This window comes from Phalacrocorax aristotelis, chromosome 8 (assembly GCF_949628215.1).
Source record: "Phalacrocorax aristotelis chromosome 8, bGulAri2.1, whole genome shotgun sequence".
In the NCBI taxonomy this organism is placed as follows: Eukaryota; Metazoa; Chordata; class Aves; order Suliformes; family Phalacrocoracidae; genus Phalacrocorax; species Phalacrocorax aristotelis.
In genome coordinates, this window is record NC_134283.1 from 20,550,176 (window position 1) to 20,622,264 (window position 72,089).

At 38.5% G+C, this 72,089-nt stretch overlaps 1 protein-coding gene and 2 long non-coding RNA genes across 11 annotated transcripts; 1 reads left to right on the top strand and 2 right to left on the bottom strand.

The window, feature by feature from the left end:
* Positions 1 to 1,004: 1,004 nt before the first annotated feature.
* Positions 1,005 to 49,941, bottom strand: ESRP2 (epithelial splicing regulatory protein 2). Of its 9 annotated transcripts, XM_075101665.1 has the most exons (18): positions 49,872 to 49,941; positions 48,449 to 48,592; positions 46,513 to 46,664; positions 45,452 to 45,580; positions 26,466 to 26,579; positions 24,458 to 24,572; positions 23,623 to 23,721; positions 23,450 to 23,504; positions 22,474 to 22,584; positions 21,481 to 21,613; positions 21,241 to 21,283; positions 20,319 to 20,620; positions 18,597 to 18,818; positions 17,098 to 17,296; positions 15,678 to 15,870; positions 14,481 to 14,658; positions 5,337 to 5,448; positions 1,005 to 2,399 (listed from the first exon to the last, which is right to left on the bottom strand). In XM_075101665.1, exons 3-17 carry the CDS (start codon positions 46,645 to 46,647, stop codon positions 5,359 to 5,361), a joined length of 2,118 nt encoding a protein of 705 aa, XP_074957766.1. In that variant the 5' UTR covers positions 46,648 to 46,664; positions 48,449 to 48,592; positions 49,872 to 49,941; the 3' UTR covers positions 1,005 to 2,399; positions 5,337 to 5,358. The 9 variants fall into 9 exon arrangements, with proteins under 9 accessions (XP_074957766.1, XP_074957767.1, XP_074957772.1 ...); XM_075101666.1 differs by lacking the exons at positions 48,449 to 48,592; positions 49,872 to 49,941 and adding an exon at positions 47,076 to 47,247; XM_075101671.1 differs by lacking the exons at positions 48,449 to 48,592; positions 49,872 to 49,941 and adding an exon at positions 47,076 to 47,107 and having other exon boundaries at positions 17,110 to 17,296.
* On the top strand, positions 46,572 to 48,110 carry LOC142061092 (uncharacterized). Its single transcript, XR_012662059.1, has 2 exons — positions 46,572 to 46,829; positions 47,799 to 48,110. It is a non-coding gene; the product is annotated as an uncharacterized LOC142061092 (long non-coding RNA).
* A 10,655-nt stretch (positions 49,942 to 60,596) lies between the features above and the next one.
* LOC142061093 (uncharacterized) lies at positions 60,597 to 66,491 on the bottom strand. Its single transcript, XR_012662060.1, has 3 exons — positions 66,433 to 66,491; positions 65,627 to 65,668; positions 60,597 to 60,678 (listed from the first exon to the last, which is right to left on the bottom strand). It is a non-coding gene; the product is annotated as an uncharacterized LOC142061093 (long non-coding RNA).
* Positions 66,492 to 72,089: the final 5,598 nt, after the last annotated feature.

The window sequence follows — 72,089 nt, forward strand, 5'->3', positions numbered from 1 at the left end:
CCACCCACGGGCCTGACAATTAATGGGATTTGTTCCTTCACCTGTTGCAACAGAACTTCAAATGCCAGGAGCAGACACGGCCTGGTGGTGCCAGGGCTGGGGATAAAGCTGTTTGCAGTCAGAGGTTGGGTCTCAGGAGGTAGAGGGAGGCCAAGGTACCCCGATGCTGTGGGAGGACAGGTCCTGCAGGCCTCAGCCACCTGCGGAGCTCCCTCAGGCTCCTCTGGAAACCTGCTGCTGCCCCAGTAAAGCACTCTGACCTGGGCCTGCCTCATTTTTACCACAGGAAAGGGTAAAACGGTGCAGCATTCTCCTCAAAGGCACAGTGAGTCCCTTAATTATAATGGTGCAGTCCTCTCTAGTATTACTTTAAAAGTAAGAATTTTTGGTAGACTTCAAGACACATCTTAGGAACAGATTACTTTAAACAGTCCCACTTTAAAATAATGAAAATTCTTCCTCTCCAGTCCCACCTGATTGTGATAAAACTTCAACTGAGAGGCTCTAATTATGAAATGGCATCTAGCATGGGATGCTTCTGACTAGAGAGAATTAAACATTACTTCATTATTTCCCCCTCCTCCATTTTTACTACAGAAAGGTTATCTGGCTCCATCATGACATAAATGTAGCATTTTGCGCTGCACAAAAAAGGGAGCGACCTATTAGGCCAATTAAATCCAAACTTGAACAGATTTCAAGTTCAATACTTTGATTCCTCTGGCACCAGAAGGAAAGAACTGTGTACGTAAACAGTTACATCATGTTGCCTATAAAAGTGTTCCACTACAAGAGAAATATATATCATGCATATTTCTGGATTGCCAGCACATGCAAAAAGGAAAAAAAAAAAAGGGAAAAACCCCACCACACCACTCTTGCAAGGTACATATGCCTGTTTAAATCTAGAAGAAAGAAAAATTACTAAAAAGGTTATTTATCAGAGAATGACACCCCATGAAAATACATTAAAACAAAGCATAAGTTACTTTCAAAAGCTAATACACATTGTAAGCATCTCTTTTATTTGTTGTAATATAAAGAAGCATACATCATTCAGTTCTTTGAAGTACAACTCAAATTGTACACTAACAAAAAAGATCAATTCAGGCATCCATGAACATGTCACAATGGGATTCATTACATTTTGCTCTGCTGGTATTGCACTTGGAATGGTTCTGAAGTAAGGCACAGTAAAAACAAGGTCATTTAGTGCTTCTACAGCAGATGTCTTTTTTTAAACACATGCTACATGACATAAAAGTACTTCTAGCTTATGTATATACACACACAGGGAAAAAGAAAAAAGCATGCACTAGAGGATTTAGATTGCAACGTATCTTGTTGTTTCATAATATACAAATAAAGTAGTTTAAAGATGTAAACAAATTGCATGCACATAAACTAGAGCAAAATCTTTAATACAGTATCTGAAAGCTATTATGCTTAAATAAAAAAATATAACTTATTAGTACTCAGGTTTATGTGCCATTTTTGTCCTGTAGTGATTAAGAGTCTGGGGCTGGGGGCAGAGAGGATTTTCCTTGTGTTGCCATTGGTTTAATTTCTTTTGCTTTACACTTTGGCAGCAGTACATTGGTAAGAAAGGCAAATATGGCTTTTGCAAAACAATGTATAATGAAACCATGAGAAGGCACAACAGCATCCTGGTATTTTCCAGTCAAGAACAAAACAACAACAACAAAATCAATATGATCTATGCTTTGAACTGGGAAATCTATGCATTCCAAGAGACCTTTCTAAAGACATTTAAACTCTACAAAAACTCAGACACTTTACCAAGTGTTAACTCTTAAAAAACTAAACACAGAAGAATCTGAATGACTCAAGCTTCGCTTTCCACTTCAAATGCTACTGAACAGGTTTCTTCCATGGCTGCGATAGCTGAAGTGCTATTAGATTGTCTTCAGGATTAACTAAATGTCAGGAGAGAGTTTGCCTATTTTTAAACAAGTACATTAGAAATTAAGTAAATTAACTGCATAATTTTTTTGTTTTATTTTACCTTTGGCTTAGGATACGCCATTTTTCAAATTAAATACAGGACATTTACCACTCTGCATTCCAACACTATGCTGAAACAGTAAGCTGAAACATTCCAACAGTATGCTGAAAAGGCACATTTGCTGCTGCTTGGGTGGCAAGGGAAGACATCTTATTTTGCAAAAGGCACGGTGTTTAGTGCGACATTCTTTCCCCATCCAGCAGAGAGTGTTTAGTTAGACCAGGTACAATTCTACATAGCGGCTTCCCAGGAGCTGTCCATTTTTCTCAGCCACTGCTTTCTTAGCTAGATCCAGGCTTGGAAAAGTCACCAATGCCTCTCCGCTGGGCTGGCCACTAAAGTTGTAAAGCACGAGGATGGAATCTGCATGGAGCTGCAGTGGTAAAAGAAAACAAAAGAAGAAAAATTAAGACCACAGGCCACACCTGGAAATGCAGGTTTTAATGCTGTGCATCTGGTTCATTCCACTCCTGTGTCTGTGGTGAAAAGATTCTGGATGCGAGAATAGCAAAGGCATGGGTCCGAAGATTAAAAGGTTGGCTCGGAGAACAGCAGCAGCTCTTATTCTGCTGTTGTGCTGAGCAGAATGGTGCAGACATAATTCTACTCCATAATTCCAGAAGTAATTCAGATTAAAGGTTGACAAGAGAAGACAGGCTTAGATGTTAATAAAGGGTAAATGGAGCAAGACGGTCCAGGCATTGAGTGAATAATTCTTGCACTACTGGCCAAGTGAGAAAGGCTATAAGGCATGTGAATACTCACACACACAGCTTAAAAAAAAAAAAAAAAATGATAGAGCTGTCTGAGAGTTCTGTGTTGGGAGGATGAGCTGAACTTAACACAGGTACAGAGTGCAAGAAAGATTGTTCAGTAAAACAAAGTAAAATTTGGTGCAGTCCAATTGAATTAAAGAAACCTTTACTGTCATTTTAAGAACGCTAAGAATAAAGCAGGATAGCAAGATTATTTAGAGTTTGGAGCTGATTTACTTGGGAGTGCATTTGCCCTCCTGAACTCTTAAAATGCAGTTTCAAAATGCTGAGTTTACAGCAGACATATCTCTCTGTCCTATGGTACCCCAGCCTTTTCTCACAACATGCTTCAAGTCCTTCCAAGCTAAGTTTGGAAGCTCTATTTGTTGGACAGAAATGGATCTCAGTGGAGTTTCAAAACCAAACATTGAAGGATCAAAAGCTCAGCATACAAGATTAATTTGTTGGAGAAATCAGTGCCAGAGAAAATATATGGTCCTTGCTGGAAAACCAACCAGTTTTATGAGTATTAACCCAATTCAGTTTAAGTTTATGTAACGTATGTCCTCATGATTTTATAAAAGGTTAAAAAATATTTAAGAGTTTAACTTTTTGTAGAATTTATGCATGCCTCGTATACTGCAAGAAATATCAGTCTTCTCCGTTATTTCCAGCCGCAGTTTCTGATCAGCTTTACATTCAAACATACAAAAATAAAGGAAGTACATGCCAGAGCTTCACTCACCCAAACACTTAGAAGTCTTAAGATATAATCAACAGTACACTTTAGAAACTAAAAGCATGTATAAGATAGTTGGTAAAGACTTCATATCATTTCTTCTCACAGAACTAAGGTTAGTCAAGAAATAGCATGCATAAGGAACTTCAGAAGACAAAACATTATGTCTGAGGCCTAGTTCATGTTTGGAAGTAATCATGGTTTATTTCAGAATAACACTGTGGTTGAAGAGAAAGTTGTACACAGTTTGGGTTGAGTTGCAAATCTGAGCTAAAAGATCATCTGCTCTAAACCAGCTCTTTGCTGTTAATCCATATGGGATCAAGTCATTTAGCACATCAGTCCTGAATGTAAGTTTAATATTGCAGTTCAGATTCAGCTGAAAACACTTTGATCACAGTTAGACCTCTGAGTACAGAGGAGAGCTTTAAAAAGTAGGTTAAATAGCAGCCTTGGTGTAATACCAGGCTGAGGTTCTGGAAATTCATGTTACAAAAGTTGCATAGGAAGTTAGCAGAGAAGTCTACACATTCTGCAAGCAACATAATTAAAAGGGCTAAGTAAACCCCTTCACTTCGACTTTAAGACACACTAATTTTAGGTTCTTATTTATATAGATTTATAGATAGAAATAGCCTTTCTTTAGGTACATATATGTTTTAAAATATAGATTCAAATCCATACAAATCTTTTTTTCTGGATGTTTCCTTCTAAAAATAGTTGTATCTGTATGAAACAATAATGCAGTCTGACTAGAAAATAATTCATGGAGAAGACTGCTTCTGTCTTATACATGGCAGAATCCTATTGCTGATCCAGCTTTCCAGTTAATCTGGGTAAAACAAGAGAGCCGAACAGATTGTCCAAGGTCACATAAATATGGAAATGCTCAGAATAATAATGGATATTCTTCTGGTGACCATCAGACCACGCAGCCTGTAATCTATCTTCTCCTTAGCAGATCTAACAGTATCATGAGAAATGCACTAATTTGAAAACAACTGAGTTGATGGTGATTATGTGAAGGTAGCTTTATCTATAAAGGTACTTCTATCAAGGCACAGTACTTAATAGCCATTTTTTGTATTGAAAGTTTTGTGTGAGTTTTTATAAATAGAAAAAAAAGTAGTAAAACAGTCAGTAGCATTTTGAACAGAATACAGTAGTATTGGGAAATCATGAACTCCACATAGGCCACAACAAAATCTCTTCAGAAATTATGTGTTAGTGCCAAAAAAACACAGGAAAGTTTACCATTAGGAAATTTAGTTGCATGAGAAAGCCACTATACTAAAGAAAGCTCCTCTTTAATGAAAAAAAAAGAAAAAAGTAATAGTTCACATTGCATTAGGAATACCAAGAAACAGACAAATTAATCTCTAGACAGCTATGTGATACGGGAAAGAAAGCTAGAGGTTTCAGGTTTTTTGCACGTACATTTATGTGCACTTTGTAGCTGTATCAAGAAAAAAATAATCATCACCTCCTGCTATGCTGAAAATAAAATATTGGATGGAAAACTTCACATGAGAAAAACACTAATAAACCCTTCTGGAAGTTTAACACACCATCTGAGCAGAATCAAGCAATCACACTACCTCCACCACTGCTATCCCATCAACTACAGATCACAACTGGCCTATTTCTTTAGGTTAGTTGATTTTTTTAATAGGGCAAAAGCAGAAAGGTTAAAGCAAGGATCCCAATGCAAGTTACGAAGCGGAAAAAGCCAAAGGCAAAAACCTCTGCATCACCAAGCCCTTCTTTCCCTTCCCATTCACCACTGGAGACCCAGTTTCTACCAGTCACATCTTACCTTCTTCAGAAGTTATAAAGAGTTACAAACAGACCCACTCTTTCGGTGCTTGTAACACACTCCTTGCTTGATCGCTCAGCTGAATAAGGCCATTGTAGTCATCAGGTGCGTACTACAGTACAAGTGTGATATATGATAATCAGCAAGAGACGAACAGTTCTGGTACAGCAAGCCACACAGACAATCATTTGCAACCGTAATTAAGAGCATCGACTATAACAACTGGCAGGAGACAGTGAATTTGACAAATACTAATTTTTTTTTTAATCTTGCCTAAAAAATGCCCCAACTGAATTAGCAGTTGTAGAAATAGATTTAAAGTAAAAGCATGCAGGGAATATTCTAAACTGTGTATTTGAACTTTTCCTTATTAAGGAAAGGAAATAGTTTAGACCATGAAGTGCTCATTTTTTCCTTCTACTCATGAGACAGCAGCATCAGGTAACAAAACTCTTAAGTTTGCATACTCATGCTTCCATTAATGACTCACTGGGACAGATGAGCATCTTCCAAGCATGCATAGTGAAGTTGGGGATTAGAAGAAACACACAGATCTGATTCAGATCCTTTATGGAGTCATGGAAATAAACTGCTGCTTCTCCAGGGTTGAGTGATAAACGCTTCAGCTGCACGTGAGAAACTTACATAGACTACACCAGTGTAGTTAAAGCGAAACAATGTCCCAGCATGAATGCACTTAGAAGATAAAATAGCATTTATACTAGTATATTATATTTCCATATAGGAAAAATAAACTATACAGTGTGACTGCATCATGATAGGTTTGTAGTAGAAGAATATTGAAATAAAAATAGTGACTGTACAGTACAGTCACAGCAATAAATTAGAATAAAAACTCCACATGTGGATCAGATCTAAGAAATATTTGAGATCCTGAATCTGAACAGTAATCATGCATACTATTGGAGGGCCTAGTACCAATATGAAATCTATAGTGAGTAAATAGATCTTGAGGAATATTAAGTATTGTTTCGTATTTATCTCATGATCTTTCCAAACTTACATATCCTGGAAAGGGACTGAGCATACTTGCACATGCTACAAATACTACAGGAGTGGCTCCTGTAATCCAGAAGACAAAATGTTTAGCATAACCCAAGTTATAGAATATTCTTTCAGTGGCAAGAAGAGCTTCCTGTCTCCCCCAAAATGGCTGTTTTGTACTAACATTTTAGAGGACTGCCAAATGCACACAATGTAGACATACTATGCTGCCTCCCTTCAATATTCCTAGAATACAAAAAGTCTCCTGCCAGCTTGGGGAGAAAAAGGTATTATATTTGGGCATACAGGACACATGGTATCCATCCAAAGTGAAGTTGAACAGAAAAAAAACCCCACCACACTAAACACCTTCCACAGAGAACAATAACCAAGAGCCCAAAGAATGTAAAAGAACAGAACCTCCCAGAACCTTTACTACTGAATTCTATCCGCCTTCACATCTAGACTCATGCCATTAAGTAAAAGACAAATATAAGTAGTATTTTCTAGATAGTCCTTGCCAGGGCAACCAGACCGTGCAAATATTAGATTTATCAGTTCCCAGACCTGCCCTTGAAACACATCTACAAAATATGTTTACTCTTTGGAAGGAATGTCTCAAGATAGTACATACTTTAGATTATCAGTAGATGTACAGTAGGAAAAGGTCTATAGTCTCCTGTGAGGGACAGTGTTTAAAAGGTTACACCTGAAATGCATAAACAATGAGGAAAACATGGAAGAGGAAAATCTACCCTGCACAGAAATGTCAAAGTTGTCAGAGTTTAGGCCTAGGCCTGAAGAAAGAAAAAGAGGGATAAAGAAAGGGAAGGGGGGAAAAAAAACCCCAAACCAAAATTCCTAGCAATAGAAGCTATTTCTAATCACAAGAAAGATACGTAGAAGACTGCAGTTAATTAAAACAGAAGTTGCAGAACAGTAAATTCTTCAAACTTAGATTTCAGAAAAAATACAGCATACCAAGCTAGGAAATAAAGTGGGGCAATTCTTATTCTCTGTGAATGAAATGGAAACTACCCTAACTTGCCTGAGGAAGTACATGATCATGAACACTTCTCATTCTGTCTGCATTTCAGAAATCCATAAGAACAAAAACATCCAATCACACAGGATGAACAGTATAAAGCCAAGGGTGAATCTATAAACTCATTGCTCAAAATGGAAATACAGTTTTGCTAGCTTCCCCTCCAATGCAGTAGGCCAAATTCTGCTTCCATTTAGATTTGAAAAATACCACCTAGTGATTTAAATCCCTGGTATAACCAGTTGCAGGTTCACTGAGCTGGATTCTAGCAGTTTGTTTCCTGTATAAATGGTATCGAGACCTGAGACAGTATAATACAGAGACAATATGAAATTTCACGTTGTATTTTCAAAGGCTACCCTTAACTCACAAGTAACTAGTGACAAATTACCAAATACTGCAATAGTTCCCCCTAAATTTAAGTAAAGTAAAATTAAAAGCAGGCCTCACAGTCAGTACCTCCGCTACCCTCCTCTTATCCCACTATCATCTCATTCCTACCTTCATTGCTCTTCTGAACTGAAATACAGCTTCTTTCCTCAGAGTTGCTTTCTTCTCCCCTACTCCCTTGGGGGCTTGGACTGTACTTCCAACCTAAAAGATTCTGCAATTTTTCCTCACCCAGGGGTTTCCACTTACTCTTAGTATGTCAACAGTATCATTAAAATACAGTGCTCTACTGGAAGAACACAGTAGCAGATCTTGATTTTTAAACCATTACTTAATCTATGAAATTCAATCTCTATCAAAGTTTTCCTTCACTTCACCCTACTAAACTGGATACTCTCACATGCTCATAGATGATGAACAGGGGAAACCTATTTCCACGAATGACTGAAAGAGAATGCAGAAACACATTCAGACAATAAAGCAATTTCTCTTTTCCCCTTGAGGTAGCCATTAGGAAGTCTAGCTTAGTCTAGTACGGAAGATTGCAGAGAATACTATTGTTAAATTAAGAGCTCCATTAGAAAAGTCAGAGTTAAGGACATCAAGATATGGTTCTCAGCATGCACTCTGGTGCTATAGTGACTTCTTCCAGTGATGAGAGGTAGGAGTGAGGATCAAGGAAGATGGAAACTAAGTATGGAAGCTAGGTATGGCATAAGATTTGCATTTAGAACCTAACCTAGGAAAAGGAAGCAAAACAGAACCTTTGCAAGTGGTTACTAAACAAGATTTTGGGGTCAATGATTAGGTCTATAGCAGGGTACAAGATGGCAGGAAGAATATGCATATATACTGGGGGGAAATACATCACAGATGACTGGAAGAGATACATTGAATAGTACGAATGGTGTTTCCTGTTGTCATCTCCCCTGTGACAGTGTGACATAGCTTAAGACATGTCTGTTAATAATAGCAAAATTATGTTTCCTGAAGGATGTGTTGCTTCTTTACAGAATCAGCAGTTTACCTAACAAGCGTAAGGTAAATACCTTTCTAGGTATTAATATTTGAAGTGGCAGAGATATTTCAACTCATGTGTATTAACACTTTTTATAACATTTAATAACATACTACAATAGACTATATAATAAGTGGCAGACGTATATTAAATAATACTAAATCCTCTCTCCTAAAGGAGATGACCATTTCTGACCTAAAATTACCTCCAGTATGGTAGCATCTCCCAGACAACCTGCTCTTCTTATTGCAGTGTAAAACTTTAAGATGATAGGAATCAGAGACAGATTGATTAATAAAGAGATAGTATACTACATTCTCTCTTTGTACTTTTTTTTCCTTCTTCAAGCTACTTCATTTCTTTCAGGAATACAGGACTGTCCTTGTCCCCTCACAGACTGTGCACAGAATTAACCAGGTCACTAACCAGTAAGGCATTGATTTCCATTTCATTTTAGCAGTTCCTACAGTGGACATTCAAAGATTAGTCTAAAACAGCATATGCAATGCAATCTAGGGGAAAAAAATCCATTAAAAAAACCCCCAATTAAAATCGGAAAGTATATTTAGACATGCCCCAACTGGGAAAAAAACAAGGGGAATTAGAAGTTGAAAATAGTTCCCACCTGGAAAGGAAAACATCATAGGCAAAATGGCCTCTTCAGGATTGCAGCTGCAATTCTAGCCTAAACTACCAATAAACTGTCACAGACCAGTCCCCAAACAGAAGAAATCAATGTCCAATTTCCTGGACTTTGGAAAAAAGTCTAGATATAGACTGGAACATAGAACATAAAATCTGATTTAATGATCAGGTATCTGTAACCTTTGACACAAGAGTCAGAAGAAATATACTTTTGTGGCAAAGCCAGTTTAGGGTATCAGTTGTACCTTAAGAGTGTCGATACAAGCACTGGTAACCACCTGAATGCCCTGTGGAACAGTGGAACAGCTAGTGAAATATGTAATGCCTTATCCCAAAAATACAGCTTGAAGGTGGTGCCACTTAGTCTCTTGCTTCAAGCATGGGAGGCAACAGGCAACACCAGTAACCACTAATTTACTAGATCCAGTCTCACGGATGCTTTCTCCACACAGGCACATTTCCAAGTGGAAAATAAATTTAGGAACAAACCAAAACAAACAGCATACTCTATTCCGAGTGCATGGGGGTGAGCATACGATAACATCTATATTGCCAGGTGAGTTCAAATACCAATAAGTGGGAATTCTTCTTCTACCACATCCTCTTTCCCTTCCCAAGTCAGAAGGTGCTATGCCTAGAATTGGCACACAGAGGATGGGGTATCCCTCTCAGACTACAAAGGGTCAGATTTCAAAAGCAACCCATAGGAAATAGAGAATACTTCTTTGTTCAAACATGCGTTTCAGAGAAAAAAACCTTAATCGCTAAAAAGTCAGTAACAATGAAGTCCACTGTCCTGATACAAGAAAAAAATATACTGTTAATGCCCTTGGAATTAGCCACTCATCCATTTTCCTTCGCTTCCTTATTACTGTTTTAAGCACAAGCCACCCTCCTCCTCTCTCCATCCCTCCCCACTGACAGTAAGCCTTGAATTCTGGGTCTCTGAAGACTTAGAGGATTAATATACTGCAAAAGATCTTAGCTGCAGATAAAAGGCACCTACTCCCAGTACAGGTTTAAAGAATAGTATTTATTTTAAGCTTCTCCTACATAAAAACATGTACGCAAAAAAGGCCCTACATTTCCATCCTAGCCTTTTTCAGCAAATTGAGGAGGCTTCAAATAAAGCTTAGATGGTGACTGCAGTCCCAGTTTATTTTTTTACTACTCATGAATGAAACATACACCTAAATAGAAAGTCTGCTTCTAAGAACTAATCCACATGGTCTTTTTCAGGCAGACATGAGTTGACTTTACATTCATGCCAACTGCCAAGAAACTGGGCAGCTACTACTAAATGCATGCTGAATCCTAGCTAAGGCAAGAGTTGTGAACTAGCTTTTGGTCAGCTAAGACCATGGGCACAGTTAAACTGCATCCACTTGTATGTAAACCTAGCAGTTCTTGTCAGAGAACTCTGTCAATGTAAGCAATAATTCTATATTCTCTTAAGCAAAAAAAAAAGTTAGGTCATTACTTGGAGACTAGAAATGTTTCTTATTGATTCATTTAGTGGCTAAAGAGAAGAATCCAGAGGATTTAGCCAGTAAATAAAGAAAAATACTTTTTAGTGAAAAATTTTGTTCTGATATGCACAAACAACTTCACATAAATCCATCACCCAACATCAACCAACACCTGTTCCTTCCTTATTCACTTGACTTCTCTCACTGCTTCTGCAACTGTCAGAGTGATAGCCTAAAGTAACACTGAAAAGTCTGTTGCATGTAATTACTATCTTTGCACCACTTCTTCCTCAAATTTTTCCCAGCAAGTTCTGAAGTGTAAATTATTTATCTTAATTCTAGAAGGGTCTCTTCACAATCACATTTTTCAAAATATAACAGAAGCTTCCTGTAAACATCCATAGATGCCTTACTTCAACATAACACCCAAAGACCAGCATCTGCCTAGCAGCTGTGTTTTAGCACCTGTCAGAGCAACTACTGTCATCCCATTGACCTATCTGAATTGCATGATGGGGTTTTTTGTTATTGTGTTTTTGGTTAGTTTGGGTTTTGTTGTTGTTTTAAGTATACTTTAGCTATGTATCCAGTATATGACTGGAGTCAAATCAATAGCTCTGTTGCATTATAATACAACTAAAAAGCAGTTTAACACAAATTCCTTACTGAGTCAGAGTACTAGTATTAGCTCTTTTGAGGATTACAGTACACTACAATATTATACAGAAGGGTGTTGGGCAAAATTACCATATCCGGCATTTACTATTAAAATTCTTCACAGGTTTTTCAAAATTGTTTAATGCAAAATATATTAAACACATGCAAGTTGGAAGGAATTTTGAACAAAGAAAAAAGAAGAAAGCAAGATGACAAGAATAAATCAAGCTGTTGAACCACTAAACAAGATGCTAGTCCTCATCAAATTAATTGAAAATTAAAATGCTGATCTGCAGATTTTCATTATTTGTTATTAGAAGCATGTACTGATGTTGAGACCAGCTTGTTGAAGCCCACGATAAGCAAAGTCTGTCTCTTAAGAGGCAGGTCTGGTACGAAAGGTGCTTTCACTTAAGTAGCAACATGTGTATACATGCAATATACAGACCCCATGAAGACTGAAGGAAGAAAATAGAAGAGAATAAAGCAAGAACTAAAACTTAAAACCTGTTCCTTGCAGACAAGGACATACAAAGACAAAAATCACCCTTCAATCTCAGTATCTCCAATCTGGTTCCCAGAATACCAACATTGAAGCCCACTGAATACCAACATCAATTAGTTATACAGAGATTAAAACCATGCCCGAACCACTGACAATTATTAGGGGCTCACTTTATAAACGAGCAGAAACATCGTGCAATAAATCCTTGGGCAGCAGCAGAAAATGAAAAAAATAGTATGAGGGTGGGAGGAAAAAAAGAAAAAAGATTAGTTATTGCTCCAGAGACATAATATTGTCCAAATACAGTAAGTTACCACCTCTTTTGTCCCCTAAAGGAATGAGTGAGTATAAAACTAGCATTACCACATGCGTGATTCCAAGAACAATTCAAAATAATTCCTTGGCTCCTTTATAAGATATTGAACCCGATCTCATTTGGACAACATCTTCTAAAGAAATCAAAGAGGTGACCAATGTAATAACAGTAACTGATGATGACAGGAGGTTGCAGCAGAAGAATATAGTTTTCACCTTGTGGCAAAATTTCTATTCATTTGACACATTCAATTGTGATATACAAACACTATGAACTGCTCTCCAAATGCAGACAAGGAAAAGGGCAAATTCAGCACTCAAAGTCCTGATTTGCCGAACTGAAGATTTAGCAGAAGACAGAGCTACTAGACATTGTCACTGACCTGTTCCATGCACAGACAGATTCAGGTCACAGTTTTCAACGGTGCAGTTATGCTTCTAGCTGAATTTCAATTTCAAAAATAGGTTTCCCCACTTAAGGTTTTAATACACCCACCATCCATCCACAAAAAATACCCATCAGCTGACAAAAAACCAAAACATAAAATACCAATGGCTAAGCAACAGATGAACAATTACTACTGTTTGTCTGGAAATCATAAAAGCCACAAGTAATTGAAAGTGGTCTGAACTCTGGAAATATCTGTTGAAGAAAAAGCCCTAAAATACAAGAACACTTAGTTTCTTTTTAATGTTTGCCAAAATTCATCACACTTTTCACAAGCTAACCTTCAAATTTTTCCACTGAAAAACCAAGTATGGAAAACTACTTTCAAACATAAATGTATCATTTGAAAAGAAGCCACAACAGGTACAGCAGAACACTGTATCTTCCAGGTACTTAAGACTTGGAACATATACATTTAAGCATCTGTTCTCCGTCTACATTCATTTACATAGCAGGCATCTGGCTCCACAATTTAAAGCCCATTGGCCTTTAAGAATCTTAAATTAAAAAAAAGAAAAAACAAAAGACCACAAAAGCCTGAATGTTTTGTATTAAACTGCTGCTATGCATTAAAAAGTATCTATCTGCATCTTACCCTTTAGCAATATCACTGTTATCCACGTACAGAATTTTCAAAGACAAACATGCGAAAATTTTCTTCTTTTCACACATATCACTCGAACAGTGGTTTGAGACCCACCAAGAGCATTTTAAGTCAGGGCTTCTGAGTAGTACCAAAAAGGTGGATTTAGTTTTCGTGTTATCAAAAGAAGGAAGATACTCACCAGAATATACCATATTCAGTTATCTCTCCTTTTAGCAAATATATGATGGCAAAACATGGATATAGATACAATATCCTCTGAGATGAAAGGCAGAACACATGGAAAGACCCATTCCATGAATTCAGGTAAGTGCTGCTGGAATAAAACGTCAGTACATGGTGCTTTTTTTTATCGTTCCTCAAGAACGTTAAGTTTCTCTGTGTTTGCTCACAGACAGAGCATTGAATCGGTACGTACTGACTGAAGTTACCTATAGCATATAGAATATTTGCTATCAGTTCAAAAAGATTTGGAGAATTCAGTTTTCCTTTAGGTTGCAATGTAATGCAGTCTTAATGGAAAATGTTCCTGCCTGTAATCAAAATAATTAGTCCTAGAAAGAGTGTCTGACAGAGGCACCTGTCTCTCTCCTTTTGCAAGAAATTCACCACACATAGGTCACAGCTTTCTGTACTAGAAATTTGCTCTCAGCAGATTTTAACACTTCAGTCTTGAAGGTCAAAGACTGACCTTACACTAGGGCTTCCACCAAAAAGTGACCAGGACTGAAGCTTTTAACAACCCTCTCCTCCTGGCAGCCCCTCTGCAGCCCCACTCACACTGGACCTCTACGCTTTCTCCCTCCCCAAACTCAAACCCTAAGCCTAGACACTAAATCTCTGCTTTCAAAATAGGACATGTTTATTATATAAGAAATAAGCCAAACTGTATATTACACTTCAGTCTGCCAGTTAAATATACAACATTGAGCTTGCACACTTGTTTGGCAATTTTCAAAAGCACTCACTTGCTCAGTTTGATCCCCACTGATCATTACTCGGAGGTTCAAATACCACATCAAGGAGAGGGACTGCATACTAACCTGGTACCCCTGGAAGAAACTGAGTATCTCCTTCATTCCGGTGTTATATGGCAAGCCCTGCATACGGACTAATGCTCCAGGCTGGGGCAGAATTGGAGTGTGGGTGGCAGTGGCAGCAGCAGCTACAGCTCCTGGAGGAGCTGCAATATACCCCACCGTAGTAGGGGATACTGGAGGACTGGAAGAGAAAGAGGGGCAAAATTGTTATGAAAGCCAATAACTGGTTTTAGTACTCAGAATAAGCAAAGATGAAAGTGAAAATTTAAATTTAAGAATAAGCCCAAAAACCACAGAAAAACAAGCAGCCCTGCTGTGGACTGCTTTGTGGTCTTTCTTCATTTCTCTTCAGCATCTGATAATTTATTTTTAGAGGAGGGAAAGGAAAATAGCTAACATTTTTAGTCAAAGAGTGGCACTTGTTATTTTCACAGAGGAGAAGAAAAATAGTAGCTGCAGATGACTTGTTCTAAGATTGTTAATAAAACCATAAAGAAAAAAGCAGCAGGGAGATCCATAGTATGAAAAGCAGGCAAGGGCCCAAATCTGGTATGTCTGAGCCACAGAACAGTGAGTAGAGTAGCATCTCTGGTCAGGGCCCATTTTGCAGTTTGCTGCATAATCAGGCTGGTAAGTATCAAAAGCCTAGTAACTATCAGTGAATAAGCTATTTCCCCCATGGACGCAAGTACCAGACTTCAGTGAGCCATGTTGATGCCTTCTTTGGGAAGGGAAAAGGTGGAGATCTGCTTTTCTTACACATGTAAAGTGTTCTTTGGTCTTACTGATGCAAGAAATCAAACCTAGTACACACCTATGATGAGTCTTTCAGTATGGAAACAGTATCATAACAGTATCATAAGAACAAACTAAGGGATGGGAGTAAAGGCATGTATTGACACAGCTTCTCATTTGGCCAAGAAATAGAACCACCTTGATGACATTGTCCCAGTGCCAAAAACAGTTACATATTAGACCAACATTACCATGAAATTCAAACAGAACCTACAGAAAAGCTGAACTTCACCACAAGGCCACAGAAAACCATTTAAAATGGCTAGTGCTTCTCCTGATGAACATCAATTTCCCAGGATTATCTACACCAGAAGCACAAATTTAAGAGCTATGCACAGGTGATCACCCAGTTGCCTACTCCACTGAGATGAAATGTCACAAGCAGCAGCTAAGTCTAGCTGTTACCTGGGATAGTAAGCTGTGTAATTCATATAAAGCTGAGCAGCCTGAGCTGGGTAGTAGGTAACAGTTGGAGGAGCAGCTGCTGAGGCCTGGGGAGTCCTGGTGGCTGGCAAGAGGGCTTGTGGCTGGTAAAGCGCTGCCTCTGCTGGGATCACAGCTGCCGTTTGGAAAGCAGCATAAGCTGGTGGAGAAAGACCTAAAAACAAATGAAGACACAGCAACAAAACCTAATCAGAATGGAGATTTCTATTATAAGAAAGGAATTATTCATCCCAATGTGATTAATACCATCTGGTCATGATTAATGAACACTTGAGCGAAGACTGCTCTCTAGCCTCTCCCCTGGAGACCCCTGCTACATCACCATGAATGACAACTGGAGGATTTAAAATGAGCAATTCCTAAATGTTAAGAAGTCCTAGAGATGAGCAGCCTTGTCCATACGCAAATGGAAAGTAGGGAACTACCGAGTTATTCAAAGAAAGCATAAAGCCATGTGCATAGAGAAAGCAGGCGTGCACACCAACACACCCTCTGTCCTTTCTAACAGAAGTCGTACTCTGTGGGACAAAAGCACCATAGTATTAGCTAGACATGGGCATCCACAACTGCTGACCATGAATCTTCATGTATAAGCCTCCTGCAACTTCAAAAAGTATTTTTAGGATATAGCAAATGGGAAAAAAGAAAACCTCACTAGAGCACTAGTCTGATGCATTTTGATGCACAAATATCTGATTTGCAAAGGAACATAAAGCTTGGCTTAGTGTACAGTCTAATTGTTTTTAAATACTATATTTGGGAGCTTTTTACTATTTTGCAAATATGCATCAGTATCTGCTTAGTGATTGGTACTGAAACTGATTAGAATGGTACAATAAAGTTCCATTATAGTTCCACAGTAAGGGTCACTGTAATCTTAAATAAAATAAAAATATGAAAATCCATCCAACTTCACCACTCTATGGCCTGTTAGCATATAATCCCTATAGGTGTTTTCCTTCAAAAATAAGCCCAAAGAGTACCTTCTCAATGCTCCAAGGCAAGATAGCAAGAGCACTCATTGCCAGCTAGAGTACAGAATTTCTCCCCTTTTTAAAAATCCCTCTAATTCCAAGTAGGTCTCACTACAGGCAAGTCTACTGCAGAGCTCAGAAGAACAGTACACCCATAAAAAGCAAAGTGTGCAACAATTTCACTGGCAAGGCCTTGCTGCCCTCTACTCACCACTGAAAATACAATAAATAGGCCTCTGATCAGTCCCATTATTGCCCAAAGGGAACAATTCCAATCTCAGCATGTATACAGATGGATGATTATTGATCATGGCAAAACCCAAGTCAAAAGGTGAAAGGCCACAAAGCTTCAGCACCTACCACTTATCAGCCTTTAGCAGCAGAGAGCAGAAGAATTGCAGACTTACATGGTAACTTACATGGCGGTGGGGATAAGCCACTACGATTTAAAGTGCCACCCATTAAAACAAAGTTCATCTCCTCTCCTGAACATTGGAATACTTCCACATAACGGTCCTTCATCATTTTTTTGTGACATTTTTGAGCCACCATAAAGGCTTTGTCAGCAGATTTCATTTGGATAAAAGCATCACCTGACGGTCGTCCCTGGAGGAGGGGGGAAATAATCATAAGTCGATCTGTTATTAAAACACCCAGAGCACAAAAAATGCAGAAAGAACTAAGATCAAATGTCTACTGAAAGTCTGTGCTGTTTTTTCTGATCTGGCACCAATGACTAATGACAATTTTATTTAGGAGCAGAAAGATAAGACTCGTGTTAACTTGGTGCTGGGTACATAACACTACTACCATGTTCTGCAGAAAGAAATAGAGAATAATTTAGCATGGTAACAAAGTCTGGAGGCCTCTAATCCAAACCCTGTTCAAAGCAAGGCTAGCTTTCAAGTCACATCATACCATTCATGGCCTTTTCCAATTGAATTCTGAGCATCTCCAGGGGTGGCAATTCCACAGCAAATCTAGGAACCTGTTTGAGTGCTTAACTAATTTCTCATTGTAATTTTTCTTCCTACCTCCACCCTGCTTCACCCAACCGAAAGTTTTCTTGATCAGTTTATTAACCTTGTGTCGTCTTCTTTTGCTGTGAAACTCTAGGAAGAGTCTAGCTTTGTCTTCCTTGTAACTACTTTTTAGGTAATAGTACAATAGTACTAAAGCATGTCTGGAATTTTTGAAGACCATAAGCTACACTAGAAATTGATTTCCAGGTCTGACTTTCTGCAATCTGACAGACATTGCTGTATGTATAAAATATTTAAAACTTTCTTAATAAAAAAGCAGAATGAATGTAATAGATCTCTCTCATTTGTTTTGTGTAATATCTCAATGTTTCTGTGGCTAACAGTTTATTTTTAACACAAGGCAACAAGGAAAAAAATCCCTATAATTATGTCATTAAAATACATCCAAAACACAATTTTTTAATTATTAACTTCCTTTAAAGCCCAAGAAGACTCTAATCAGGTCAGAAGTTAGGAAAAACCTATTTTTTCCACAAATACCACTCAAACAACACAGTTACCATTGAGCAGAAACCCTGAAGCTGACAGAGGAGCTATGCCATCTAACATGAGACATTTCTGTCTTGTGTATTTCCAGCACTTGCCTGAAACGCAAGGGACTACTGAAGACAGCCTCCAGGATAAAGCTATCATTACAAGAACAAGCTTCATCCTCCCCAGTCTTATGTATACATATATAAAATGAAAAGCAAGTGTGTATGCAAAAGGCGAGGTGAAATGAGGAGAAGGAAGGAACAAAAAGACAGGCACAGAGCACAGCCTTTTCTGAAGGTTATAGAAGACCTAAAGCACAGCCAAGAACAGGTAAACTACCCTGACTTCTAACCCTGTTCAATAACTAGAAAGTTAGTCCTCCCTGTTACCTGTTGATTAAGGACCATGTGAACTCCATGGGGCTTGATATCACCTGTGGCATCTCCCATAAATTCCAGGATATCATCAATGCCAGCAGTGTAAGGAAGACCTCTGAGCCGGACACAGTCACGTATGCTACCCGTGGCAATGGTGTATGGTGGGGGTATGACAGGAATGATGGGGGTTGGGAGAGTGGGAATAAGAGGTGTTGACATATATCGATTAAGTACCTGTTGGCAAAAAAAAGCACATTGGTAGAGATTTACACATCATCTGGTTATCAGAAATAAAGAAACACGTTTCACTGAAAGAGGTACCAAAAGAAGAGATTACAAAGCTTTAGTTTTGTCAATAATGATTCAGCCTAGGGAGTTTGTCTCAACAGAAGCCCTTTTTCAGTGATCTACTTGTAGTACCGTTCAGGTCAGAAGCCTTCTCCCTCAGTTGCATATAGAATATTGCAATTACTTTGTTTTAACACTAAGTAGATGAAAGCTGGCTTTACCTCTTTTAATTACTCAAACAAGGAGCCTGTAATTCCCTAAAAAAAATAATCTCTTGCTCAAGTAGCAAAAAAAATAAAAATTAGGGTGACACCCTAGTCAGCTGTTGTAGAGGAAAAAGTAGCGATGTATTGATAGAATGTAAGTTATACAACTTTTATCCAGGTCTCCCTAACAGAAATGAGAGCAAAGACTTGGTCACTGTGCCAGAGTGGTTTTGTTCCTTAGAAGACTTAGCTTCATTCTCTCTGAGGAGCAGAACTGAGGAGGAAGTGGGGGAGGGAATCTCACCAAGCCATTTCACTTAGTCTTCACAACACATCAGATTCTTGGTCTGTTCTAAACTCCGTATCACAGTACTAAGGGTAAATGGCAGATCTAAAAGTGTGGATATTCTCTCCCCTGCCCCATCACTTCTATAGAAAAGAATTCTCATGTCACAGAGGTTGAAACAGTAACCGTATTAAGTTTTTATAGCCAGTCATTATGCAAAGACCAGATCAAATCTTATAATGGTCCCTTTTGGCATTATCAGTCTTGAAATATTTTGTGTCAGGCAGAAAAACGCAACGTTTTTCATTACAGAAAAATCTGATCTTTTTCACAGGCTTGAGTTACTTGAGTTTTGAGGTGCCAAAATAAAATGGTTTTACCAGTTTAAGAAGGTGATAATAGGAACTGGTGAAGGATGAGGGGAAAGTGAAATATTTGTTTTCCTAAAATACTATATTTCACTTCATTTCAACAAAAATTGATACATCCTGGTAATTCTTAATATCCAGCAAAGCAGTTGTAGGATAAGCTGTGTTAATGCATCCAGATTTGGATTCAGTGTTAGGAATTCTGAACATGGAGACCAGAATTTAAAGTCAATACTGCAGATCTTCAAGAAGCATTACTACAATGCTAGCAGTCTAGTATGTGTTTAAAAAATTATGCTTGTGATTTCATCTAACTTTTCAGTCGAATAAAATTATCCAATGATTTTTACTTCACATTCTGAGGGATGTCAAAAAACAAAACACCCAAAGCCAAACAGTGGCAGTAAAAACCAAAAAACAATGCTGCGCAATTTTCCACACGTACCAGGAATCACATATTGCCCTTTCTAGAACTTGACATCTTTAACATAAGACTTTCATGGTTGTCTACAACATATTTATATGTAATTGTTAGAAGAAATGTTTTAACTGTTAAGTTTTGCGTCTCACAGCCCATAGTTACAACCTGTTGGACTTCTGCTGCTGTGCTCCTGAAGAGTTCAATGTAACGTTTTCCAAGTATTTCTTTGTGCTTTTTAAGTGCATGCTGTGCATATTCTTCACAGGAAAATAACACAAATGCATCTCCTGTGGGCCTGCCATCTGGGTACTTGACAAAAAGAAGTCCCTCTTTCCCTCCTGTGACTGGGCACTCTGGCCCCAGGAACCCCAAGACATCCTCTTGAGTAGCAGTGAATGGAAGGCCTCTCATCCGGATGATAACTTGATTCTCCTTAGATAAGAACTGGGCCACTTCATTTGAGGTGCCTAGTGAAAAGATGATAACATACAGTCAGCCAACAACATACGGTCATGCTGGTCAGACAATTCCATAGGACGCAGAAGTGGCAAAGCATTAAGGAGCAACACAGGAGGTAAGTAGCTAACAACAAACCCACAGAAGACCTGAGACACTACTAACTCCCAGTAATCTATTTTGAAGTGGAAATCCCTTGCCCTGAAAGGGTTTTATATTTAATGAAATTGGAACAAAGACAAGATTACTGTGAACTTATACAAGGTACGTGTATGCTTCCACTGCAAAGGCTCGTCTTCCTCCTAAACAGCAAGACCTGTCTGTGAACATCACAGCCCAAATGCTCACAGCTCAAATTCAACCACATGAAACCAGAACTTGACAGGGTCAAGTATTCTTAGAAGGCAAAACAGGAAAAGCTACTTTATTATCCATTTGTGTCCTCAGCCAAGGGGGTGGGGGGTGGGGGGGTGGAAATGAACCAAAAACACAACAACAAAACAAACAACAACAACCAAAAAAAAAAAACCACACACAACAACACCCCACCCCACTGAAAACAACCAAAACCCACAGAACTAGAACACTCCTATGAACTTCAGTGATTACACTGAACTCCAGCATCACTTACCTCCTGCAATTTTTAAGAATTCTTCACCAGTTGCTTTGTAAACCTTAAAGAGAAAAAGAAAAAAAAGTGCGACACAAAAATTACAATATTCACCTCAAACACAGGCACTCTCCCACATGTGAGAGAGTTGTGTTGTGGTACTTTGAGCAAAACAGAAGTACAGTTTGTTCTCATTTAAAACTATAGTCTATAATACTCAGGTTGCTCTCCAAAGATTTGTTTCGAGTCACTACTTTTTACCTCAATGTATCTGCTACCCATGTGATGCTTATGTCTTTCCAGTGCGAGATCTCTCTGTTCAGAATTGACAAACCGGACTAATGCCTCCCCATTTCTTCTTCCTTGAGCATTCAGACAAAGAGCCACACCACCTCTGGAAGGTAAAACCAACAAAAGCAAACTTAGTTTGAATCTTTAATACATTTAATAAACAATTGTGTAAGAATAGTAAGGAAATCAGACTAACATAGAATTTCCAGCCTGAAAGAGAAATAGCTACTATCCACAATTTATTTCATTTTTCATGTAACACAATTATACTGCGGAATCCACTTCAGCGAGATCCTGGATCTCATGCTGTTCACCACTTCCTCAACTTCTATGCAGATGTAAAATTGCAAGCCCTTCCTATCATTTCAGAGATGCAGATTTGAATTTCCTCATATCTCTAAATAAAAGGAAGAAAACAAACAACAAACTCAAACCTATTTTCTCAATGTTGAGAATCTGGAATATATACTAAGTGACAGGCGTGATACATTAAAGTCCCTCTCTCTATAAATACACACATATGTACTCAGAGGTGTACACACATCGGTCATAGGAAAATTTCTTCTAAACAGCACTTGGAGGTTTCTGAACCTGGCCTGTTTGGGAAGTATAGCAGAATACTGGAGAGCTAGCACAAAATAAAGCTTCTAGCCTATCTTGGACTCAGCCTTGATTAACGCAGTAGGACTTTCTCCCTTTAGGTACTAGCAGTAAATGAATGCCTGTTGGTTTTCCACTGATAAGTCTCTTTTCTTCTTCCCACACTTCAAAACTCTTGCACACATAACGCTGGTAAACCTCTTCAGTTATCATGACCATGGGGTGGGAAGGGGCCTGGATCGGAAAAGGCAGTAGAAGAGAGGACTCGACTGGGGGGATGCAGGAGATGTGTGTTAAACAAATATTAAAATAACCTGCTATTAAAGATGGTGATGAAGCAAGACAAAAACCTTATTATCTTACTTGGCAATGTTGAGTCCTTTGAAAAATCGAGCAATATCTTGGTCTGAAGACTGCCATGGCAAGCCTCTGGCACGTATTACTGTCTCACTGTCCACTGTTTCAGATTTACTACTGCACATTAAAACAAACAAACAAAAAATAACAAACACACCAACAAAACAAAAGAAGCCAAAGTAAGCTTTAATCTAGGTTTTCCATTATCTTACCAAATTTCAGTTTGCAACTAATTTAACTTGTAAATTCGGAGTGTATTTGCTGTTGAGAGTCTTCTAATTCTGTAACTCATTTCATTAAAGAAAGGAAAAATAACTGGGATAATCCTTTTATATACACAATGCCTAAGATGCATTATGTTGTCACCACAATGCAGTTCCTTAAAAAAAAAAAAAAAACATAGGAAGACTGTCTCAAAGTGAAGTAATAAGGAACTGGATTAATTTTATTTGAAAGATCTAACAATCCAACACAGATTGTTACAAGGCAGTCCTAAATACAAATTCATATTACTTATGCTTAAGACAGTTCATTCTCCAGTTACTGCAATGTATTTGAAAACAAAGAATCATTCTGTTTCTTCTCTCCCTAAATACAATATGTAATACAGCATATTAGACCACTCTTCAGAAGCACCAGGTAGTTCAGCTGCATATAGGGTGCACTAGTAATTCCCCCTGTTGACTTAGGGAAAGTTCACAAATATTTCTTCACCACTGGGTAAGATAAGTCAGCCCTGCTGCCATGCAAAACAGAAGCTAGAGAACAAACAGCGTTTAACTTGCAGTGACTTTAGAGAGATGGACTAAAGTGCAGCATTCAACATAGCTATAGCCTGTCTACACTAGACTACTGAATACGCTGTCACTGTTCTCAGGAACCAACCTACTTTCACAGTGACCACGGGGAAATATTCACAAGCTTTCCTTACTGGAGACAAGACTCATCTTTGGTTGTAAACAACCATGACAAGGGCACTTACCAAGGACCTGTTTCATACTTGTATTTCACAGTTTCAGGCTCAGTAAATATGTGATCTGCAACAAAACAGTAAGTTTAAATATAACCAGGGTGAGAGACTACTTAAGAATGACAGTACCACTGCCAATTCTTACAGAAAAATATTTCAGCATTCTGTTTAAACAGGTCACTTACTGCAACTTTCAGACAGCATGCTGAAAATGATAGCCACCATGGTTTTCACTTGCCACACGCCAAAGTCCTCCTCTGTTTCATCTGTCCCTAAGCCTAGATCTAAACAGGTGATTATAGAAAATAACAGACTTGCACAATCATTTGTAAACAAGTCATAAGGCTTTCTTGATATTAACACAGGACTGGTAATCAAATTTACTTGTCTTAGCGGGGACACATGACCATTAGACATTTGTTATGCTGCTCATAAACTGGTTAATATTCACTTTAACGGTCAACAGTCTGAAAACTGTTGATAGCTTACATCATTTCAGAGTTAAGAGCTTAAAAAAAAGAAAGAAAGAAAAAAGCTGAATAGGTTGCTATCACTTCAAACATAACTGAAGTTTAACCACATTCAGCTGGGCCACAACAATACTCCTAGAATGTGGATGTAGGGCGTTGGGGTTTTGTTTTGGCTTTCTTCTTTCTTTATTCTTTTTTTTAAACTCAGTTCAGTCAGGGTCATACAAGATTACTATCTGCAAACAGTAGAAGCTTGCAGGCCAACTGGTGCTGAAAATGCTCACTGACAGCTAAGCCTTTCCTTTAAGATCAAGTATCAATGCAAGTGATGTTTTTCTTCAGTGGATTTACTAAATATGGCTTAGAACTCATTGTTAGACAAAAAATTTTACAAGCAGAGCCACCTCCCAGCACACACTTCCTTCCATTTTACCTGTGAGTTTTTAAAACCCACATCTTAGTTTAGAAGACTAAAACCTGTAATGCTCACAGAGATAAAACCTAAAAAAGCATAATTAATTCTGATGTAAAAGTTGCAGCAAAAGGATACATTCTGCCATGGTCTTGATAGTCTGATCTTTCACGGCGGCTGAACTAGGGTAGCAAGCATGAAATTCTTTGCGCAGATCATAAAAGGAATAGAAGCAGTCTGACAGCAGGAAGTTCTACAAGGAAGGCAAAAAGTTTGTTTTGTACACACCATTCCTTTAAATTCCAATTAATATTTTGAACTGAATGAGGCAGTCTCAAAAATCATAGTTGCATGTCATCAGCTTGTCTATGATAGACGAGTTTAGTTCCTTTGTAACACAGTTCAGATTCCACAGCCTTACGGAATTAGATCTCTAGGTGAGCAAACTCAAGCAGCTTGTGAGAGGCACACCTGTGCAAAACAGCTAGACAAGAAAGCTAGGGGAAGGAGGGAAGAAAAAAAGAAGAAAAAAAAAAAATCTAGTTTTTGCTGGTTTATAAATACTCCCATTTAGGACACTGTATTTTCTCTTTTGTGGCTACACTGAAAAGCAATATTGTACCAAAAAATTATAACAAAGTTTAAATAAATATTGTTACATTGTACAAAATATCTTCCAGCAACCTAAAGAAGTTTATTCATTACTGTTGTGTATTGGATAAGAATTTAGATTATATAACATTATTAAACAAACATTTAAGTAGCCCTTTACTCAGATGTTACCTTATTTTTTTCAGGGAATAAAAGAATTAATTCTGGTCCAATTCACTATTTTTTCTCTCGCACTCTCCAATTCTTACTACATATAAGTTTGACTTTGGTCTAACCAAGCAGCACCCACCTTCGTAAATAAGGAATTAAGAAAAGTCATAAAGTAATGCTTCTTAGAATGGTAGGAATACTAAGAGCTAGGGTCTGAGGCTTACTAATATTTAACGTGCAGGGAGAATAAACTTTCACAAATGAAAAAGTAATGAAGAAGGAAAAAAAGAAAAAAAGAGAAAGAAATGCAGTATTAAGAGACTCAACACTTGATCAAGGAATGCATGTGATCTAGTACAGACAATTACTTCTTTCCACAACATTACATGTTTGTTTTGGTTTAGTCCATTTGTTTCAAGAGGGAAGTACAAAGAATTACCCACAATCTGTATTGCAGGATGGTGTGAAATTAAAAAAAATGTGTACTATCATGTTTGAATATCATTCCTGTTTCCTTCATCCTTACATAAACATGCACTTTTCATAAAAAGTCAGTGTTATGTTTTAAAATAACACAAATGCCAAATGAATATTTGTAGAAACTTGGCATGAGCCAATACTCTTACATAAAGGAAAAAAAAACACAACTGATCAGTCAACTCCTTCCATGTCAGCCACTCCCATTTCTGTGGGGCTGGCTCCTGCAGACCCTGCCAAGCAGGCTACCTCAAGAGCTACCACCCTGCACAAAGACAAGGTTCTTCTCCCTGTGCAAGGCAGCCTGCGCTAAGCACTTGCAGGAACTTGGAGTGGAAACTACTGCTGCTTTGCATGGGAGTAGCAAATCAGCTGTAGCACTACTTCCCGCTGAATAAATGTGGATGGGGAACCACTGCCATTCTCCAGGGCAAGTCACTGCCTGTGTGTTTACTCTCTACAGGACATTGACACATAGCTCCTACCAATTTCAGGTCTTGGTAGAAACCTGTGGCTCCACACAGAACCTCTGGTTTAACTCAAGCCTAAACAAAGCAACAGTTTCAAACACCTCTGCTGAGGTTAGACCTGTACCTTTGCTTCCATTTCTTAAGACACAGAATTCAAAGTACTTATATGGTTCCTGTCTCTGTCCTGTCTTTCCTAATTTTCTTCTTCACTATGCTCACCTGAGTGTCCTCAAGTACTGTAGCGGACGTCCAAGAGCAAGTGCCAAGAACTACTTCTCTGCTACAACAGGGTAGAGACAAGGAGAGGATTGTCTCAAATAATCTTAGAACACCGTAGTTCCCAAGGTTGAATTGCATTGCTCATCATAAACTCACATAAGCTGTTTTCTTTGATGTCCTTAAAACACAGTACTACTGCATCAGTTCTGATCTCATACCTTCTTAGATGTTTCTGGGTGGAGGACTTGTCGAATGAGTAACTGGCCATCACTGCAAAGTGTGTAAGCGCTCCTTCCAAGTACTTTCAAATCACTGGATACCAGCTGACTAAACTGAAAAAATAAAGTGATAAATTTCATCGTACTGACTGATACAGATAATTATATACAACAAGCAGTTGCCATTATTAAAACAATTTTTGAAGATGATAAAATAATTCAGCAGTTTTTAACAGCTTTTGAAAAAACATGATGGAGAACAGATATGGGCTGCCGATAAAGGTGGACAAAAACTATATGTATTTGCAGAAGACAAAATAAGAACACTGGTAGTATGGTAAAAAGCACAATTAGGACAATATGGCAGAATTATGAGTTCATATGAAAGGTCATGTTATTATAATGGTAATGTTCAAAATCTGAACTAATAATAAAAGCTATGAAATATTTGAAAGACAAAATCCTTTAAAGATCAATCACAATATTGATTTTGCAATAGACTTTCTTCACCTATGGCACCTTTGACTTCAGTTATATCCTTAATAATGTTTCTTTTTTTTTTTTAATTAGAACTTAAAAAATAAAAAGGCTACCCATCAGGATTTACTAATATTCCAAAAGTTATATGCTAAGAAAAGCCAAGAAATTGTGGTCTAACACCTTCAGAAGAGAAATTATAATCAAGTTGGATCCAAGCCAATGAAAGTTCTTGGCAGAGGTACAGTGTTACAAACACTAGATAAAATTATTCCATACCTGTAGGATGGATAACCCCCACTGGTTAATTCTTAGCAGGAAAGGGCTCCATCTGTATCTTGGTCAATGGTATTTTCTATCTTTATACAACAGTTTCTAGACTTTTATTAGTCCGTACCTGTGTTAAATTCCTTGCTCCTAATAGTTAACTAATGCATTATAGTACCTACAAGTAGCAAATCAGTAAATAGTATCTTGTTAGAATAATTACAGTTGTCCTCTTGAAAGTTAGCTAAGTTCCCCTCTTGATACTACTAACTCCCAGGAAAGCATCATATCATGAACAAAGCAATAATTAACATCATGATGCAGTAGCCACCCACTGCTCTCAGCAAGAGCTTACAACTCCAAAACAACTACCCCCAAAAGAAAATTACAAGCTGACTTGAAACTCAGACAATATCTTTATGCTGTCTGTTAACCTGTGTATGGGGGGAAAAGAAGGTTGCTTTGTTTTATCATCAACACACGTGACGCTTTACATAGTCTGCTCAGGAAAGATGATGTCCTAATAATCTGATCCCATGTCTACACAGTATTCACTGTGCAAACAAATGTTGCAGCATCTCTCCACAAAGGAGAAATCATGTATTGAACATGATTTAGTAGGAGCAGAGACATGATTACCCGGGCTTTGTTTCAAAATAACTTCTCAAATCCAGTTCAGGTTCTTTCCTAGGCTTAGACAGCTAACCAGCATTCCACTGCCATTTTGAGTTCAGAAATGCTGTAGTAGTGGCTACTACATATCAAGACAGAGAACAGAGGGGCAGAGCTGGGTAAGGATAGGCACTTACATCAGCATCTTTTGTAAGCTGCAGACATTTTTATATATGTATATATGTATATATCTATAAAATGAAATTACTCAATATCAAACAGAAGATACTTGAAACTTAAGAAGGGTGAGGTATCCATCCCCAAAAAAGCCTTTACAATGCAATTCTTGGCACACTACCAAAACACAGGAAAACAACTCCTTCCCCTCAAAAAAAAAAAAATAATTGCAAACTCTTGCAGATCCAGAAAGCCAGTTTACTTGTGACTGCTACTTCAGGTTGTGTTCCTACCACAAGCTGAAGTCTCAAAACCCCTGAGGCTATAAAGCAAGTCATTGTTTAAGGATGATTTAAAGTCAGAAAACTGAGATCTGAGTGTGCTCAAAATACCTCAGCTGATGTGTAAACACCAGAAAAAAGACAACAATTCCAGAGAACTCAAAAGGACCACTTCAGAAATGCAGTTCTGGGGACTGCCACAGTCACAGGCCATCAACAAATATTCTCCCCACAATAACAGACATGAGGAGAATTGCCTTCTTACTAAATGCAGCACCTTATTACTTTCTGTTTTAACTTCTGGGCACAGCAAAGAGCAAATATTTGTAAGAAGGGATTGGAAATGGCGATAGAAATTAGCCTCCAGAAGATGTACAGGGATTCTTGCCAAAAGGAAGCAGAGTCTTACTGATGAACAGTAATAAAACACTCTTCGAACCTTCAACTTTGTATCCTGTTCTTCTGAGGATGCACAAGAGCCCATATAAAGAGTGCAATTAGGGAGATATTTTGATCAGATACAAGAAGAAATCCAACACACACAATTTGAAGGAAGTAGCAAATGTATGCAGCCTCCTGCTTTCCAAATAAAATGTAAGAACTGTAGTTCAAAAAGTCTTCACCAAGTTAGAAAATAAAAGGAGAAAAATGCTTGGGCAAGGGAGGAAGTGCTCAGGCCAAATGATATAAGTCAAGCTGGTAAAAATCAAGACTCCTGCACTGAAATATTCACCTTTTTTTTTTTTCAGATGGTGTTTTCCAGAGTGTACAGGTGAAAAGATAGATAGACAACACAGCTATTTTCAGAAGCCTCTGGTAAGAAGACATCAAGAAGACTGAAATATTGCATAAGGACACCAACAAGCCCAATACTCCAAGTATACTAAGGGTTAAAGACAGCATGAGAGGCAGCATTTGTTTTTATTTTTAGCTGAGCCTAAGTATTTGGACTGCCTATTTATTAAATGTCAGTGACAACATGCAACATTGCAAACTCCTTTCCAATGGGATAATAAGCACGTCAAAACAATTCTTTACTTTTCTTATTACAGGCTAGCAGCTTAAAGTGCCTTGGATAAAATGCCCAAGGTTGGCAGGCCTTGCCGAGTGCTTATTTAGAAAATTCTATTTTAAAAACAGCCTTCTTCAAACTTTGGGTTGTACTGCTCTGGAAGAGGGCAAAAGGAGTGTGGGAAGAATAGTCAGGAGACATAAGCAATCCTTCCTATCCAAAACAGCTTAGCTATCACATGGGTTAACTGAGGAGAGGAATGGGGTAGCAGAGTGTGAATGGGAAGATTCATCTAGGAAGAAAGCATGGGGCAAAATAGCAAGCGTAACACTGTCCCAGAGAAATGACAGCTATTTGAGATTAGCCTGAAACTGGCTTCTTTCATCTACATGAGATAAGACGTGTCCAAATTCTGGAAAGGGTAAGTATGAAAAGCATAGTTGTGGACCAGCTCTCATTACTATTGGTTACACTGGACCCTTAAGTCTTTCAGGCAATAGATACAGCCCATCATATGTATCAGGAGGAGTTAAAGCCACCAGTGCAGATGTGTTTATAAAGCCACATTGAAATGTAAGTTAAACAATTCAGAGTTCCTGTGGAAAAGCCATCTTCAGCCTCTTTTTTCATACTATGAATTTCAGGCAGCATCTCAAGATAAGCTTGAACCGGCATATACCCAAACATAGCAAGCTAAGGACAAGTTAAGACCAGTGCCAGATTTACATTACATTTTTCTGTCTCACATGTTGAACAACCTGTCCGTGACTGTCATTTCAGAAATTCCATCCACATCTCTTTCACTCTACTAATAAAAACTCTCTCAACTATTTACCTCCTGTCATTCAACTTCATGCTGCCCTCCATAGCACTCCCCCACTTTAGCATGCAAAGCTGCCCCACCTTGAGACTTCCTCCACCAAGCTCACACACCCTGTGTCTCCCCTGTTAATCTACTCATTTCATAGCAACAGAGTTATACAGAATGTTAATTACCACTGTTTTCATCTTGCAAACAGGCCTCATTTCAACTGCAATAACCACACTGTATTGGCATCACCCTCCACCCTTTATTGCTTATCCACCAGATCAGTCTCTCTAGCAGAGCTCTGATGAATCATTCCAAATTTAAAGGAACAAGTTCGATAACTCAATACTGAGATTAAAAACCTAAACAGAGAGAAGAGGAAGAATCAAACAAGGTGCTCTGTACATTTACCTCCATGAAAACTAAAACAATTCTTAGAGAAAAGGTGGTGAGAGGGAAGGACAGAATTTGAGCACCAGTCTGAAAAACTGGCTAAACAGGATTTTGGTCATGTAGCTGAGAGTACAAAGAGAGTGAAGAGACATGTTTTGCCAGCAGCAAAGCTGGATGAAAGCCAGCACAAGCTGCTGCGTCTTCTGCAAATGAATCCCAAGTGGCTGAAATGCCACAGCCTGCTTTGTGTTGCCTTAACTATAACTGAACAAAGCTGGGGATGTTAGAGAAACAAGATTCCTCATTAAGCTCTTTCTATAGTTATGAGGTGTGAAGCACTAAAATAAACCTCTGACTATTTGGATATTCCCATTTCCCTAACTAAAAATAGCTCTCATCCTTGAGAAAGGCCACTGCATCTGCGCTGTATCCGTGCCTGGCTTGGTAATGAAATACCGAGATAATTCAGTTGCAGAATGCATCCATGCTGTTAACTGAACCATTTTTAAAACAGCCAGCTACTCTTGGGGATTTTCTCTTTAATACACCTCTGAGAAATAATGGAACATTTTGCTGCTTTGTACTCATCAGACCTCTAGCAGCTCCTTGGGTGTCTTCAGAATGGGATCCTTTCCTCTAGCAATGCACGAAGTTTCTCTGTTTTGCTTCTTTTAGCCCTACTGACCCATCACTGCTAACAGCACCAGCCAAAACACAGAGTTATTCACAAAGCTTCAGAATTAAAAGCATCCTTGCAATTTAACGAGGTCTGGAATGTTATGCTAATGCATAACAAAAATCCAGAAAGCTTAGCTTGTCGCCCATGCTTAAGCTAGACACACATGTATTCCCAAGCAGAAAAATGAATTATTAGTTTTATCGATATTCTTTGCACAAAGGATGGTCCTTACAGTGTGGGGACCTGGTTTCAAATCAGTGGTATCAACAGGCATGTTACTAAATTGCCCAGAGATAACAATTTGGTGACTACACAGTCATACAAGATCAAGTTTCTGCCAAATTAGCATATCACAAAGTGCTTATTTTGAATTCTATGCCATCTTTGGACTTCGGCAGAAGGACAAATCACATATGGTCCCACCAAAAATTAAGGCTAAGACAAACAGATGATACTTCATTTGGAATAAAGCTTGTCAAAAGAATTTGAACAGGCTTAGCATTCTAGATCAGTCTTTTGCCAAAACAAAACAAAAACACAACAAACAACAACAACAAAATGAAAACACCAAAAAAATCCCAAACCACAAAAAAAACCCTCTTATTCAGAAGTGACATCTTTTGGAAATTATTAAAAGAAAACTTTCAAAGAAAAATTTTGGCTCACCTAGGCTCATTTATTCCAATATATTCCCTTGAGCTTAAAGAACTCCTATTGCTAATATGTAACTGTCCTAGAGAAAGTGAAAATATACTCCTCTGTTCTGTAAAACACACTGTTTGAGATGAAAAAAAGTTTTATGTGATGCACATGTCAACTGTTTACAACTCTTTTGCTCAAACCTGGAAAATAAGAACATTTTTTTTTTCATATTCATTTTAAGAAATCAAGAATAAACTTCCACACTGATCAGCGCACAACTCCATGCGAGGCAGAAACTAGAAATCTATTTTAGATCTCTCTTTTTTTTTAATTATGTTACCTAAGAGACTTTGTCCAGAAACTAATTCTTAGAAAAAAAGGTGGTGGGCAGCATAGAAACCATTACAGGCAGGCAACTCTAAGATACAGATATATGTACCTTTGTGTACACATGTGTATGTTTACGTGTAGAATTATATATGGTGACACAAAGTATAATACTAATAATCTCATCTGATCAGCTGAACTTTCATGTTGGCACATCTAACAATTCAGACTTTCTAAATTTATAAAATTATTTCTAAATTTCAATTCACTATGTATCTCAAAATTTTCTGTAAGCCCTGAAATCTGTTATATTTATTAGCATAGTGAAGTTTGAGAACTACAGCTGATAGTCTATCAGACAGATTATCGAATAGAATTTACCAAAACAAATCAATAATACTATAAGATCTACAGACTTGCACTAGTATCAGCGGTTTATTGTAGAAACAACTTATGTAGCAACCACATAAAGCACTTCTTCAATACAGAGATATCAGAGTTCACTCTCATGCATACTCTCACACTTTGCCATATGTGAATTGTCATTTGAAAATAGAGATGTTAATCTTTTCTAACAGCTCTCCCAGCAGAGACCGAATACTTCCCGTATTAACATCATATATAATACCAGTCTGCAAAACACATCACACGTGCTTTGACTAAAGCTGTACTGTTTATAACCATGTATGACATCCAGTCTTATCTGTGTTAAAAAAAAAATCATTATTACTTATTAGACATTTCTGTAATTCACTACATTACAGCTTTATACTACCTTTTAGGCCTTTGGTGTAGGTCATTCTTTGTCGTATGCTCTATGCTACAAGCAATGATCTGTCTTCCCTCAGGTAAAAGAAGGATGGAAAACAAATTAGTCTCCAAAAAGGTGCCTCTGAAGATTCTCTACTCCAAGTTCTCCTTCAACAGGCAAAGATATTGCAGGTCTTCCCTCAAAGCCTGATTTTACAGGAAGTCCTCTACAATTTATTGCCAGAGAACACCCAAAACCAATTATATAGTTGCAGTTCCTGAAAGGAGATCTCCAGCAGTTGAACGCTGAAACAGGGCTGCCCAGAGGTGTTGCAGAGTCTCCATCCTTGGAGATATTCAAGATGCAACTGGACATGGCCCTTGGCAGCCTGCTTCAGCTGACCCTGCTTTCAGGGGTTGGACTAGATGGCAATCATAGGTCCCTTCCAACCTCAGCTATCATGTGATTCTCTGAACTCTTTGGACTCTCTGTTTTGCCTACTCTGCAGCTACACTAAAGATCGTTACATCAATGCCACCGTAGTGTAGACATGGCAGAGGTAGTGGTGGCGTTTGGAGAAGGATGTGCTGTCTGGGGTGGGAGGAAGGGGAGGAAATCAAGAGATGAGATGCAGCCAAATTTGATTAACAGAATTTTCTGCCACCGAAACATAAGCAAGATTGGAGCACCACTGAAAAACAGACATCCAGCAACCCTGAAGTCTCCCTTGAGACTTAAAGGCTCTAATACAGCATGAGAAAGCTCGAGAGCAACAAGCATGGGTTTGGTATACAAAGCTTGAACACACACAACATACCATGACATGTCAACTTTGAGAAATATTTTCACTTGGACTTTGTGCCTCAGACCCTGCACCATGAGGGTTATTTGCAATACTCTCCATGGGTAGTTTTCTGCTTTTTCACTCTTCAAACCCTGGTGATAATGTCAGCCTTATCCATGCAATGGAGGAATTTAAAGCATGTCAAATCTACTGGGAGGTGCACAGACTGCATTTCATTTGTATTAACAAGTATGATAACCCTTTATTGTGCCAGGTAACTTTTTAAACAGAGAATCCTATAGTAAGCCCTTGCCTTTGTTCATCTGTTAACTGCTATTCCACATGGCTGATAATGGATACACGGTGACCTTGTACTGAAATTGCTCTATGGAAAAAAAGAAAAAAGTGTAAGCCAGAGTGCAGCCACAAACTGCACCTAAATTTTTTTCCCCTTGTAGCAAAATAGGAAGATTTACTGTATTTAGATACTATTCAGACACAAACATGAAAAATAAATTGCCCCTTGGTTTTATTTCTTTGCAGGGGAAACTTGCAGAAGATGGCAGAGGCCACCCAGGTCCACGCACCAGAAGTGTTCAAAACCAATATAGCCAGTTTGATTTCTCCTATTAACAGGAAAGCAATTTTTTGCTCTGCTGAACACTAATGCCCGAGATTATTTAGTGACTGAAGACTAGCCTGGACAAGAGCATGGTTTTAATTTCTAGCATGCCACAGACAATATGATTGTGCTCAATATGACCAGTCAGGTTACATACCACCTTATGTCTCTTGAGGTACTATAAACTCTATTAAATAACTGAGTAATCAGTCACAATGGCCACCTTAAATGTACCTGAGAGACACACACATACGTACATACTACCCAAAACCAGTCAGAGCTTCCATCCAACTTGGAAATTTGCAAGTGTAAGAGCAGGTTCGCTCGCCTTATTCTCTAGGAGATGCAGATGTGGCACTGAACTGTAGACCGTCTTCTCCTCAAGTATATTGTGTTGCTTCTTACTACCTAATAATCCTGTTGTCATTTTGTATTCTTTCCTGAATCAAGGTCCAACAACTGCAAACCAGGTACGACACATCCTGCTGCTTATGCTGCTGTTCCAACACAGTTTCATCTACACTGGGTGTCTGCAGAGATGTAAACTCATATTGTTGTCTTTCTCATAGAACAAAACTAGTTCTTTTCCACCCATGGCATGAGCTAACAAAGGTAACAGAGTTAAGGTCTCAGTTATCCTATGCTTGGGCTTCTGCCGTAAAATTCCAAACATCACAGATCTCAACAGAAGTAGTAAAAAAACCATACAGAATTATATTTTTTAAGCTATTTAAGATATCCACCTTTATCTTTTACTTCGTTGGGAAGCTGAAGTTCCAAGGAAGTAACACCACCCTGTCCTCCTCGTTGTCATCGCCCAGGTCAACACAGAGTTCTCAAATCAGGAAGGCACACAGCCTACATATACCTCTTATAATGACTATGAGAGTTCAAGGGAGAAAAATGGAAGGTACTCCTCAAGTTTATCACATCCTTCTATTCAACATAAAATAGAAAAGTATTTTAAATTAATCATTCTCCTTCAGAATTACAGTGAGGGACTGGAAACTTTCAGCTTAGGTGAGGGTAGCCTACAGCTAATTTTCTGCATAAAAATAGGTTTAGCATGGTTCAGCAACAGGTAGAATATGAAATACAGAAATAGATCAGCAGTTGTCATGCTTTTTCTGTCCAGTGACAGTTTGTAGAGCATAGAAGAATGACCATTGTGACTCAGGGCTGTGATAAACTGTCTTAAGGTTGAAACTTCCACATTATTTCTTTCTTTGGGTCGTTTTAATTGGGCCTGTGTGGTTGTGTGACAAAGTAAACAGTAGCTAACTGAAAGTTTTATTTCTTCCTAGGAAAGAATGCAAAAATCTAACGTTCTGCCCAGACAAAGATCTGTCCAAGTCATGCCCCTTGAGCATTTTATGACCATTTTTTATTAATTATTTCTTAGATGGAAGTTTGCAACACCAGATGATTTGCATGCTTTCCCGCTATGGTATCTACAGCATCTAATTCAGGTAATACATTAAGCATAAAAGGCAGGACCATGGTTCAGGCCATCTAAATGTCACAGCAATCAGGTCACAGCTTTTATCTTCAAACGCACAATCTGTTTTAATAGGAGAGTGTTGAAATATGCAGAGTACTCCACAAATAAGGCACTCGAAGCTAGCCTTGTGTAAGTTAAAGCACCCCAGTCCAGCAACGTAAGAATTTCAGTTTCTGACTTACTTTACTACTATATTATGTGTCAGGAAGCTGCTAAATAACGAAACACTTACTGAGATAGAATAAGTTTTCGCCTTTAAATCAACCTGTATGAAAGAGGCCACTAGCTATCAAAAACTAAGTAATGCAAAAAATTCATATCTTGCAGAATACCTTAACATTTGTTATCATAGATTATTCATGAATCTGTCTTTAAGTAAAAGGAAACTCTGAATAGTAGTAATGCAAAAAATCCATACTCTGACAACCTTTTACCTACATTTCAAGCAGAACTACAATGGTGCCTCACAGTCCTCATGGACTGTTTGCTATCAGCTAACTCACAGAGCAGTCATTACAGCCTGAAAGACAAGGCTGAACATACTTTCCAAACCCTAGGTTTTAATTAGTGCCATGACTGCAATATTTCATAAAGTCTTGATTTAAGCACAAGCTGTCTCTCACAGTGTTCTATACCTCCCCCACTCCCACTTACCTCTGTTTCAAGGACAGACTTTCATTAGCAATGTGATCTTTAGCACTGGCTCTGTTGACTCTAACACACGGTACTGCTCTATTTACTCAACACTGCCTCATTGTTTGTAGTGCAAGCTTAACCAGTTGTAGCAGAATAGCCAATACCTGCAAAACTAAAACATTTTTTTTCCTATTGGGTTGTTTTTCAGGTTGTTTTTGTAGTAATATCCAGGGAAAGTAAAAAGAAGAGGACACACAAAAAGAAAGAAGACATACCTATTTTCCACAGTTCAGTTTCTTTCAAGATTCTCTCATACTCCTGCCTCTCCTTTAAACTTATACTGTAAGAATGTCACAGGCAAGGACCTCCTTGAATAACAGCCTTGAGATTCATGAAGTATCTTTGCTTATATAAGAATCCAAGTGATTCTTGCTGAAACCCTTACAAATATCTGCAGAAACAGGAGTTTTCCCCTTTCTTGTTCAACATGCTTTCACAAAAAAATGAGAATTGGAAGTAGATCCGTAAATCAGCTTGCCTTTAAACTTTGTGATTTTAAAGTCACAGATTAGGGCAGCAACCCCATGCATCAGGAATTGATTATGTTTGATAAAAGGAAAATGAGAGTAAGAAATTATTATCTCTAAGATTTCAGCAGTTCAAAACTGAGTAAGATCAGAATTTACACTTGGCCTTCCATGGGATTCAGACCTGCCCAATACAGAACAAGGACGTTAACGGTGACATTACAATGGTGACATTATTTAGATGTTGTTTCCTTTTATAGGACTACATCCTTTCTTTCAGGTAGCTTCTCGTTTCCAGAGTGAGTTCATTAGGACTGAAGAAGACTTGATATGAGTTGTGTGGAATATGAAACAAGTCACACGACTTCTTGTGATCAACTCTGTGTCTGAGGTGTATAGAAAGAGGGGGTTGATTTATATTCTCTTTTATTTCTTTAAGCATACCACAAGAGAAGCAGTTTTCTCCTGCACTTAATATTTACATGGTGCTATTTCACATGCTTTACAATAAGCAAAAGTTAATCCTGTAACAGTTTAATTATGCTGTAAGAAGTACCATTGGCTAATACACTTGAGTAATCAATCAAGCAAACCCGAGAACCCTGCACAGCCATATTCTTGTGACTGCTATGTATTTTCCAGTTCTTAATCTCATGCATCCCTCTCCAATTCAATAGTTATTGGCTTCAAGAGGTTTGATGTGTCTCTTTTCAGCTGCAAAGGACTCCTAAGTTAACTTTCAGCCTTTCAGGTATGCAACTACAAGAAGATCTACTTACAAAGCAAAACCTCCACAGTGGTTTTTGCACTTTTATTTTCCAAGTTCCATATTGTAGCTCTACTTTACTCTTAGCGCAATTCACTGCAACAGAGTTACTTACCAGGAAAGTGATTCTGCCATAATTTCTGTTAAGACATTTAATTTCACACACTGCCAATTTCTACAGAATTCATTATAATATTAAAGCACATGCTTACACTGCTCTAGAATTAGAGCCAGAGAATGGAAACACCACTAATTAAGTTTTGATTTCAATTCAGTAAGACTGATAACACAATTCAAAGACTGCCCTTCAGCTCTAGTAATACAACCTTTTCTTTTAAGCTAACAGATGTCCAAAATCATGACAGGGGCCAAGTTTTTCTGGAAGAGAATACAACGGTTTCTTAATCCTAAAACAGTTTCTTTCCAATATTTTTGTACTGACAACATCCATTTCTCAACACTTTTCACCCCTTTCTGCCCACCGTAGCAGGGGGAAAGAAAAACTAAAATATTTTTAAATGGAAGTTGTTTTGTTACTCATCACAGGCGGTGAGCTTTTAAATTTCAATTCCCAACATCTTTCATGTAACATTTCTCTTATAACTCACACCTACATTGACAGCACGTGCATTTAATGAATGAGGGACAGATTAATAAAGGAGCTGTTTATAAACACAGAATAGAGACTATTGTATAGAAGTATACTGCAGTAAGTTGTGAAAAGTTTAAAGAACATCAACCCAGATTTATCAGAGCAAAGCACTAAAAAAAATAGTTCATGGAGCAAACATGACTTCTCATTCAGTACCTTCCTAGGACACACACATGCAGCTGTCTTTCAAAGTATCAATATTTTCCTCCTTTCTTGAAATAAGGTTGTGGCTTAGAGAAATTGATCAAGAAGGAAAAACCAACATGATACCTCTGCAGCTTTCATGCAAAGTAGCAACTGTTATGAAGAAAGAAGAAAAAAAAAAAAAAAAAAAGCTTTTCCAGAGCAGACATGAGATGGCAAAGACATGAATGTGAGGAAGAGGGAGACTTACTGTTTATGTTTCTAGTTAGGAGACATAAGAGTTGCAATTTTAACCACAGAAGTAATAAAACAGGGTTGACATTATGTTGCTATAAAAAACCATTCATCTCTAATCAGCATTTTTAGTTTTGGCCACAACACTGCTTTGCTAGCAATATCAGTTCCAGCATCTATGCGTCACTCTTAAACCTCACTGTTCAGCAAAGTGCTGCAACACATTGACAGAGATGTTGCCCTCGTTTGGCAGCACTTAGCTACCCAAGACCTTCTGCAAATACTTAAGGGTGTTTTTTAAAACAAAACAAAAAAAAGTTCCAAGTAAACCAACACATAGATATAAGAACTGTACAAAAGCTGTGACAAGAATCAGATAAAATGCTACCAGAGGAAGAGGGAACCAGTGGAGATTTGCAGACAATCCAGAGTATCCACACGGAGTTTTCTAAGCTGCTTCTATGTTAACATGTAAAAACTGGTAGAAGCACTACATGTATACTTATTGTCAAAATGGTAGAATACAAATCCTTTATTCTTCATTTTTTATTCCACAGCCACTTTTGAAAACCCTGAAAACAGTTCATTAACACACTTCCAGTGACGTTTCCAGTAGCTACTTACAGCAAGTTAGAGGAAAAAAGTTCAAACCAAGCCTTTGAGGATCATGCAATCCAGCACTCTCTGTGTTAAAAGGCTTCTACCCTGTGTTTTACTGCCTTCCAATGTCTTTTTAAAAAAGTTGCAAGTACAATTTCAAGAGAAAGTCAAGTATTCAGATATAATATTATAGCTGTGAGAATATCCAAATTGTGCTAGTGACACAGTTTTCCAACACTGCACAACATCACACAGTGTGAAGACAGGCATTTCAAGCTGTTCTGGGCAGGTCATAGTATAGTTTATTTTCTTTTATATGCTAATCCACCCAGACTTGGTAAGAGATTTAATGTTACTGTTTAACTTCACCAGAACAAGCAGCAGCAGCAGCATCCACTATCATAAAGTCTACTCGGGCTCATCCTCAGACCACTGGGCCAAATTATTCACTTCTAATGAACAGTGGCACCTCTAATTTTAAGAGAGGATAGCCCAGCTAGCCAAGACTTCCACATTTTAATGCTTGCAAAGAAAATAATATGCAGCTTTAGACAAATTCCCTTAATTCTCTCTCATTCTGAAGTGCACCCAATATAGGAACAAAGCAGGGTTTCAGGGAATACTCGAGGAATTCAGATTAAAATGTTGCAGCCTTTAGAGAAGGTAAGGTTATTGTTTTTCCACAAAACTTAACAGAACATAAATTCTGCCAATAACAAATGCATTCACACGATCTACGTAAGTATATTCATGTATACATATATATAATATACATAACAGAGGAACTGTTTCTGCTATTAACTTTTCTGTTTTTGAGAGAACAGATTTGAGTGTGTCAATAATAACGTAGCGGGAGCTGGGTAGTACAGAGGATTTGTAAAGGGAAAAGTAGTTTACCTATACCATCAGCCACAGAATTACAACTAGGGTTCTAAAACAAGAGTTAGCCATCCATTTATATCGCTAAAGAAAAAAAATTCCACACTACAGGAAGTGTCAGCACATCCTTACTTCCCCACAATAGAGACTGACGATATCTTAATATTAAGTATGAAATATAATTTAACCAATGTTCATCTAAGTTTACCAACAGAAATAGGGAGCTATTAGACATACATAGTAAAAACCCCACATAAGGCTATATGCACGCAGTACATGTGCCCTCCTGTAAGAGTGGCAGTTTATCGCTTAGCTGCCCTGACAACCTGAAGGCCACCTCGTGTCTGTCAGGAAATCCTCATCTCTCACTGCTGATACCAAGGCAAGGCCACAGTTTCACAATGCAAACTTCTTGGTGGCCAACCTGCCTTAAAACATCTCTCTCCTTTCACCCACGCTGCTTGTCCACACCTTGGTGCTATAGCTGCCCTCAGAAAAGCTACCTAATCCACCACACTGTACATCAGACAGAACCACTCCAAACCAGAACTGTTTTTAACTCAGAACAGTGCCCTGCTCCAGTTTAACATGCAGCCCCAAAAACCTTTGTATCAGCAGAGTGCAGGTGAGGGAGGTCCATGTAACAACACCTAAGTGAAAGGTGCCACTGAAAAGTTTTCATACAACTGCAGCTTGAGAACGTGATGCGGGGGCAGAAATACTTTAAGCTGGTATCGCCAAACATGTTGGATCATGAAAATACAACCAAAGGGTGTAGTTTCATGAGACATGAGCTTGGACAGCAAAGCAGCTTAGAAGTTCCCACCCTACTGCTCATTTCAGTGATCCTGTTTCCAGTACGGCTTCACAAAGAGTTTTACTGACACAACAAAAAGATGGCAAAGTATGGTACAGGGGCAAGAAAGAAGCTGGCTTCACTGCTGAAGCCAAGCCTTGTGAAACTACACCCGAAGTATTTGTTGTGGAGAGAACAGCTCGGTCAGTAATGTTTGCCAAAGGTTTGCCAAACACCTGCTCCAAACTTCAGGACTCAGACCCAGCAAATATTCCAAAATACAGATTCTGTTAGGAGTTTTTTTGAGGTGATGCAGCCACCAAATAATGTAAGTTGGAAGATCAACCATGAGACAAAAGAAAACAAACCAAAACAAAAAAACAACCACACCCTGCATTTTCAGGCTTTTTTCTGCAGTCTGAAAGTTCAGAGGTGTATTTTTTTAAAAAAAAAAATCATTTATCCAAGATGAAGGTGTGACGGTTGGCAAGTGAGCCAAGAAAGCTTTCTGCTAGCACTTTGTGAAGAAGAGGCTGCAGAACAAGTTTCTCTTAAAAAAAAAAAAAAAAAAAGAGTTGTAACCGGTTTATCAGGTTAGAGGAATTCACTGGTTCTTCTGCCTCCCCCCATCCCATTTCTTTCCAGATGCTCATCTAACCAGCTTGTTTCTTGCTGAATTCGTTGATATGTGAGAAAATAAATTGCACCTGCAGCACAGCTGGATGATCAATAGGCATTCAAACATGCTTTAGATGCTTTAGAGAACTGAATTTGCTATCACCTGATGAAGTGGCAACCCCTCAGTATTTTCGATTTGTGCATAGTTTAGGAGTGTGGGGAAAAGAGGCCCAGCTTTGTCTTTCTATGCTTAAGAATATGAATCGAATCTATTATTGATGTATTGGATTCAATGTACAATGTGATGAAAGATCAGCAAGACTAGGTAGGACAGCCTTTCAAACCATTTTTTAATACTTATATGTCAATCTATAGGTGAAATCTGGATGCTTACAATAGGTCCAAAAGCAGAGCCAGCTCTCATGAGAACCTCTCCCTTTTTATGTATATCATTTAAAGTAAGATGGTAATAACAGCTAAATACTGCAGACAGTTCTCCAAAATTATTAGTTCTTAGACTTATCCTTTGTCAGGGAGACATGCAAATATTGCCTTGCAAAAGGAAAGGAACATGTCTTAAGGCAAGTCATGCTGATTCAGCTAGGCCTTCAGTATGGGAAGGATAAAGAAATCCACAACACTTTCAACTTCGCATTCAATCTTTAACTTAAAACCCCCATGGCTAGAACCAGAGAAGCATATGAGGATGTCAGCATTTTGATGACAGAGTAATGGGGCTGACAGAAAGACAAAGTTCACTTTGATTTTGCTCTCTAAAGGCAAGCTTTCATTCCGGCAAGGTTTCAGAACAACCTGAAAATAGTTTTCTCCCTTAAAAGCCTGGAAACCATAAACTTCCAGCAGTTATGTAGAAAAATATAAATAACATGCTAAAGAAGCCAATCCTGTCATTTGAGGATCTGAACAATGAAACCTAGCAAGAATGCCCCAGTAATGCAGGAAGAACCGTAGGAAGCTATTCCTTTTAGTAAGTAGTGTAGGCAATGCATGTTTAGAGGCTTACATCACAGGCTTAAGACCATTCCAAATACACACTTGAACAAGAGGCATCCTACTTTCTTTGTTAAAAAAATGCTCACATTTTTCTACTCATTCTGCAACTACAACAACACATCTCAGTCAGCAGCTATAAGTTCACCATTTTTGGTCCAACAACAGAGGTGAGTTACCACCTTGAACTAAATACATCAAGCAGACTCCTTCCAGAGGGCACACATTTTACGACTTCAGGTAACTATTTCCCTAATATTCATACATTACCAGGGGCTCCCCTCCCCACCCAACGCGTGGCATCAAAACATTGCACATCACCTATCAGAAAATACAGCTGGATCCCATAAATGCACTAACATCTTTGGAATCCAATGCTTGTTATGCTGGACAAGCACAGTATTTAAAAACTTGTAGCAAAACGTATAGAACATACCCTGCAGCAAACAGCTTGGCTATTTGGGGGCACTGTGCTTCAGAACCTCACTTTGTAAAATTACACAGCGAAAATATATCAGTGGCAAACCCTATTTTAGAATATTTCTTAAGATAAAACTGAGTAGTAAGTCAACTGAAATGTAATACTGTAAGAATATGAAGTAAAATTGAAGTGATGCATCATTTGTTGAAGTGCTTTGTTACAAGCAGAGTAGAGACTTAACCACAGGTGGTAGGCTTTTGGTAGACCCAGAAGGAGGCTTCCTGTGGTCAGTGGAAAAACTCCAGACCTACAGTAGCTGACCTACTGTTTACCAGTTACGAATCACAGAATGGTTGAGGTTGGGAGAGACCTCTGAAGCATGGCTAAAAGTTACAATGGATTTGTGCTTAGTAATTCTCACTTCCCTCTACATGTAGAGACTGCGAACCCAAGGCAAAAGCCAGAAGCAGGCACAGAAATTTTCAGTTACGTGACTGAGTTATGTGCTAAAGTGAGCAATTTTCAGCTGCATCATCAAATTTTCTACCACAATCCAAACAGGGTGTGGAAAGCTAATTTCACGTACTCTATAACATTATCTCAAATCAAGGTACAAGTCTACTTCCTTTTCCTCCTCATTTTCAAATAACCACTTCACCCACCTGTGCTTTTGCTAATCAAAAAGCTTAACGGGGGGGGGAATCTGTTGACAAATACATGACTCATCCTTAAAATACATGACACAATTAAAATATTTAGTGGATTTAGCTTCAGAAATGCAGAAAAGGATCTACTATTAAATAATATGGAATTTTGCTTTTTGCCACCATTGCAAGTGGGAGGATGAATTAATTCTCTCCTAACTGCCACCGAGTCAGGACACACAGAGGGGATGGGAGATGGGCTTAAGTAAAGCATGTTCCAGAAGTCCTATGAAAGAATTGGCCACAACACAACTGGCATTCAACAATTAAGGGCAAAATAATTTTTTAGTTGCATAGATATGCCAAATAAAAAGGAATAAATTTGTTGTTTTTCAAGAGTCTCTACCCACCTACACACAAAGGTAGCATTTCCTTTTATTTGCTAAAGCAGACCCACCTACAGTGCAATTTATGGCAATAAGATACAATCTCTCATAAGGTATTGAGTATAATTAAAGTGTGTCTGTTATAAAGGTAAACAGAGTGTACTAGGCTAAGCTGTTCCAGATGTCTTTAGTGCAAGATCTGGGACAAGATCAAACCTGCAGCTGCACATTTTCTCAGGGGTTATTTTGAAGCTATAAAAAAGAAAAAAAGAATCACCTCTTGGTCTTGGACTCTAGCAAAACTGGTGCAAGTAAGATAAACGCCGTTTGTTGTCAGATTTTAAGACCCATGAAAGTTACACAATTCTATTTTCAAAGATACTCCAGACTGAAGTGTTAACCATCTAGTATCAAAGGGGTTTAGGACCTAGTCTGCCAAGTTATCTGTGTCACCAGAAGTTACAGCAACACAAACCTGTTCTACTGCCTGAGCAAGTTTCTTCCTGAAACACACCTACGAATGATTCAGACAAGGTGTGGAAAGCCAGTTTTATATGTTACACAAAAATGTACTATTGTATTTTTCCATTCAAGCACATTTCCTATATAGAAAAGACAGTTAAAGTAAGCAAACTTTCAGGAACTGCATATGTGTACACTTCTTGCATCAAAGTTTTTTAGGTAACTTAAGGCCTCTTGAACTGCAAAGATCATACACATTTACAGTCTTAGAGCAATATTAAGCAAGCAAAAGAGCAAAATCCAGAAATCGTACCAAAAAACCCCAATCACTTCATAATCCACTGAAGTAATTAAGCTCATCTGGAAGAGAGCAATACACAAAAGCACAGCTGAGGTTTTATGAAACTATAGTTTTGAAGATTTCAACTAACTTTAACAATAACAAATGATAAAAGGTAGAGTTTTTAAATGCACTTTATAGTAGTGAACCGGTAGATTGAAACATGACACCTGAAATTTTAAAGTTTGAGTAGCACTGCTAAATTAAGTAGTGCTCGTATGGGCCTACTCTTAAGGCTATGGTAAGAGAAATTTGGAATAAAAGTAGACCCATCAAAATAATCAGAATCCAGGTCTTCCAAGGACTAGAGCATCAGCTCAAATACTCTGGTATTGTACATAACTTTTTCAGAGTTATGAGGGTCCCTTTTCAAACGGTTCAGGTCTCATTTGGGTTAGCTTTAAAATAAGCACAAAAGCTCGCTAGTGATTTCAAAGTGAAAAGCAACATTGAAGTCTATTTCTTTTATCCAATCAATTGAATCTTGTCCCGAAGCTTCACCCCGAACAGCCCCTGCTCCCCAGAGCAGCGCCTCACCTGTTGAAGAACCCGGTCCAGTGGTTCAGCTTTGCTCAGTCCCTCTGGTGTTAAGCCACTCACTTCACGACACTGCTCACTTAAGTCCAAATTGTCTGCTTTCACCAGGGATTTGTGTAGCGTCCCTACCTAAAAGCATGTAAGAAACGATGGGCAGAAGTGAGGGACAATCGAATTAGCTCTTTTCAACATTGCGTTCAGACTGCAGAAAAATCCGAAAGGTGCAGCATCACGTTCCCGATAACAACGGCAACGAGCAAAAGCATTTGTCGATTTCACAAATCGAAACCTTTTGCCTCGGTTTCTTTCCCTCCCACCCAGGAGAGCCGCGCTCTCCGCGCCGGGCAATGGGAGCCGCTTTTCGTGAGACACCTTTTGCAGTTAGCACCGATTTTCATGGGAGCTGTTAACTGCAAGGGGAAGATCACATAATATTGAGGCAGTTTCATGAATCTATTCACGAAATCGATAGTCGTGCTTGCTTTATCAAAGCCCTGCATCTCTAGGGGGTTCTTGTTTATGATAGGGCTTTTGGAAAAAAATTATAGAGTGTGTTTTCAGATTAGCCTAAAAATTGAAGGAAGTCAATATTCAATTAAAGGTTATCCAAACACTGGGGTTATTTTTTTTTAAAAAAAAAAGAACACCACCACCACCAAAGTCTCCGGCAGCAGGCCGCAGAGGGTCCAACGGTTACCCCGAGACAGCTCCCGTGAAAGCACGCGCGTCCGGAGCCTACTAAGGGCAGGTTCTTGCTTTAAAGCTTCAAAAGTCAGCGGACACCTTCGAATCTGAAGCTGCAAATGTTTTACGGGGGACGGGGCAGGGGGGTGGAACAAAGGCCAAACTTCCTTGAAAAGTTACTTCTTCCCTTTAAAACGGCACAGAAAAGGACCTTGTGGAGGGACTGCCCCGAGGAGGGCTGACCCCGGGCAGGGGCCCCGCTCCCTCGGTCCATTTGTGAAATGACCATACGGCGGCGGGGAGGCGGCGAGCGGCCCGGCGAGCCCGCTCGCCCTGCGCCCGGGAACGCGCCCTCGCGCCGGGTGTCGAAGCCATACCTTCTTGCTGGGGAGATCCACAACTTGCCACACCAAGAGAATTAGTTCCCTCTCATCCGAACCCAGTTTAGCCCCATATGCACCAGCTGTTGCCCCAAACAACACCACCAAAGAGTCACTGTGCGAAGCCGTCATGACCACAGGGGAAAGAACTACAATCAAAAGCAGAGGTCAAAAAAAAGAGAGGAGAAACAAACAAAAGACACACAAACAAACAAAAATCTCCCAAGGCTCACCCCCTACCTCCAAGTGATCGAAGGGGAAAGGAGCAAACGAAGAGTCACGATATCAAGAGAAGAGAAAGAGCTATTTAGGAGGTAAGGGTGTTGGAGACAATAACAAAGACAAAAAAAGATGGAGAAATCTTCCATCTCTACCTGTTCCCGGTGATCTCCTTCTTCCCGGGACTGATTGGGAGGTGAAATTAGCAAGCTGTGGGTTTCTTTCCCTCTGACATCATGGCAGGAGCCCAGCCTGAGCTTGGCCTCTTTTTTTTTTTTGCCTTTTTTTTTTTTTTTTTTCTTTCCCTCCCTTCCCCTTCCCCTTCCCCTCTCCTGAGTTACCTGCCCTCGGTGCAGCTCATGTGACTCTAGTCAATCTCCCAGGGGGACAAGGCCATTGGGCCCTTGGAAAAGGTGTAGGAGGGACGGAGGGAGAATCAACGCCTGGCTGATCTGGCCTGATTGGTTTTTGAGGGAGATCAGAGGAAAACTCCCTTTCTCTCTGCTTAATTCTGCCTGCAGGAAGTGCCTCTACCTGCTTTCAGTTTTGCGGGGTGCCGTCCGGCGCTGGGCGCGGGCAGTGCGCGCTCCCGCCGCGCGCCTGCGGCCCTCGCGCGGCGGCCGGGGGGGACTGGGGCCCTTTTGGTTTGGAAATCTGAAGAATAGACACGTACGGTTGCTAAACACAATCTATAATTTAGCTCTGAAACGTACAAACGCCTTCACCTGCTTCTAATTAATTGCCTCTTGCGCGCGTTGCTGCGCGTGGCGGAGCTGCCAACGTGAACGAACAATAAGCGTGGTGTTACACGGGAGCTTTCGGGGGTGCTACGGGCAGGAGGTACTTGGCATTTTAGGCTTTCTTCTACATATAGTCTACAAAGGTGGGTGCTAGTAAAATTATTTTTGGTTTTGAGAAAGTGTGTAGCTAGAATGTTTTGCAAATTAGAAATACAAAGCCCTGTATTTTCCACCTTACAACTGCTCAGTAAAGAGCTACCTCCTGGGCTTGAACTGAAGTCCAAGATTAGCAGTTTTTCTCTATGCCTCTTTTCTGTTTTACAGGTGAGACTCTACAATGGGAAAACACCACCTAGTTTAGCTGCTATAAAAGTACTCCTCTAAGCGTTTTGGCTCAATGGGAACACTAATAATATTTATAACATTGGGGCTGAGACAGTTCTTGGAGATGTTGTCAAACTCAAATTTATTTTAAAGGAAAAATGAAAATCAAAAGGCCTCTAAACTCTTTTGACCATGTTGTTATTTTTCCTATGCCACTGATAAGTTACTAATGATTTTTAAAGGCCAAATGCTGCAAGTTAGACTTGTCATAATTTTTCTTTTGCTGCATTAAATCTTCACCTTGTACTTCAATATTAGAGTTGTGTTGAAATACAGTTTTTGCTGAATTAAAAATGGTGCTGCTATTTAGCTAGTGATGTCTATCATGGGAAAATGCAGAGCTGGCCATTTAACTGTGATTATCTGATGGGTTTAAATATTAACATCACATTTTCTCTTCTTCTTTTAACATGTTAATTTTATAATTGGCTAATTATAGCAGGTGTTATGGACCTCCTTCAGCAAACACCAATTCACATGCTACCACCATCACCAAGAGTCTTTCCATTTATTTCAATGAAAGAAAACTACAGTTCAAAGATCCTGTCTCATGTGAATTATGTTAGAATTCATGTGTTGCAAGTACTTACCCAGCAGAGGCCATGCAGAGAACTTCGTGGTGCACAGGTGTAGCTCACTGAACCTTACAAGATAGTTGTTAAATCCCTCTCAGCTGTTGTCTCTGCTGCTCACATGTGCAGCTGCCTGAAAGCAGTCCTGAAGACAGATCATTGCTATAGAAAAGGCAAATTCCTAAACACTCTGAGATGAAAACTTTAATCTGTAACATAAATATATATTTACAATTCAAAATGTTTTCAGCAGTGTATCTTCTTGCATTGCTGAATTTATGCAACAGCTCTATTTTCTTCTGTCAGTAAATGTCTAGAAGTCCTTAGTAAAATAAAAAACCCATTCATATTCCTTTTGCTTGGTAATATCCTTTGGATGTAGTGGTAATGAAACAGCATAACACCCTGTTCATTGTATATAGGATGATTCTTATCCCTTAAGACTGTAATAAGAACCATAAGAATACATTGACTTCAAGTGTGAGAACAGTTCTTTTTATCCCAACCTATTCCCCCCCCAAATACACATATAACATGGGAGTGTTTGCGGGGAGGCAGTGTCTGTACACATAAATGTAAACACAGATTTTACCTCTAGCTATGTTCACAGAAAAAGAGCATCAATATGTTACAATTTAGCTGCTTTCATGAGGATGCCACTTCATAGGCCTAATGTGTAACTATTTCACACAGAAACAGTATTATAGTTAGCAGATTTCTAGAGAGGATCATACACGTGATATATTCCTGGCCAGCTTGACATATATGCTCCCAGGTTTCAGTGAATTGGCACAGAGAATGCCAATACCTATTGTCTTTTAGGATCTAACATGAAAGAAAAAAGTATCATAATCCACTTACAGCAACACGTCAAATTAAAGAAGTCCTACTCATATCAATGCCAAAGACCCTTGAAAAACTATTTGAAATCTAGGCATGGTATCAAAGGCTAGTGAGCCCAAAAGCTTGTATGCTTTTCACAATTCTATTAGCTCATCTAATAAAATGTAGCACCTCTTCCTAGAAGACCCATCTGGTTTCTACCATTAGACTATCTTGACTCATATATTTCTACTGTTACTAACTTACCTAAACTATTTAGCTAAATTGAATTGAAACATATTCTAAAATGGTTGAAAGAAAAATTTAATTAAACACTGGCCTTCCTGGAATTTCATACATTTTCATGTATCGGATTATGAAATTGTTTTCCCATTTACCTTCTATTGACAACCCTCCATCTCTCTGCATGCAACCTTTAATAAAACTAGCCTCTGCGAAGTTATTGATCTGAAAAATTTAAAGGAATGACATCGCATGTCACCACATAACAGCACCAGGATCCACTTCCTGAAACATGTGGGACAAGCCCTTGTGCACTGAGCATTAGCAAAGTTAATATGTAACCAAGATCTTGCTGAAATAAAGAGTTACTGCTCACCTTTAGCTTTAATCCTGGCAGGCATATTTATAGAAGATCTTGTCTGTAGGCTCCATACAAGGATAATGTCTCATAAATGTAACTGGGTGGAGAATAAAAGTTTTGAGGATGGACATTCATTGTTATGCAAGTTCAGCATTGTGATTATTTTGTTTCTTTTTTTAATCAAACAAACAAAACTGGAAAATAGAACAGTTTTACGCTTCGATCACATGAGAACACTGAAGAAGCTCATGAAATGCATTGTGCTTCCAATGGACAAATTTGTAGTCACAATTTCATTCTTACTAAACACACAATCCAGTTTCATGAATCAAGACAAAGACACAAAAAAAAAAAAAAAAAGAAAACACTACCACCCCCTTTTACCTGTACTACATTATTATTAAAAATCCCCATGGACTGAATGTCCTGATCACTGGAGTTCTTTTGTTATAGCCTAATAAAAGGAGTATGAAACTTGGAGACATGAGATCTGGAGTAATATCCTGGCCACATTCAGCTCTACTGCAATATCACAGAATCACAGAATCACAGGTGGGAAGGGACCTCAGGGATCATCTAGTCCATCCTTTCTAGGAAGAGCAGAGTCTAGACAAGATACCTTAATTACCTTTCAGGGAAGCTAAAAGTCAAACTTCTGTTCCAATTTTGTATGATATTGAAAAGTTATTTGTCTTCCTTATGAACACTTTACTCATCATTTAAAAGGAAGACAATGACAGTGATGTTTAACTTCGTAAAATGTTTTGAAATGCCCTGACAAAAGTGAACTAACTTTGAAGTTGGGTATAACTTCAAAATTGGCCGTGCTGGTAGTGCAGGGAGGTTGGACCAACTGACCTCCAGAGGTCTCTTCTAGCTAAAATTATTCTGTGGTTTGAGAAACAGAGATGCTATATTAAATAAATATGGAGCCTTGGTGTTTATCTGCACAATAGGATAGTAAATTCTCTGTGTGTCTCAGGATCTCCAACTTGAACTAGCACAGAATTGAACTGACACACTTAAAAGATCTGTAAATGATCTATAAGCACACATGAAAAGACGTTTAGATTTCATACCTATTCCGTCCTTGGCTCCTGGATGGGATTATAAGCAACTGTAGCAATATTTTCTGGAGGAGTAGCTTACTGTAACTTCTGAAACATAAACCCATATATAAAGAATTTTCTGGCATCCTTTCTTCAACAGCAAATGAGTGGGAAAGGGCATGGGAAAAAGTGTTTATCAGTGTTCTTTGATAGCTGTCCAGATGTTTGGAGAGATATGATTTTTTGGTCTGCCAGGTAGGTCTGTCATGATTACAATGCAGCATAGAAGCCTTGAAATAATTTCCATTGGGATATTCACAAAAGCTTGGCAATATGCAAATGTGCTTCAGAAAGGTGGTTTCCAATGGGTTGTTACCCTGCAGATACTAGCCCCATCCTGAAAGCATTCACTTAGAATCCTGATTCAGTTGGAATTTAATTTTTATTGACCCAAAGGTAAATGAAAACATAAAATTGGTAATTAGGCTGGATAAATAAAAATGGCATTACTCTCCCTCTTATTTTACATAGCTTCTGTCCTTCGTGGGATGACAGTCAGTCCAGTGTCTTAATCCTACAAAGGTTTTATATGTGCTCAGCTCCCACTGGAACATAAGGGTATGGCTCTTTAGCCAAATTTCTCCAGATTACAGGTATCAGGCTTTTGAAGATATAAGCATTTACTTTCATATCAAATTTATGGACAGATCAAACATGCATGCATAGTAGTGTTTCATTAATATTATTATAGATTTTTCATTAAAGGGAACAGCTTACAACAAATACAGAGTGAATTTTGATTTTTTGCTCCTCAGAAAAAATGCTTTCTTTCAAACAATTTACCAAAGTTTTCTGGAATTGGAATAACTGAAATGTTGGCTGGTGGGGACCTCTGGGAGCCCTCTTGTCCAACATTGTGCCCACAGCTGGACTACTGCCAATGCTAGACTGAACCAGCCAGTGCTTTGTCTAGCTGCATCTTGAAAACCTCCAAGGGCAGAGATTCCAACCCTCCATGGACGACCTGTTCCAAAGCTGTGCTACATTGCAGATGAGAAGCTTTTTCCAAGTGGCCAATCTGATCTCACTGCTGAATTTTTAAATAATTCACTGCAACTAGTTGAGACAGGATCTTTAAGCTGCGGTGAGTTAGACAAGCCATGTGATATGATTTCTGTTACCTAATGAGATGAATATGCAAGTACTTCCTGAACCTTTCAATCTACCTTACCTGTGATTGAAAATTCACTTTGTGTGAAGCTTTATTGTCCCTAGAATCTGTCTAAATAAACTTTCATTGCAATTGGTCACTTTTTTATTAGTCTCGGGTATAATATCAAAACAGAAATTCAATGGAAAATATTATTTCTCTGGCAGATTTTTAAGCAAATTAATGTTCAGCCTTAGCTTAAAACAATTCTATTACTAACGTACCCTCTCTTTGTCCATTAAAAGGATATAGCAGTTTACAAGTCTGTCAGTGAGACTCCATATCCAACAGTAAAAAATTTGCTTTTTAATAATGATGTTTAATATAGAGTTTTTTGTTACATCAGCTATAAAGGGAAAAGGCCCACTACCACCACCATTACTACCACACTTTAGCGAAAAGAGTAAATACATATATTGATAACACAGTTCACTGCAACAGCTAAAAGCCAAAACACTGGCTTTCATTCACTGCTCTTTAAACACAATTGAAGACAATAATCTTATTAATTTATGAACACTAAAATTCAAAATTACTCCGCATGTTTAAACTTCAACACGATAAACTTTATATCCTCTTCTGAAAAGATCAAGTGCTTAACTCCTTATAACAGAAAATGAGAATGACCTGATGTCTACATGAAGCATTTAGTTTGGGCCACTTTATCCTTTATATTTCACAGACCAACCCAGAGGCTTCCAGTCATAGGAACAGCAAGACAGGAAATCCAGTAGTCCTTTAACATTTTATGAAATAATTTTTGTATTCACTCCTTCAATGAATTGATTATATTCAGCCCACCATATTCCCACACACAAATGCATTCACACTGTAGATCTAGAAAGTTCTCAGGAGATAATTGAAACACAAAATTACTGATGTTTGAAAGTGAGACAGCCAAAGCCATCTGGAACTTTGGATATCCAACACCAGTCACCTTGCATGAAAACATAAAAAAACAATTAGACAACATAAGAAAGGTAAATGTCACTACCTACATCAAAAGATCTGCATACTATACACTACTCCCACTTATGGAGAGTAATTCTGACAATTCTGCAATGTAGCAGTGATGAAAGAACCGGTCATCAAGTGAATACAACAGACTATATACTGGAAGTCCAAATTGGTCAATGAAAAACAACTGGATGAATAACAAAATTAATGATTAATTTATGCAAGTTACATTTTCTCAAGCTTTACTGACGACTGGCTGATACTAGCCTCATGAGAGTATCTTGGCACAGATCACTAAGCTCTGGCTTTTTATTCAGATTGTACCACAAGCTCTCAGCTGACTTTAAAACCCTGACAAAAAATGAGGGTGTGTTCCTGTAATATCTCATTCCCATTTGATTTAGCTGCTCTGATATTTAACCTGTTTCTTCATTACAATGTAATTAAATTTATTCCACATCCAGATATGCTAATAGACATCTTTTTCTCACCACAGTATAAATAGAAGTAAAATATAAATGCAAAACTTAAGCAAAACATAACTACCTGTCGAAGTATTTAGTCTTTAAAAACATTTCTTCGATGTATTTTGTATAATAAACTGATGAATGTAATTATGTGCATCCAAAATAGACATGATGGGAGACCTATCATTCAATGGTTTCTTATTCTTTCATCTTAATTATGTTTATTTTGCTCCACTTCTACCACCAATTATTACATACTTAGGAGGATCTCATAGGGGGATTTCAAACATTCTCTATATCCTATTCTATCCAATTACAATGGTGGAAAAATTTCCCCAAAGAACCAGGCCTCTGATACAACTTCTGTGTTTTGTTTTTACTGTCTTTGTCTTGGAACTACCTGGTCTTTAAAAAGTTAAATGTCTGACCTGTTACTACCAGGCTCTAGTAGGACTAATATGCCAATTTCTAGGAAGTACTTTCTACTCTACCATTTTCAACTTGATAAAACAACTACAGTTTTTACAAAGATATGCCATTTTTCTACAGCACCTCTAGATGCAGTTGCTTGCATGGAAGACGCTAGTTTACACTGAACTGTATTATATAGTTACAGTTATGCAAGTAAAGTAATCAGAACCTCACTCAAATAAATGTCATCATTTCTATTCAACAAATCCTCTCTTCACTTTAACCTCTGAGCACGGCTGAGCAAATATCCTTCTTCCTTTGGCCTGATGGTGGGTTTTCTATGCTGTGGAATATACAGTGGAAGTAAGATAGAAATAGCGTCCTTACTGATTACATCTGGCTGATATAGAGAGTGATATGAATTCCTGAGAAGAACAGTCAGTAAATGCATTCAAGTAAAACACAAAAATAGAAAAAAAAAAAAGCACAGGTCTACCTAGATTCTACCCTTTGACATACTGCAGAAATTTTAAATTTGAGATGCCACATGATGCAATTTGGTCCATTTTATCACTTAACGGCCACAGAATTGGTTTATAAACACAGATAATAACTAAGCATATGGCAAGGAGGTGCAGTGAGTTCCACCCTTTCCCTTCCCAGTAGTTGGAGTTGTGGTAACATACTGTGACAGAGCTGTTTTAGAAGTGCCAGTACTACCACGTGTCCTTTCCACAACCCTCTACTAATGTGGCACACCCTTGTTTGACAGGAAATGTCACCTTGTGTTCAGTCATCCCTTGGTTTTCTCAACTATTCAAATTATAGAGTGACACAGTTAACATATATTAAGATTTTGCTTTTTCTACATTGAATTATAAGGTGGTGAGGAAAAGGAAAAGAGCCCTGGGGCATACATCAGAGAAAGTTGCCTGGCACATCCTGGGAATGTCTACAGTGATTGGAGTGAACGTACTGATAATTCTCTCGGTGAAGTAGATGTCTAGGACATAACTTTAACAATCTTTCAACCACTCCTTTCCATTGTCTAGTGCTTTGCTTTGTGTGAGCAGGAGGCAGAGGAGTCTGAGCTACTCCTTCATTGTTTTTCAGGTAGATTAAATCCTAGAATGCACTATAAACAAACATACCCTCTGGAAGAAATGGGAACAGTTAGGAGTTGGTTGGGCCCACCCCATATGACAAACTGTGCTCTTAAGCTGTAGGTTTCATAATAAAATACATTTGACATATATATAAATTGCAGGCACACTTTGCTCATCGAGCTTCAGCTGTTCATTCTTATCCCACCGTTGGCTCACTGTCCCCTCTGATTCTTCAGCACTATTGGTGGGGCTACACTTTGAATCAGCTTTGAAATATTGATCCAGTTTCAGAAAGCTGGATCTGATTCAGGTAAAACCAAACAGAACACCACATCGCCTCATTTTGGTAATTTCTTAAGATGGATCCATTCCCTCATTTGATTCAGAGGTTGGTCCCACAAACAGTTAGCCTGGCAAAAACAAGAGTGTGACTTATGGGATCAGGAAAACAAGAGGGGTGCTATTGCCTTACAGTATTATGAATTCATGCTTCCAGGCACATCAAGGTTTTCTATGGCCAGTTACTGCTGAACACCTGCAGCTGTCACTAAAGGCAGCCACGTTGGCTATCACTGTTACAGTTGAGTCATGTTGGGTCGTATTTCACACCTACTTTGTCAGTGAATATCAAGTCTTCTTGTCTCTTTAGATCTCTGGATTACTTTCTATCTATGCAGGAATCCCTGTCTGAGGAAAAAAGTGTGCTTTTGCCATGTAGATTCCTGGAGAAGGGAACACCATTCTGCTTTGTAAGAGTTGAACTTGTACTGGTCAACTCCTGGAAAGAACACGTCGTTTCCCTTGGGGAAGACAAGGCCAAAGGACTGAATAACAAAGGGTGGAGATTTTTTTCAGTATTATGGGTTCTGCTCTGTACCTCTCAGTGTAAGATGATCCATTCTGTACAGGGTGATGAAATTTTTAATAAATGATACAGGGCTTTTCATCTTATTTAACGTTATGTTTGCAAGGAAATAACATGTAAATTTAATCTTTCTCACAACACATCCTGCAAAAATGACTGAAAAACATTCCTTTGTATTGGTATTGAAAGCACAAGACTTAATTGATCCAACCCTTGTGAACTTGTTGGGTGTAAGGGGGCAAGGTGGAGCCCACCACCTTCAATCAAAGATTAACTGCTTTCATCAAAGAGATGTGAACAGCGTGCATTCTCAACTTTTGATTTCCACAAAGCCTGTTTGTTTTACTTAAGGCTAGTTTACTACGCCCCCGTTACCATGGAATTGCTAGGGAGCTAAGCCACACCTTTATGAACATACTTAGCACTTCCTGCACAGCACAGCCTTAAGAGCAGTCTCCTATACTCCAGAGAGATAAGTGGAGGCAAAAAGACGTAAACAGCTAGATCTTAAGATCTTGGCTGGCTGCCTGGCAAAACCAGTGCATGTCACCTGTCTTTGTGCTCTTGTTAAATAGTTCATACAAAGTTTTGGGGAAGCATTTACGATGAGATGTAGTTTTCATTCGATGCTTAGCATACTGATAATGTTTCCTACCCTTCCATTAGTTTGAATCTGGCTCTTCCGCTGGTGGCTGCATTGTGACTAGAAAAGAATTAATTGATGCGTTCCTTTTGAATCCCTCTGGGTTGATATATAGGCTGTATTAGAGTAATGGTAGGCTGACTGGCAGTTCCAGCAGAGAGAATAAGCGCTCACTATATGTAAAAAACCCCCTCAGTGTCCTGAGGCAGCATCATGGTATAGTTGCCAGATCACTGGCATTGCCCTTTTTCTGGTCCATCTGTAATTTAAATTATTATATAAAAACATGTCAGTCCTGTCAGTGCTCAGTATTTATATGAATCTCAGGTAGCTGTGTGTTTTGTGGTTTGTTTTTTTTAAGCATAGTATATTAAAAGAAACAAATTTTAAACACACACACATTCAGTACTATAAAAAAAAAAATCAAAGCACAGAACTCACTGCCAAAACTTAAGCTGCCTAAAAATACCTAAAGTACACTGAACACTCTTATTAGGAAACCTTCTTACTGATGAATCTTTCCTGTAGTTTCACAGATTTCCCCTTTTACATTTCCCTCTGATTCAGGATATAAAACGATCTTTTGTTTTATTGCCACTGCATACTGTAAGTGGGCTAGCAGAGTTTCTGCAACAGCAAATAAAATTTAATGTAATATAAAAGATTTGGACTTCAGGTTACCACTAAGCATTTCTTAGTTGCATTTCAGTTTTCAAATTTTATAAAACAAATTTCAGGTTTTGCGACATGTTACAAATTGTAGTATCTGCTAAGGCTTGGGTGGATAGTAATGATGATTAATGAGATATAGTTATTAGCACAGCAGTAAGATGGAGTAGGTGTGAGTAATTGTATTCTGTGGGAACTTAATCAGAATCCTCCAGCTCATGGGCATGAAAGTATTTTGTAATCACAACAATTAAAAGACAGAAAATCAACAGCATTTTAATGCAAGTTTCCTTCAAGATTTATTTAAAGAGGAAGAAATTTACACACAGACAACTATAGAAAATTAAAAATTGGGAATCAGTTACTTTCACAGAATCACAGGTGGGAAGGGACCTCAGGGATCATCTAGTCCAACCTTTCTAGGAAGAGTGCAGTCTAAACAAGATGGCCCAGCACCCTGTCCAGACGACTCTTGAAGGTGTCCAATGTGGCTGAGTCAACCACTTCCCTGGAGAGATTATTCCAATGGTTGACTGTCCTCAGTGTGAAAAATTTTCCTTCTGTGTCCAGTCAGAACCTCCCCAAGAGCAACTTGTGTCCATTCCCCCATGTCCGCTCCATGTGGCTCTGTGTAAAAAGGGAGTCTCCATCTTCTTGGTAGCTACCGCTTAAGTACTGGTACATGGAGATGAGATCCCCTGTAAGCCTCCTTTTCTCAAGGCTGAACAAACCCAGTTCTCCCAGCCTACCCTTGTATGGCAGTAACTTTGTTATTTTTCCTTTCCCGAGAATGAAACCTGCAGTACACTTTAGGATGATGTAGGCTCAAATGCAATGGGAAAGGATTCATACTTTAAGAATTACAACTTGGTTGCACAGACGTAAAAGAGATAGGGAAGACAGACAATGCATTTGAGGATGCCTCTTCATTGCTTTAGGGGAACAGCAGTCTCCATAATAGTCACAATATACTATTGGGGGAGGGGGAAGGAAGTTGTGAGCGTATACATAATGAAACAAAACTAGTGGGTGTAAAATAGCAGCTGGTTTCATTTATTTGCGCAGTTTATCTATAGTAGCAACCAAAGCCCCAGTATGCAAACAGCCTGGGCAGCCTGGGTGAAGGAATGCATTCCACAGCTCTGCAAATATTTCATATGAAGCAATACCCTTTTACTGGGATTAGTTGCCTTTCTCAAGACTAGGCTCAAAGGGATTTACAAAACCACTGCATACACACACTCAGAGTCATAGAGTAACTTCTTCATTGTTGTATGGACAATATGCTGCATAAGATAGACTTTTTCATCCCTTTCCTAGAAGAATCCTAAGGGACTGGTAATACGTGGGTTAAGCAGGTAGGATTATACAGCCTCATCTGACAAAAAGTGTTAAGTCTGTTTCAGGAAAAGAGATAATTAAGCCAACAGTTTGGCAAGTCAGACCCACAGTTCCTGGTTCTTGAGCAAGAAATATTCATTGTCAAGTGCTGGTATTTAATATAAAATACAATCAAGGCTAGATGACAAAAAACATTTACACATTTCAACAGGGAACTTGGCTTGGCATTGGACATGATGGTTTGCACAATGGTTGAGGGATACTGAGGCAAAGGATGTGTATTAGAATGCTCTCAAACTTATAAATCCTCAGTTGGTGCCTTCATTTTTAATGTGGAACAAAAACTTCAGCTTGTATGCAGAAAGATCAGTATGGGGGTGAAACATTGAGGAGTTTTTTAAATCCACTGTCTTTAAGTGAGACAAAACCCAGTAATTTAAAGAGCATTGTTTATACACAAAGGAAAAATCAAAGCTCAGAGATAAAGACATATATGAAGCTAATTTACATACTGTTTGAAACACTTCAGTGACTTCAACATCAAATTTCAAAGAATAAAAATTTAACAGTTCAGTTTCCTAATCTATTTCCTAGATCAAAAACCATATTTCAGCCAAGGGAACATTAAGGTTTGGATAGAAGCTCACCAAAATACATAACCCCATATTATAGATAAATATGTATATATATCTCCATGCACATATGCATAGATCCTCTGTTATATATTAATTGTCATACCTCATCTTTGTACCCCCTCAGAATTTTCAGGTTTGGGCCAAAGGCAGACACTTGCTCTGTTCCCTTTTAGCACTTCTGGCTTCCTACCAACTTCCTTTAGTTTACATTTTTCTATACTTTCTCTCAAGTATCTGAAAACACAGAATGTTAGCTGAGTACATAGCAACATAGAATGATCAAATGTCTGTAGAGATCACAAGTTTCCCACAATCGTATTACAAGTATAAATTCATACATATTATTTAACACATCATTCAGCACATATAGTCATCCGTATCTCCCCCTTTGCTCCAAAGAAAAGTGACATTTCAAAAAACCCCACCCTGCCTTAATAGGGTGAAATTCACACCTGCTATAATGCCATTATATACTTAATATTTTTACATTTGATTTGAACGTCTCTCCCTTTTCTACCAGCAGTATGTAGGGCTCTTTTTTAGAATGACTTGGAAAGACACGCTCCTTCCACATGAATGCTTTATACATTTCCTTCACCGCTCCCAGCGATGCCTTCATGTTTAAGCAGCTTCACTCTGAAGTTACTATACCTGTGCAACAGTTGCTCCTTGTGTAGCCCTTAATAATTCCTTCCCATCTGGATTATGCTGCTCTCATCTACTCTGCATAAGGCTACACCTTAAAAACCTAATAAAAGGAAGTTCATGTCAGTACAGCAAGGACTACTTCTGCACTGCTTGACTCAAAGCAATTTTTTTCATATGTTGGTTATGAACTACAAGTACTACACAGAATGGGTGTATCACCTCTTATCTTTTTTCCTCATGACTCCTTCTTCTGTGTACATACATGCCAACACATGGCCACAGCTGTCCATGTGCCTCAATTTGATATCCTTGATATAACAAGAGGTGTGACTGGCAGAATTCTGTGAGGGTTCAGAAACTCAGGGTATCTGCTCCTACTTAGAAATAGCACGAAATTATATTTTAGCCACAATTCAGAAGACATCTGCTTGACAGGGCCTTTGGTAGGGGATAAGGATATGCTTCCATTAATTAAGAACGTAGAAGAAAACTCTGTATACATCAAGTCAACTCCAATGGTAGGGTTTAGCCCAAAGCTGGATCTTGACTGAATTTGTCACAGGCCATGCAGAGATCCCAAGTGTGATGTAAACCACATTTCTGCAAAAGATCTCGTATTTCTTACCATTTCTCAAGAAGTTTCTTTGTGACAAGACAGATGTCAGTTGTGAAGGCAGCATTCAGCACAGAGTTAACTTGTTGCATTGAAGTTCCACTATTGCTTCCTGCTAAGCAGACGCAATAGAAGTCAGCAGACAAAAGACCCCAGTGGGCCTTGTAAAAATTCATTTACTAGTCCTGAACAGTACATGGGTGAATTCCTGTTGAAAGTTAAAGCAAGAAAGAAAAGCTTTATTGCCATTATTGTTATATAATTTATAGTATACTTCCTGGAGTCTGGATCCATTCTGATTAAAGAATGCATTGCTGGTGTCCTGCTTGATGTACCCTGTTCCTTTGCACTATTTGGCTGCATTTTATTCCACCAAGGTAAGATATGCAGTGAATGCAGGTTTTAAGGTTAGTTGTAATACTTGCCTTCATTTTCATTTTGAAAATTCCAAACTTGTGTCCTTTGCCCATGGCTAAAGGGCAGAATTATATTAATGGAACATAACTGTCATTTAATCTCTGCAAGACCACACACTGGCTTAGGCATGCAGTGAAGTATTCTTTAAAAGCTGGAATTCATGTGGGAGCCTCTAAGTAGACATAATATCACAATGCTTTTGTGTTTGGCCATGAAACGATGAACCGCTTACAAAAAATGCTCTGGAAGATGGTAGTGGCACAGTATCCCATACCAGTGCTGTGCAGTTACTGTCTTACCTTCATATCAAATTAAGTGCTATCATGTGAACGAACATCTCATCATTGATTTTCTCCTATGGGTTCATTCAAATAATGTATACTAATTTATATGTTGTTCAGAATATAGTAGAAGGATGTAACTTTAAGCTATACCTAGACTATTTCTATGGTTAGACCACTGTGATGATCAAACACCATTCAGATTTGCAAAGTCAGTCTTAAATGACTAACTTCACATGAAGAGATTCTTGCTTTTGTTTTACAAAGCATTATAGAAAAAATCTCTGCTCAAGAGTTGCACATCTTTTGCCTTCTCTTTCTCTTTGCTTCCTTCAACTTAATTCTAATAATTCTCCTTAATGTCTTGGGAAGATGACAGTCAAATTCCACCCAATGATTAGACATTCCCCCCAGGTTTGTGTTCTCTGGAACAATTTGAATTTTTTACCCTGAAGAAGAATATCAAAACAAGTAGATGTATCTAAAAAATACAGGAGGCATGTTCAAACAGTAATAACTCTCACACTTCATATGCACTACAAAGAAAACCACAGGATAATAGACACATCCAATTTCAAATATAAAATATGTATGTTTATGTACATATAATAATGACACGTGGGAATCAGGTAAAAGACTTTCATAATATAGAGGTGATAGACAGAAGGCTTGAAGAGTCCATGGATATTCTTCCCCTTTTTAAACAGGCATTTTTGTTCATAGCCCACCCAGAATTAGGTCACCTTTGAAAGTGTTCTTTGGCAGTGAATGTGCAATACACCCAAGGCAAGAGGACAAACATACTGCTGTTGCAGTTGCACTGCTGTACAGTTTGTCTCAATGAGGTGGGAGGAGGAGTATTTCAACTTCTCAGAAAAAAAAAAAAACATCGGAGTCTTTTTGTCTTTAATTGTGGCTCCAAAAAACTGAGAGGAAAATTTACAGTCCATAGGAACATTCAGCAGTAGCAGTACTTAACAGAAACACTACATCACGTATGATAAACAATAAATGTCCATTTATTTGCTCAATTTAGCTTTCATCATTACTAAATTAACCCTTGCAGCTGAATAATATGGCATCCTCTGCCTGAATATTTTCTACTATGTAGATCAGGGTAGTCAAGCTATGATCCAGAAGGTGAGCAATTCACAACTTAATTGGTTCTCATGTGGCCTACAGCCAATCATTTTTCATAGTTTGTGTGAATTGTAACTAGTTAACACAGAAGTATGCACTAATAGTTGGCCTGCCAAAAGCATTTCAAATATCTATTCAGCCTCAGAGTAAGAAAAATGTTTCCAGATCTTGTATAGATAAAGTTTACTTTGTGAACAGTTTTGTCAGCTGAAAACAATAATACATCCCATTAACTTGTCAGAGCTTCTACAGCAAAAAGAGCAGCCTTCTTGGGCCTGCTGTCAGAAAAGGCAGGTACACACTATCTAATTTCCTTCAGAGTCACCTGCTTCAGTTTGAACAGCCAACAAAGACATTTTATGACATCTGGGATGATTTTACCCATAGAATACTAGGGAGCATTCATACAATCCTTTCTGCTGACAAAAGTGTTGCAGACGACAGGAACAAAAAAAACAGGTTACGGGTGATAGCATATTCAATAGTCTCAGCGCAGCATTGCTAAGAGAATGCTGGGCTAGAGTTTAAGTAACTGCTAAAATAGTAAACTGATACATTGTTCTTCCACTTTTCATCTTATTGGGCTTGGTAAGACTACTGCAAAATTGATTGAGGGCATTTACATCCCTGTATGTTTTGTTTCATTGCATGGTATTGCCAAGGGAAATTTTTAAAACTTTAATATAGACATGACAACTATTCAAAGCACTGAAACTTTAGGCTTCAGTATCAGACAACAGGCTCACATGACCACCTGAAAATTTGAATTTAATTCTGAACTTAAACACTCTTCAGAAAAATCCTAAATTTGACACTTGCCTTTTCAAGCAAAGATTCTGAACACAATTTTTGAAGTTAAACACTACAGCTAAGCTGGTTTGACAGCTTGCCACTGCCAGAAGTGGGAGGTCCTTCTTGTTTCCCCACTCTTCTCTTTCCCAGCTTCATGTATCCCATCTCTTTGTACCTACTGTGGTTGTGGTCAGACCCTAGCTGAGCCAATGAAACTTGTTAATTCACCAGTAAAGAACCTTTTAGTCACCAGGCTGAGTTTGTCCTACACGGAGTCTGTTACTGCCAGAGCCTACATAAGTAGAGGGGCATACAGTCAGGAGAGAATAAAGAGTCTCCCCCTTTCAGCAAACAGTAAGACTGGCCAAAGCTATGATGCAACATCCCTCTCATTACTTACACACTGCAAAAAGCTGAATTTTCATTTGTAACCCAGAGCTTAAAACTTGTTTTGGCAAGTAGATTTTTTTCAGAGGATTGACTCCATAACTGTCCTTTAGCTAAATTAAGTTGCAGTTTCACAACCTTTTTCTTTGTGGGGGTTGGTTGGGACTCGAAATGCTGTTTTAACTATAAGCTGCCTCAGCAAGTACTGCTGCCAAGAAGAATTATCATGATATGCCCTTCTAGGGTCCTTCAAACAAATATAATGTTAATATGAGAGGTGACATAAGAACACACTTCCTTAAGGTGTCATAACTGAAATGTTATGGCATACATCCTAATCAGTTTAATACAGACCATATTGATCTAAAGACATGAGTTATTTATTTCAGGCACATGTACAGAAGGAGACAAAGCAATAGAAAGATATTAAACAATAAGGAGTCAAACTCTTGATTGGTTAATGGGTCATGCACTCATAGCTACTTAGCAGTATTTTAAAATACCCAGAGCAACTATTTCAGCCTCTGGATCTTTCAAATTACTTTTGGAATTTTATGTTTCCAAATCTTTTTAGAGTGATAGCTAAAGCACAGATGTAACAGCTGAGGAAAAAAGAATAGTACAGCACTATCCTTAAACTTTTTGTACCACCAATTTATGAGACAGAAACTGCTCTTGGACAAGAACATCAGCGTTTGTTTCCCAGAATATCACAAAAGCCTGATGGTACAAAAGACAGGCCTTTTCAACATATCAGATGCACAAGCATGTGTATTTTGGGTGTTCCCTTTAGGTAGTTCTGAACGTGCATCTATAGCAGTATGCACAGACATACCCTTTGAACAGCTGCTTTCTTTAAGCATAATTTTAGTCTTCTACAAAGTCATTCAGGTTTTCAAGAAAGGACTCCAATCTGATGGCTGGAATAGTCAATTTAGAAACATCCTGTCCCTATTTGTTAACCAGCTTTGCTCACTAATAAATACCATGCAGCCAGCTTTTTTCCTCCCCATCCCACCTTTTAATAACAAAAGTAGCCTCAGGCCACCAAGCCTTCCCCATCACCTGTTAATCTCCAGGAAACAGCTTCTTTCTCAATGGTTGTTGCTTAACTAATGCAACATATAATACCCTGCATGAATCAGCACTCAGCCTCTAGTAAGCTTCTGACTCTACTGTCCCTCCAGCTCCACAATATTGAATTTACTGATGAAGGTGTCAGGACTTCCATGTTGGGAGGTCATCCTAGAGCCCACATTTGCCTCTGATCCTTTCTTACCTCTTCCTTTGAATCTGCCTCTAGATTCTGGTAAATGCAATTAATTTCTATGATTTAGTTCATTCTGGTTATCAGAACTCATTACCTCTATATAGTTTTTGTTCTTCTTAGCTAGAAAGGTTATAGATAATGTTTCTGAAGTTTGGGGATTCAGGGTTTAGTCCCTGTATGACCTTATTAAACATCAAAATATTCTGTTGGTAGAGCCACTGAAAAGACAGCACTTCCAGTGAACAGAAAAAAATTTATCTTTCTCATCTGATCTTAGCAAGGAACTCCAGCGGATGATGGAAACAAAAGGACAGAAGGATCAATGGAACATTGTTAGGAACATTTTCCTCAACACCACAAATATATATTTATATATACACACATATATTTAAAAAGTACATTATGTAAGCATATATATACACTTTTTTTCCCCAAGAAGTTATTCAGAAGGGTGACCAAGGATGAAATCCCCTTCATGTTTTTGCTGGAGTTCTAACTTGTTCCTATAACACACTTTTATTTTGTTTTCCCCTCAATTTAATCAAGCAGAATGGCCTATGTGTAATAGAGATGCATCAGTCAGCAAGAACTTGTCTTCAACTGTTAATGCTTAAAAGCAGTGATGGCCCAGAAATCAGAAAAGGAGTCTCTGCTTCTTTTTTCCATTCTATTCTTGTAACTCCTCACTGTGCCAATCAGGAGGAACTACTCTAGTAATATTTTTTTTTTTTCAGTCATACGCATGATCTCATCCACCATCCTCAAGTGGTGAAGCTGCAGGCTGCATTTATTTAGCAGCCTCTAGTGGTTCACCATAGGAGCTACCCTAGGCTATAACTGTTGCAGTTGCAGCATGTACCTGCTCCTACCTTGCACAGTGCTGTCCAGGATGCTCTTGACCACATGCTGGCCTATGAACAAGGATGAAGAAAGGCAGTAGAAAGATAACAAGCCAGTAACATGGACCTACGCACCACAAAAGTTGATTTGATCCCAAAATATTTACATTCTTACAATGGCTTAAAGGAAATGCATAAAACCAAAGCAAAGAACGAAGAAATAGCCACAGGGTGTTTTATTTTTCCTAAGTGCAGTATGTGAAGGGAAGAAAAAATAAAATTCTGACAGTGATATTTATCTAGGACCTTATGGATTCATTCTTCAAAGATGCAACAAGTTTCCCATGCTAAACAGATGCAATATTTCCAAGATATCCCATATTCTAATGTGACAGTCTTCTAAGAATTCCTGTTCAATTTGCAACTTCAAAAATCTACAATCAGTGAACCTACAACAACACTATAGCAAATATAGCAATTGCTCACAGGAAAACTAGTGCACTAGGCAAGTCTTCTTAGCTGTTCTTTCATTTTAGCTAGAAGAGCTAGGTATTGGAGATCCCAGAGTCACAAGACTAGCTAGACTACCTTCTGAAATCTTTGGGAGACACTAATTGAAAAGATGGAGGCTTAAGGTATGCCTTGAGGATCAAAACTGAGGTTATTGCTGGGTATGATAAGCCCCAGTTTCTTTCCTTCTAATTGCACACTATTAGGAGTTAATTTGTGACACTGTGTCAGAAACAGTTAATGAAACTATCTGACCCAAGTGAGGTGGGTAACACAATGTTAAAAAATACCCTGTAGAGAATGAAATTGCAAAGGTAATAACTGACCTTTCAGCCATCTAGATTCAGAGACTGGGTAGTAAATTAGTCCAGTTGCTATTCTTTTACATATTCATCTTCACTGGAGTGGCTGATGTTTCCCTGAAAGAAGAATATTGCATGTGTGAGAAGGATGAGGCAGCATGCAGAAAAGCAGAACGGAGTCCATGCAAGAAATCTTGTTTCTGATCAGAACGTTTATTCCTGCTTCTTAGTGCAGGAGCTGCAGCACTGTGAGCTATTCACACAGTAATCCTTCCTCATTTACTAGATTGCCCACAGAGAACATTGTACCAGGAAGAAGACCAAAACAAAGTACACAGATTTCACAGACAACAATCCCAATCTGATTCTTGTCACGTAGACTCTACTTTTGTTAGAACAGTTTGATTTACCTATCATTTTACCCATTCAGGAGATTAACTGGGGCAGGGTACTTCAGAAAGGTTTTTCTTACTTTCTGCCTGTACTATATTCATTGTCAGAGCCCCAAGTAGGCCCTAGGTGACCAGATTGAGCTCAGCTGGGGCTTCCATCCACATAACATGTCTACAGGCCCACAAGTCCTTTTCAGCTCAGTCAGACCTGGGGCCCCCCAGTCCTTCCCTTAGCCAAGTTGTACATGTACCTGCATCATAGATCATAGGCAGCTTGCCTCTCTCCAGAGTGATGTCTAGCCCCATCTCCTCCTGCTGTTGACTAGGACTCCCAGAATAGACCCTGCTTCATCTGGAACTGTCAAAGCATCACAACCTCCACACACGCAAGTCAGTTATTGCAGGACTACACCTTGCCAAGCAAAGGGACAGTCTGTGGTACAGTCTGTGCAACAGTCACCCATACCTCCAGGGTTGCTGCTCCCCTCCCAAACACATGGAGCAACCCCACTCCTCTTACTACTCCTTGACAAGGAGCTTAGGCCAGGAGTATCTTCCCAGGCCTGAGCTGAAATAGGGCTCCTGGACCAATTGGTAAGGGGTGTAGCTGGAGGCCCCAGGTGATGTTGGTCAGAGCAATAAAGGCCTGTCAGTGCAGCCAGTACTGTGACACTCTGGAGATAGGTTCCACGTATCACTGATCTTCATTCTGCACAGTTGATATTTTCCCCAATAACACTAAATACTGTATTTCAAAATAAAATTTAAAAATATTAACTGATTTGTAGTTACAACTCATGGGAAATCCTCTTCTTTAAAAAATAAATATTATAATAACCAAGCTTTTCAGTTTTGAAAAACAAGAAATTTTCATCTTATGTTAGACATTACAACTGACTTCTTACTGTTGAAAACAGAATATATTTACAATGTGCATTAATCTTAGTGGTTAACACTAAAATTAGATTATCAGAAATGTACACTCAACATTTGAATGAAACTTGTCTGAAATATTCCTTATCTCAAGCTTTGAGGATGTTGACTTTTTGTAAACAAATTAAACTGTAAAGGGTAAAAAGTATAAAGAAGACAGAATCAGACTCCTCTTAGAGGATGAGTAAAAGGAAATAGACATAGGCTGCAGAAAAGGGCATTCTGATGACATATTAGGAGATGTATTTTTCACCACGAGGTGGTCAAATGTCCAAACACGGACCCAGAGAGGCTGTGAAATCTCTTTGATGAAGACATGTATATGTTTACTGGACAAGCCCTGTGTAACTTGATTTACCCCAGACCTTCAGATGTCTCTCCCAACCTATACTATTCTGCAATTTTTCTATTAGTAAAATCAGTAAGAATGATTATATGCAATAACCTCTGAAGAGTGCTACTCAACTAACATCTAATTCAAAGAGAAATTAACATGCATATCTATTTTCCTGAAATACGTTTTTTTCATCCAAAATATAACTGAACTGTAATTTATGAGTCTAATCTTCTGGATTAGGAATGAAACTGAAACTTGTTCTTACAAGGTGCAGGAAAAAAAAAATCTTCAGATGTACAATTGGTGCTGTTCTCTTGTGAGGTAGGAGATCACCAGAATTCATCACCTGGCTCCAGTTGTACCAGTGTAACTGGTTTACCCAATGTTTCTGGTTTTAGTTCATATGTAGCACTGCTCAGGATAATGTTTAGGAGCTCTCAGAGGTCAAGAGTAACAATCAATCTGACTGTTTCCAGGAGGCTCAAATGACTAGATCAAGTTGTCATATGAGAATAAAATTTTTTGAGGGAAGTTAAAGATGACTTCTGCATTTTGTGGTGAAAGCGTCAGATTATTTTTCTGTCTTCTGTGAGGAAGCCAGGCAAAGTTCAGGTTAAGTCTTGGAGAAATTATGTCACAGGGACTCAGACACTGAAATAAATAGTAGACATAAAAAAAGTTAAAATGGCTTCATAGGGATGAGCTTTCAAAGAGGGTAACATATCTTTTAGTCTCCTAAACTTTAGGCTTCCTCTGCTAAAGATGTCACTGAAGCGTCAAGATACAGGGAATCAAAAGCAGTCACTGACCTTGCCTGTAGTTGATGCTGACCTTGGAAGCACAAAGTCAGTAACTTTTCTACTGTGGGGAACCTTTTATAAATCTTGGCTTTTGTTTACACGTTTGGAATGTACGAACAAAAAAAAAAAATCCCAAACCACAGTTTTTTGGACTGGGAAGGTAAAGACGGGAACATCATTGAATATATATCAGCTGCTTGAGAGCCAAATTAGTTCTCATGATGAGGCCAGCAAAATTCTTACTTTGTTTCTGTATGTCAGACACGTCATGAACCACCAGTACTCTTTATGCCATAGAAAGCAATCCTCAGACTCTCTAAACCTCATGTTACCTAAAAAACCTGCTGCTATAAATGTGTTACTATGTTGTATTTACACTGTGCAATTCTGAGCAAGCTGTATGGGGGAACACATTTTATGTGACAGTCTTCACCTAAAGTTACTTTGAACCTCAGTAAAATTACCAAAGGGATTAATACAAATTCCCCGTATCTGCCAATGAAAGGAAACAAACAAGACAATCTGCATATACCCCAGGTACGGGTACAGGGATCACTCAGTTGCCTTTGAGCTTCCTACTCTAGAACAGCATTGTAACTACTTTTACCTTTCTTCCTGCCTTACTCCCCTCTTTTCTTACAAAGGATAGTAAGACCCCTTTAGCTTTTCCTTCATGGCCTACAGAGCTATTTCCTGTACTGGTGGTAGGGCAATAAGCCCTCTGGGTATGCAGACAGGTGATGGTGCAGTAATCAGAGACAAGGCCATTCAATAGGAAGGCACTGCTGCTCACTGCATTGATAACAGCACTCTCCAAGTTTGGCAGTCATCCATCTCAGCTAATCTTCTGGTTTTAATTGAGCTGTATAGGAAAAGAGCTTCTAAGTCATATCAGATTCTCTAAACAACACCGGTAAGTACAGACAGAGAGATTCACAATCTGAAGTACTAATCTATATATCTTTTTGAGTATAGTAAGATTAGTGTAATCAAGTGTGATATTTGGTCCTTTGTTATGGGTAAGAACTGAATTACTTTGTAATTAGCCTTGTGGCCTTCCAAAATCTGATAGAGCAGCTGTGTGTACACCTAGATAGGCCTTCTGTGATGTTAATTGGAATTACATTCATTTACTAGGCCCTGATCTTCTTCTGAGAGTCTTCCATATTAAGTCTGTGATGTAAAAAGAAATAAGCTATTTTTCTTGGATTATTATGCAGTATAAATGAGTGTAATGTAGCTGTACGCTTCTACGGGAGAACTTATCTTGGGCCGCATATCTCCAGGTCACAGGGCTCTACCCACCCTGGGGACAGTGATGCACAGACATCAATATGATGGATACAAAATGTCCGTTTATTTAGCTGCGTCACACGCTTATATAGCTCTTGCGCTTCCTGTTCCTGCCACTCCTATGGGGAGGAGTCTATCTTTCTGTCACATCCCGTGATCTTCCGGTCGCCGATCCCTGTCTATTCCCCTACAGTGTAATATAGATTGCTTTTCAAAATTCCACATAACCCAGACTGTACTTTCATCCACACTTCAACAAAGTTCAAAACCACACTCTACTGTCTCAGTGCACGTTATATTTTGCCTTTTTTTCCTGGTTAATCTCTCAACTAATGGTTCATCACACCCCAAAAATTCTGTCCTCCAAATTTTGGTTCTGACAAGAATATTGGTTTCCTTTTTTTTAAACTTAGTGTCAGAAAATTCAAAGCTGAAAATTCACTACTCAAAGAAAACAAGACAAAATTAAAAAGGGACTCTTGCCACCATTGGAACTCTCCCCAAGTTCTTATATGACTGTTTTTCTCCCTAAAACCTTATGTTACACATAATGAGTTTTACATTTAAACATATCATAAGACTGGAAACCTGGAACACAGAGAGTGTTCTCTCAACTCTAAGGTCTTTCCTCAGCTGCCTCCTTCTGGATTGGTGAGTTTTGCAAACTCACTAAAAAACTCAGCTGCCACAATACTTTCTGGAAAGCTGGTAAAGCAGTGGAGCTTCAACCATTGTTACTGGTCATGTTCCCTTAAGAATCAGCCATAAACTAGCAGGAAGATATAATAGGAAAAAATCCTTTAACCATGACCATTTAAGAGCTGTTAAGAAATCTCAGTTTCATTTCCTCTGCCACTTAATTCTTATATGGAATCTTGGGTAGAGCAGTAAACATCTGTGCCTCAGTCTTCTCCATCTGAAAAACAGGTTTTGTTTTCTTTCACCAGGCCAGCTTTGTAAGCATTAATAGAAATGCTTTGAAATTGGCACCTTGCCTAGAATATTGAAAAAACTGGAGAGCCTTTCTTTAGCCATCTCCAGTTTACCAGAGAAATTTTTCTAGCAATTGAAAATCTTTATTAGAAACCAAGAATTGAAATAAAACTTCATATTACTGAAAGATTCCTGCTTAGGATAGTAAAATCTGTTTTATTCAAAAAAGCAGTACTCATTGGGCAGCAGCAATGTGAGCTAGCTCACAGCTCTCCATGGAGTTGATTCAGCCAGCCATAATATTCTGTTTCTGTGCACAAATAACTGATATCTGCTGCAAATCTGCTGTGCAAGGGCACTGGCTAATGGTATGCTGACAGTGTCATAGGATTTACAGACACAACATCAAACATGACAAGCTTGTCAGGAATGTACTAATCAGAAAATGCTCAGATCCAACATACCTAGACATTAAAAGTCTTTTCCTTGTGACTGCAAGAATATGAAGTGAAAAGAAGGAGGAAAGCACAAAAAACACCTTGAAAATGCTGTGCAATTCTTGACACACAATGCTAGAATTCAGGGACACGGAAAATAATTTTTTCTATTCCTTCACCTAGGACTGCAGCTTTCCTCATGATCACCATATTACAGGGAAGTAACTACATAGTTTGCTAGATCAAGGAGGGAGCAGCTCGACAAAAATCCAGGTGCAAAGCCTGAACTTGGATTAGACCCTCATGTGACAACAAACATTGATCATCAATCAGAGAGGATCAAAGGGATCTGTGGCAAAACTCCTTTAATTTTACCTAGTATATTCCATGATCTTTGTTTTGTCCAAGGACTGTAGATTGCAATAGCTTTGTAACACAACAGATGTTTCCCATCAGCAGGCAAACCCTTGGGTAGGGACAGAGAAGATTGAGCTAATCTACTACTAGATTTTATTTATTATCTCCTCCCTGACTAGCCAGATAGTTCACTAGTCAA

Excerpts from the sequence above, each read along its gene's own strand:
- ESRP2 (XM_075101672.1), bottom strand. The coding sequence starts at position 46,647 with ATGACGGCTTCGCACAGTGACTCTTTGGTGGTGTTGTTTGGGGCAACA. Across the intron at positions 18,819-20,318 it reads CAGCAGCAGAAGTCCAACAG|GTACTTAATCGATATATGTC; the intron begins GTTGTAACTATG and ends TTTTGCCAACAG. Across the intron at positions 2,400-14,480 it reads GTTTCTTCCAGGGGTACCAG|CTCCATGCAGATTCCATCCT; the intron begins GTTAGTATGCAG and ends TTACCACTGCAG.